Source organism: Dermacentor silvarum, chromosome 5 (genome assembly GCF_013339745.2).
Source record: "Dermacentor silvarum isolate Dsil-2018 chromosome 5, BIME_Dsil_1.4, whole genome shotgun sequence".
NCBI lineage: Eukaryota > Metazoa > Arthropoda > Arachnida > Ixodida > Ixodidae > Dermacentor > Dermacentor silvarum.
The window spans coordinates 157,420,666-157,481,614 of record NC_051158.1 but is presented as its reverse complement, the minus strand read 5'-3'; the positions used below and the strand labels follow the sequence as shown (position 1 = coordinate 157,481,614).

The window sequence follows — 60,949 nt, the reverse complement described above, 5'->3', positions numbered from 1 at the left end:
CCTCACTGCATGCCTGCGACGAGCCCGGCCAGCACTGCTCTGCAGCCGGAGCTGCTTAGGCGCACCACCTTGACGCGGCAGTAGTGTCCAGTAAGGCCTGGACGGAGAGGTCCGCAGGCTGCCCTGCCCCAGAAGCCAGCTCCCTGAGTGTCATCGCGGGTCCCATCGCAGATGGTGGGAAGCGCACGGGGACTACCGCGCCCGCTTCGAGTCACCACCAAGCGGCAGATCCCAAACCGGCATTATCGGCTTCACCACAACCCATAAACAGGCAGCAGAGCACCGCTGCTACTTGGACTTGGCATTCTACTGGCGCCGGGGACTTGGCACCCGCGAAGATTTTAGCAGATTGCCTCGCCACCAGCCCCGCTGTAGACCCAGAATGTGAGCCATTTTCACCACCACGGGTCTCGGACTCTGCGTCGACCACTTCTGGCACTTTACAATCACTTCCAGAGACCGAGACCACTTTCGGTCCAAAGCCGTCAGTGAGACGGCTCCCAAACACATCAACGCCGGGTCGCATGGAGACGCCGGCGCTACCACTCCAGGCACCCGACCTGTCCAGGGATTGCAGCAGGGACATGCATGATTCCTGACTCGTCTGAGCCACATCGTTGCATGTCCCCGCAGTCATTGGCCGAATTCGCGGCCGTTCACAGCGCTCGGAGGGAGGCCTGGCTGAAGGTCATCATCATCAAAGACCTGCCCGCACGCGAAAGACGCGCAAGACGCCGAAAGAGACGCGAAAAGGACCAGTCACGCAGCGCTCGCAATTTTTCGTCTAGCGCGGCTTATTCAAACGCAACGACGAAACTTCATCGCTCAGCGGCAACAGTGCAAAAACGCTCGCGACAGCTGAGCAAAGCAGGTGTTAGTCGTCCAGAACCTGCTGCCGTACGTGCACATCTGCAACGGTCTAATCGTCGGCGAGACCTGCGACCAGCGCGCTCCAGTCAGTGCCGCCCGCCAGAGAAGCTGGTTGCGTGCTGGACGGCTCACCAACGATGACCTCACTCACCGGACAAGTGACCTACTTGCAAGCGCGCCGGAAACTTGCAGCGTGGCCAAGTGTAAAGATGAAGTGAACGTGGGCTCGGGCACTCGCAAAGCGGGCGCGAAGAGAGAGAAGACGACGAAGAGGGTGGAACAGCCGTCCCAGGAACGGGTGCTGTCTCTGTGTCGCCACCGTCAGCGGTAGGGCAGTCACGACCAACCCCACACCTATGCAGGTAAGCGCTCCGGCACCAGCACCGGCACCAGCGCCGGTACCGGCACCGGCCCCGCCGCATAAGCGGAAGGCGGAAGAACAGCACTAGACAAAGGACGAACCAATCTCGAGTCTAGCAGACTTAATGAAGAAACAATTCGAAATGCTCAATACGCAGATGGAACGACTAGGACAACGCATGGAAGCAATTGAAAACAGAATGGGAAGATTCGAAATCCGAACTACAGCATTAGAGAACACCCTGGCAGAAAATCGGCCCGCACCGGTGGGGCCTATAAAGAATGTGAAACCATACCAGAGACCCACCGTAGCGGACAGCAGTATGGCCACCGGGGGGGCCATCAATTAGCAACATGGCCCCGAATAAAAATAGCACTGAATATCTGATCTGGCAATGGAACTGCCGAGGGTTTCGCCGGAAACGGGGAAACCTGCAGCAGTTCCTCTCAGGAAAAGAAACCCCAGATGTCATAGCCCTGCAAGAAACTATGGGACCGGCAAAATTATTAGGGTACAAATCCTACGGAGCCTCTGACGAGAAAGCACTCGTTGTAACCCTAGTCAAACGAAACTTAGCAGTGATGCAACACGAAACCGCGATATCAAACGTAGAGCACGTCCTCTTAGAAATAATACCGGCATGCAAGAGCGACGCCAGCCTCTTTGTCCTAAACGTCTATAGCTCTCCAAGACACACAAGTAGGTTCGGGCCCCTGTTCCGAAAAACCCTTGACATAGCAAAGCAAAACACAGTAGTAGTAATAGGGGACTTTAACGCGCCGCACCCCGCGTGGGGCTATCGCAGAGGAACCGTCAAAGGACGGAATCTCTGGATAGACGTACAGCAGGAGGGGCTCACACTTATTACGGATCCTCAACAACCCACGCGCACGGGTAACAGCGTAAGTGTGGACACCACACCTGACCTCACGTTCACAAAGAATACACAGGGCCCCAAGTGGGCACACACACAAGACGATTTGGGCAGTGACCACTTCATTATAGCCACAACAATACACACGGGACCCACAAAAAAGAAGGGTAAGAAATTGACGATGGTGGATTGGGATATATTCAGACAGGCACAAGAACACAACAACACAATGGCAGACATCGATTGCGAAGAAATTATTACGGACATTGATAAATGGACGCAACAGATACACAAGGCGGTAAAGCAGGCTACTCGAGAAATTCCCGAGGAAGCAGGGCTCGAAGCAGCCGACAGCTTACTCCTCCATCTGTGGGAGGCGCGCAGTAGCCTACAGAGATGGTGGAGGCGCCAGAGGCTGAATAGGACCCTGCGGCGGCGAATAGCACGTTTAGACAGAGCGATTGAAGATCACGCGAACCGCTTGGACTGACAGCAATGGGAGTCTACATGCAACAGCATGGAGGGCCAGCTCGGACTGGGCAAAACGTGGAACTTCCTCCGATGTCTCTTAGACCCAGAGGGCAGCAAAACGACACAGAAACAGAACCTCAACAAGATCACCCACACTTACGCGGGAACCGACGATGAACTCATTCGTGACATACAGAACAGATACATAGGAAGCATTACGCGAGAACCACAGAATGCGTACACGGGCAGGGAAAATCCCGCATTAGACGAGGAGATCACGGAGGCCGAGGTGAGGGCCGAAATACTCAGACTGCGCACAAAGTCGGCACCGGGCCCGGATGGCATTACGAACAAGATTCTCCGCAACCTAAACGACGAATCCATCGCGGCAATAACAAAGTACATGAACGCGTGCTGGGAACAGGGTGCAATACCGCCGCAGTGGAAATCTGCGCACGTAGTGATGATCCCCAAACCCGGGAAGAAATTACTGATTGAGAACCTCAGACCCATCTCTCTAACCTCGTGCGTGGGGAAGCTGATGGAGCACGTCGTTCTCACTAGATTAAGCAACTACAACTATAAAGGATGTGAGACCATACCAGAGACCCACCGTAGCGGACAGCAGTATGGCCACCGGGGGGGCCATCAATTAGCAACATGGCCCCGAATAAAAATAGCACTGAATATCTGATCTGGCAATGGAACTGCCGAGGGTTTCGCCGGAAACGGGGAAACCTGCAGCAGTTCCTCTCAGGAAAAGAAACCCCAGATGTCATAGCCCTGCAAGAAACTATGGGACCGGCAAAATTATCAGGGTACAAATCCTACGGAGCCTCTGACGAGAAAGCACTCGTTGTAACCCTAGTCACACGAAACTTAGCAGTGATGCAACACGAAACCGCGATATCAAACGTAGAGCACGTCCTCTTAGAAATAATACCGGCATGCAAGAACGACGCCAGCGTCTTTGTCCTAAACGTCTATAGCTCTCCAAGACACACAAGTAGGTTCGGGCCCCTGTTCCGAAAAACCCTTGACATAGCAAAGCGAAACACAGTAGTAGTAATAGGGGACTTTAACGCGCCGCACCCCGCGTGGGGCTATCGCAGAGGAACCGTCAAAGGACGGAATCTCTGGATAGACGTACAGCAGGAGGGGCTCACACTTATTACGGATCCTCAACAACCCACGCGCACGGGTAACAGCGTAAGTGTGGACACCACACCTGACCTCACGTTCACAAAGAATACACAGGGCCCCAAGTGGGCAAACACACAAGACGATTTGGGCAGTGACCACTTCATTATAGCCACAACAATACACACGGGACCCACAAAAAAGAAGGGTAAGAAATTGACGATGGTGGATTGGGATATATTCAGACAGGCACAAGAACACAACAACACAATGGCAGACATCGATTGCGAAGAAATTATTACGGACATTGATAAATGGACGCAACAGATACACAAGGCGGTAAAGCAGGCTACTCGAGAAATTCCCGAGGAAGCAGGGCTCGAAGCAGCCGACAGCAAACTCCTCCATCTGTGGGAGGCGCGCAGTAGCCTACAGAGATGGTGGAGGCGCCAGAGGCTGAATAGGACCCTGCGGCGGCGAATAGCACGTTTAGACAGAGAGATTGAAGATCACGCGAACCGCTTGGACTGACAGCAATGGGAGTCTACATGCAACAGCATGGAGGGCCAGCTCGGACTGGGCAAAACGTGGAACTTCCTCCGATGTCTCTTAGACCCAGAGGGCAGCAAAACGACACAGAAACAGAACCTCAACAAGATCACCCACACTTACGCGGGAACCGACGATGAACTCATTCGCGACATACAGAACAGATACATAGGAAGCATTACGCGAGAACCACAGAATGCGTACACGGGCAGGGAAAATCCCGCATTAGACGAGGAGATCACGGAGGCCGAGGTGAGGGCCGAAATACTCAGACTGCGCACAAAGTCGGCACCGGGCCCGGATGGCATTACGAACAAGATTCTCCGCAACCTAAACGACGAATCCATCGTGGCAATAACAAAGTACATGAACGCGTGCTGGGAACAGGGTGCAATACCGCCGCAGTTGAAATCTGCGCACGTAGTGATGATCCCCAAACCCGGGAAGAAATTACTGATTGAGAACCTCAGACCCATCTCTCTAACCTCGTGCGTGGGGAAGCTGATGGAGCACGTCATTCTCACTAGATTAAGCAACTACATGGAGGATAGAGGTCTGTATCCGCTCACGATGATCGGGTTCAGGCCGAAACTGTCCACGCAGGACGTCCTGCTCCAAATAAAACATCAAATCCTCGACGCGCGGGGCAGACGAACGGGACTGAAAGCCATCTTAGGGTTGGAACTCACCAAGGCCTTCGATAATATTACGCACAAAGCGGTCCTAGGGAACCTCCAGGACCTGGGGGTAGGTCGCAAGGCCTACACCTACGTCCGGGACTTCCTCTCGAACCGCACAGCTCAAATCACGATAGGAGACATCAAGTCGGATGACATAAAACTGGGTAGTAGGGGAACGCCGCAAGGCTCGGTATTGTCCCCCTTTCTCTTCAACGTGGCCATGATCGGCCTGCCGAAAATCCTCAGTAAGATCCGCGGCCTCAACCACAGCCTGTACGCCGACGAGATAACGTTGTGGGTGACAGGCGGCAGCGAACGCCAAATCGAGGAAACCCTCCAACAGGCCACGGAGGCCGTCGAACGCTACGCGGCAGAGAAGGGGCTCAGTTGCTCCTCTCAAAAGTCCCAACTCCTGTGGTGTACCCTACGACCAGGAAACAATACGGAGGAACACCGAATATTAACATCAAAGTGAACGGGGGCCCGATACCTATCGTAGACCAAATCAAAGTCCTAGGACTCCGGTTGCATGCGGAAGGCAGAAACCTCGGTACCATCAAGGCGCTAGAAAACAGCGCACAGCAAACACTAAGGCTAATCAAACGGATTGCCAATAGACGCTACGGCATGATGGAGGTCAGCCTAATTCGTTTAGTGCAGGCCTTCGTCATAAGCCGCGTCGTCTATGTGGCACCGTACCTAAGATTTGGTGTAGCAGAAAAAACAAGATGGAATGCATCATCAGACGATCATTCAAACAGGCAATTGGTGTCCCAGTCACAACACCCAACGACAAACTCTTAGAGTTGGGGCTACACAACACCCTTGACGAACTAATCGAGGCGCACACTACCGCCCAATACGAAAGACACACAAACCCCATCGGGGCGACATATTCTACAGGAACTCAAAATTCGATATGAAGCGCAACACGGCACCAAACTAAGCATTCCACTAGAGACGAGGAGAGAATTTAAAATTCCTCCACTCCCCAAGAACATGCACCCGGAGCACCACAAGGAGCGACGAGAGGCAAGGGCACGCCACATTGAGCGCAAATACCATGACGTAGAGGGCGTGGCCTACGTAGACGCCGCGGAATACAGAGAACGCAAAGGGATGTCCGTAGTAGCGGTAAACGCGGACGGAGAACCCTTCGCGAGCGGCACCGTGAGAACGGACAACGCCGAAGTTGCGGAGGAAGCCGCCATAGCATTAGCGGTGGCCTCCACGAAAGCGAGAGTGATCATAAGCGACTCCAAAATTGCAGTTCACAATTTCGCGAAAGGACGCATCTCGCCAGAGGCGCTCAAAATTCTAAATAGTAACAGCGACCGTCATCGCGGGACGATCCAAATTATTTGGGCACCCGCGCACTCCTCTCTCCCCGGCAACGAGGCGGCTCACAACGTAGCTCGAGGACTTACTCGCCGAGCAAGTGAGCCCGCCCAGCCGGGAACGAGAGGAGACCGCATGGTCAGCTACAAAGAAATAACCGATTACTATCGGCTGGGAAGGGCTCGGTACCCACCAGCTCATCCAACGCTAACCAGGAAACAGGCGGTGGCATGGCGCCTCCTGCAAACAAACATGTATCCAAACCCGGTGGCCTGCAGCAGATTCTATCCAGGGCAATACAACGATCAATGCAAATTATGTAAATGTAGGGCGGATCTGCCACATATTCTATGGGCATGCTCGAAGGCGGCTCCTTTAGAGGGCCGCAAAATTCAAAACCGGCAGCAGTGGCAGACCCTGCTGCTCAGCTCAGACCAGCAAGACCAGGTCTGGGCCGTCCAGCTAGCCGAGGCAGCCGCTGAGACCCAGGGGATCTCGGCCGTCTGCTAGGCGGAGGGAGGCTGCGTCCGCCCTCGTGAATTGCTGGCACCATTAAAGTTGTATCTCTCTCTCTCTCTCTGTTCCTTTACTATATATATATATATATATATATATATATATATATATACAGGGTGTTTCAGCGAACACTTTCAAAAATTCTTAAAGGTTGCCTGTGGCAGATAGCACAATTCTAGTTCATGAGCTGGTCTACTCGAAGAGGCGGACATAACTTGCACACGAAATTTAAATGCATACTCGAATAATTAACAAAAATTCAATAATCAAGTTTTTAACTAATTACCTGATGGCCCATATTGCAATTTACAAATTGTAGCCGTGGAGTTCCCAAGGCGGATCCACTTGGAACGAATTCTCGGGATGACACCAGTTTCGAGATAATAATTCCCGAACTTTGCGGAGAAATGCATTGGCGTTCCAGTTAGTTTCTTAACAAAACGTCGCTTTATGCATTGAAGCGGAATATTAACTGGAACGCCAATGCATTTCTCCGGAAAGTTCGGGAATTAATATCGCGAAACTGGTGTCATCCTAAGAATTATTTCCAAGTGGATTCGCCTTGCGAACTCCCCGGCTAGAATTTGTAAATTGCAATATGGGCCATCAGGTAATTAGTTAAAAACTTAATTAGTGAATTTTTCTTGATTAGTCGATTATGCATTTCAATTTTTTGTGCAAGTAATGTCCGCCTCTTCGAGTAGACCTGCTCAATAATTAGAATTGGGCTATCTGCCACAGGCAACCTTAAATAAATTTTGAGTGTTCGCGGAAACACCCTGTATATATATATATATATATATATATATATATATATATATGTGTGTGTGTGTGGGGGGGTTTATTGGCGTTTAATCCCGTTAGGTCCAGCGCAAAGAGCACCCGAGCAGTTCCTGCCCAACGCCAGTGCGAGTCAGAACCAGCGACACCGATCCTTTGCTCTTTCTCTTCCTCACTTCAGGAGCCATGCGACCGCAGCGACGCTTCTGCTAACTTCGTCATTACAATGGCCCCACGAGAGAAGACTAGCCATCCTGGTGACTCACCGTGACGACACGATAGAGGTGTCGTAATACGATTTAATCCGGCTGACGTGCACGGTCTCGCGACCACGACGCCGCAGATCGTCAGACAGCGTGAGAGGTTCGACCACATAGTTTACAGCAGATGTACAGGCGACGATGCGGTAGGGTCCGTGGTATTGAGCCAGTAACTAAGACGTAAGACCGGGAACGTGAGCCGGAGTCCACAACCAAACGAGGGAGCCGACACGGAAAGTGGTAGGGCTGAGGTCGGTGTCATGTTGATTCCTCTGGTGGGCTTGACCTTCCGTCGTGAAGGTGCGGGCAAGTTGGCGGCATTCTTCAGCGTACCTGGCTACTTCTGATATGGGTCGGTATTCAGAGGCGTCAGGTTGGTATGGCAATACTGTATCGAGCGTGCACGAGGGTTCTCGTCCATGCAATAAAAAAATGGTGAAAAACCTGTGGTCGCTTGAGTCGCGGTATTGTAAGCGTAGGTGATAAAGGGGAGAAGCATGTCCCAGTTGGAGTGGTCCGACGTGACGTATGCAGTGAGCATGTCGCCAAGAGTGCGATTGAAGCGCTCAGTTAATCCATTGGTTTGCGGATGGTACGCGGTTGATGTACGGTGGACGACGTGGCACTCGGCAAGCAGAGCTTCGACCACTTGGGAAAGAAAGACACGTCTTCTGTCACTGAGGAGTTCTCGAGGAGCGCCATGTCGAAGCACGAAATTGCGCAGGATGAAAGCAACCTCACGTGCTGTAGCGGCAGGAAGGGAGGCAGTCTCAACATATCGGTTGAGATGGTCAACACCAACGATTATCCACGGGCTTCCAGATGTAGTGCATGCGAGTGGGCCGTAAAGGTCGATGCCGACCCGATTGAAAGGCCACGCAGGGCAAGGTAAAGGCTGAAGAGCGCCGGTCGAGCGTTGCTGAGGAATCTTGCGTTGTTGGCATGCTTCGCAAGCACGGATATACTTTAGGACAAAGCTGTACATACCACGCCAGTAGAAGCGTTGGCGCAACCTTGCGTAAGTTTTCAGCACGCCTGCGTGAGCACTCTGTGGGTCGGCATGAAAAGCAGCGCAGATGTCGGAGCGCATGTGACAAGGTATTACGAGAAGCCACCTGCGACCACCCGGTATATAGTTACGGTGGTAGAGCAGGTTGTCTCGCACGGTACAATGAGAGGCTTGACGGCGGAGCGCACGGGAGGGCGGATGGGCGGTGGAATCCGACAGAAGGTTGAGAAGGGCAACAATCCACGGATCCTTCCGTTGTTCCGAATGCATGGACTCGACGTTGAGCGCTGAGATAGCGGTGTACTGTGCCGAGAGAGGCTGCATCGTGGAGTAGAGGAGAGCGAGAAAGGGCGTCCGCGTCGGAATGATTGCGGCCAGACCTGTACACCACTTGAATATCATACTCTTGCAGCCGGAGGGCCCGCCGACCGAGGCGACCCGAGGGATCTTTCAAAGTCGACAACCAGCAAAGAGCGTGGTGGTCCGTGACGACATAAAACGGGCGGCCATAATGGTAGGGTCGGAACTTGGCAAGAGCACAGACTAGCCAGGCACTCTTTCTCAATGGTTGAATAGTTGGTCTCGGTGTTTGTGAGGGTTCGGCTCGCGTAGGCGACAACATACTCGTTATAGCCAGGCTTCCGTTGCGCGAGCACCGCACCAAGGCCCATGCCGCTTGCATCAGTGTGCACCTCCGTAGGCGCCAGGAGATCGTAGTGCCGGAAAATCGGAGGAGCTGTGAGCAGCTGGCGTAGCGTCTGGAATGCGTCAATCACATTCACGAGACCAGTGAGACATGTCGGTGCCAACGGTGAGAAGTCGCGTCAAAGGTGCGATAACGGTCGCGAAATTGCGCACAAAGCAACGAAAATAAGAACAAAGGCCGATGAAGCTCCGTAGGGTCTTCAGTGACGTCGGCTTAGGGAAGTCGGCGACAGCTCGAAGTTTCGTGGGATCAGGGAGGACGCCGTCTTTGGACACAACATGGCCCGAGATAGTCAAGGTGCGAGCTGCAAAGCGACACTTTTTGATATTCAGCTGAAGACCAGCGTTCTTAAGACATGTCAAAACTTGGTGGAGACGTGAGAGGTGCGTCGAGAAGTCTGAAGAAAACACGACGATGTCATCAAGGTAGCATAGGTAAATGTTCCATTTGAGACTGCGAAGTATCCATCATGCGCTCGAAAGTTGCGGGCGCATTACAGAGCCCGAATGGCATGACGTTAAATTCATATAGCCCATCAGGGGTGACAAACGCTGTCTTCAGTCGATCGCGTTCGGCCGTGGGAACCTGCCAGTAGTCAGATCGTGGGTCCAATGACGAGAAGTACTCAGCGCCTTGTAAACAATCGAGTGCATCGTCAATTCGGGGTAAAGGGTAGGCGTCCTTCCGGGTGACTTTGTTTAGGCGGCGGTAGTCGACACAGAAACGAATAGAACCATGTTTTTTTCGCACTAGCACAACTGGAGAAGACCACGGACTCTGGGATGTTTGAACGACGCCACGCTCGAGCATGTCATTCACTTGGTCGTTGATTATACGACGCTCCGCCGCTGAAACGCCATAGGGGCGTTGTCTGAGGGGAGAGTGGGACCCGGTGTCGATGTGGTGGGAAACACTGTTCGTACGACCCAAGGCGTGTTCCGTACAGTCGAACGAAGAACGGAAAGTATCTAGGAGAGACAGGAGTTGCTCGCGGTGCTCGAGGGAAAAGTTGGCCTCAGCGCATGAATCAAAGACTTCGGTAGCCAATTGGGAGCTTTTTGGAAATGGTGTCATGGCGTCGAGCGAAAGGCCAGAAGAGGAGCCAGGCACGTTCAAACACTCAGACATGCCAATAGGTTCGACACAGCCTAGGCACTCGTCGTGAAGCAGAGCCCCGAGCGGGTATTGGAACGGGTTGTCCGCTAGCATAATTGTTGTACCAGCGGCTATGTAAAGAACGGCGAATGGAAGTGGTAGAGATGTGCGGTGAAGAAAAACATATGAAGGCGTGAACAGTACCGAGGCGTTGGGCGTCGATGGACACAACAAAGCGACTGGTGTTGAAGTGCTTGGTGGCAAATCAGTATCGGCGGCGACAATAATCTTTAAGGCAGTGGGAGAGGCGGCAGGCAGAGTGGTGTTAACGACAGACAGGGCAACTTCGGCACGGGCACAGTCAATGACGGCACGGTGGCGCGACAGAAAGTCCCATCCCAGGATGACATCATGGGAGCAGGAAGGCAGAACAAGGAACTCAATTGTGTAAACTACGTCCTGAATAACGATCCTAACGGTGCATGCGGCTGAAGGTTCGATGGGCTCCGTGGTGGCAGTATGAAGTACAAGGCCAGAAAGTGATGTGGTGACCTTCCTAATCTTACGGCAACGAGTCTCACGTATGACGGAAACTGCAGCACCTGTGTCGATGAGTGCGAATGTAGCGGCTCCTTCAACCTGTATTTCTATAATGTTTTGCGGCGATAGCGGAGGTCTTGGGCATTTCCACAAGCGCGCAGCTCTTGCCTCCGAAGCTGCAGCATTTAGTTTCCCTCGTTGGAAGGTGGGCGACGACGCATCGGCGATATGGAACGGCGACGCGGTGATGGTGAACGACGGGTGCTGAAGTTCTGACGACCGGTCCAGAAGTTCGGCGATGGGTTCGAATCAGCATGCTGGTGGGCTGCAGGAACCTGTGGCTCAACGACGACGTCCTGACGCGGCAGGCGACGGCGACAAAAGCACGCCACATGTACCGCGATACCACACGAGAAGCATATCGGCCGATTGTCCCGCGTGCGCCATGGATCTTGCGGCTGGAAGTACTGAGGGGGCATTTGAGGGACAGGGAGAAGCGCTGGGCGCGGTGGCGGCGCCGAGTAGGAGAGTGTCGTTGGTCTAGGACGCGACACGACTTCAGCGTACGTCAAAGGTGCAGCAATCTGAGCTGGTGCAGCAATCTGTTGCACTTGGTGGAAGGGCCTCTGCAACTTGCTCGCGGATGGCTTGCTGCACGGCCGAGGACAAAGGTTAGACAGGCTCCTGGGTGAGAGGGAGCAGCGAGAGCTGGCGGGTCACATCTTCACGAATGAAGGCTTTGATCTGAGGCAGCAGAGACCCGTTATCAGCCTGTGCCGTGAGCAGTCACCAAACTGAAAAGGGAGGCCACTTGAGGAACAGTTTGGCGGGCGAGCGCTCGTCGCCGGCGTAATTCGTCGAAGCTTTGGCAATATGTGACTACGGCTGCCAACGGTGGTAGGATTCTTGGCCATGAGCATCTGAAAGCGTCGTCATCAATGCCCTTGAGGATTTCTTTAATCTTATCGTCCTCAGTCATCGTTCGGCTCACGCGGTTGCAGAGATCTATGACGTCCTCGATGTAACTAGTGAAAGTCTCGTCCGGCTGTTGCGCTCGGTGGCGCAGGCGCTGTTCGGCGCGAAGCTTTCGCACCGCAGGACGGCCAAATACCTCAGCGAATGCAGTATTAGTCATTCCTTGTCACAATGGTTGCTTCATGGTTGCGGAACCAGAGGTGGGCGACACCCGCAAGATAAAAAATAACCTTGGTGAGCTTTGTCCGATCGTCCCATTTGTTGAGGTTGCTCACCCGTTCGTACGACGAAAGCCAGTCGTCGACATCGGTATCAGCGGTGCCACTGAACACAGCTGGGTCTCGTTCACGAACGGCACCGCAGGTGACTGGCGCAGTTGACGAAGTGGGTCGCTCACCGGCGTCATCTGGCATGGTCGTGGGGGTAGCGGAGGGCAGAGTGCGGCTCCGGAGTTCCAGGCCGAGTCGTTAGGATACCCAACACCTTCACCAAATGATGTGGGGTTTATTGGCATTTAATCCCGTTAGGTCCAGCGCAAAGAGCACCCGAGCAGTTCCAGCCCAACGCCAGTGCGAGGCAAAACCAGCGACACCGATCCTTTGGTCTTTCTCTTCCTCACTTCAGGAGCCATGCGACCACAGCGACGCTTGTGCTAACTTCGTCATTTTGTGCTAACTTCGTCACAGGGTGTTTAAGTGAACACTTAAAAAAATTCTTAAAGGTTACCTGTGGCAGATAGCACAATTCTGGTTAATGATCTGGTCTACTCGAAGTGGCGGACATTACTTGCAAAAAAAAATTGAAATGCACAGTCAAATAATTAACAAACATTCACTAATTAAGTTTTTACCTAATTATCTGATGGCCCATATTGCAATGTACAAATTGTAGCCGTGGAGTTCGCAAGGCGGATCCACTTGGAACAAATTCCCGGGATGAAACCAGTTTCGAGATATTAATTCCCGAACTTTGCGGAGAAATACCATTGGCGTTCCAGTTAGTATCTTAACAAAACGTCGATCTATGCATTGAAGCACAAAATCAACTGTAACGCCAATGCATTTCTTCGCAAAGTTCGGGAAATAATATCTCGAAACTGGTGTCATCCTAAGAATTAATTCCAAGTGGATCCGCCTTGCGAACTCCATGGCTACAATTTGTACATTGCAATATGGGCCATCAGATAATTAGGTAAAAACTTAATTAGTGAATTTCTGTTGATTAGTCGATTAAGCATTTCAATTTTTTGTGCAAGCAATGTCCGCCTCTTCGAGTAGACCAGATCATTAACTAGAATTGGGCTTTCTGCTACCGGCAACCGTAAATACATTTTGAAAGTGCTCGCTGAAACACCCTGTATATATATATATATATATATATATATATATATATATATATATATAAGAGACTAGTAACAGCGCAATACGGACGAGGGACGTTGAAAGATACAAGAAAGCTTATTAAGTTGTTACTAACGTAACAAAATGTGCCAACTCGTACACCTCTCGATCTCTCGCAAATGTATGCCAAATTGACCGCTTGACATTTTTTAATACTAGGCGGCGTACAGCAAAATGCATTTATGCCGCTGGAGCTTAGGAAAATAAGTTACCTCTAAAATACGTCGTAGACTCTTTGCAGAGCTGGGTGATATTTGGTCTTTTTCACGCGCTGCCACGGGCGGCATTGTGTTTGGAAAGGTGCCGAGAACGCGAGCGAGCCACCCAGAAGTGCACGATGACTGCGTCGATGACATGCGAATTCGATAATGTACAAACAACTTGACCAGAATCGTGCGTAACGGATCATATGCAATTATTTAGTTGTAATGAATAGCGTAGTTGTAGTACTGTTTTGATCGATTGTAATTGTGTCTCGGTATCGCTCACTGAAATTTAGTTACCTTTTCATTACCCAATTGCAAGTAACTGGTTATATTGTTGCCGAAATAATTTGTAAGGGGCGACGCAGCTTTGTATATTCGAATTGGGCGGGAACTACAATGCTGAATGCTAACGTTCTTGGCACGCACTGACCAAGGCGCATAGTGTTTCTTAACGGCCGACCAAATGTTGAAGAACAATTTCAAACCGCGTGGCTCTGGCTTCATAGCGATGGCCACTTCAGAATTAAGTTGATACCACGAAATCATCTTCGAACAATACTATACGCTTTTCATATTCCAGGAGCGCCTTATCCGAGCCATAGCAACAATGAAGCACTTCGCTTCCGAGGACCCAGACGCGAGCACCACGGGATTGAGTAACCACTATATTGAGCGTCCTGCAGTTGGCATAAATAAAAGCTGATGATGATGATGATGATGATGATACTAAACGTAAGGTGTTCGTACTTATACAGCACCTTGCTTATCACCAGTGCGCACACCGAGCAAGTTTATAGTGTCACCCCCTGCAGTGTCTTCACAAAACATCGAGGGAAGATGACTAACGGAAATTTTGTAGAGCGATTGTTCGTGAAGATAAACGACGTGTGAAGCGCTACAGCGGACGCACTGAGAGATGCAGGCCAGCTGGTTCTATTTATTGCGTTATAGTATTTGTTCAGTTACTTCCGTGGGCAATGATTGGTAACCGTAATCAATTAATGGAGCAAATGTAGTGGTCATTGGCCTTTCATTTCTTGTGACGGCACCTTAAGGTAGAGTGCACAGCGCTTTAATGTATTCCCGAGTACGAATCCGAACTTTAGGTCAAACGATAGATAATAGCTTACTAGCTTCAAGTGTGCAGAATCTTTGCGCAGGACAACGTAATAACTGTTGTGTGTTAAGCGGTGCATGCAGGGAACACTCATACGTCGCGTTCCTTCAAGTTTGTCTGGGATGTCTGACGTTGGTTGCTACCGCTAGATTCACGTATACCATATTGATGATGACCATAGCGAAAATTGTCTTGATAAATATGTTTAATTGCATCCCCTCTGAAACGGGGCGGCGACAAGTGGTCACCCAGCCGGCTTGAGCTCATCGGGCTGTTCGATATCTCTCGTATTCTAGCACTTTGCCCCCCCTCTCCTTGACCAGTTTCTCATTAAAACTTCTATCACTTCTGTATTAGGGTAGCGAACCAGATGCATTTCTGGTTAACATCCCTGCCTTCTCTATTTGTTTCCTCTTCCTCCTCATACTCCTCCTCTATCAATATACTGTACAGTTACCTATGACTAACGCCCCGTTACTATAAATATCTTCCCCGTCTTTTTTTACAGAATACCCTAAACGTCTCTTGCTTATCTCGATTGCTGACCAGTTAATGCTTTTAGATTGTGGCGAATTGCGAAAACATCCATGTCCCGTGCAATGGGGGGCACGTTAAAGATCCCCAGGTGGTCCCCCACAACGGCGCGCCTCATAATCAAATCATGGTTTGGGCACGTAAAACCCCAGAATTCAATTCAGTTAATGCTTCCAACCGGTTTAAATCCTACCGCTCCTGGAAGATGGACGTTTCCTACAGGCCTTGAGTGTATATCTTGGCATTCCATTACGAGATGCTAAGTCATGTCCGGACTTGTGCTGCAGCATACACATGCCCCATACTGCCAGGAATATTTGCTCTGGCCTGTTTTGTCCACAGGCAGCCAGTTTGGGTCTTAAAACAGCAATAGCCTCAAAGTGGCTATTGCAATAGCCGAGTAGCAGTCTTTCGTGTTATCATACAAATTTTCTCTCCCGATTCGTTTTGCCTTATTTCTAAATCGGCACGGTCTGTTTAATATCAAAGTAGAAGAAAGCGTATCTATATACTCCTATAAGATGTCCCAGCCAATAGAAACCCATTATTTAAAAAAGACGGAGTGTGCTAGGGGGCTGAAACCTGGCCGCTGTATCTTGAAAATCATCTGCGACCGAGACAGAAACCACCGCGCACTGTGTTATCGCGGCTTAGTTCGTGTTGATGCGAGAGCCAATGCGAAGGTCAATTCGCTTGCTGCTGCCAGCGCGCTTTCTCACTCCAGCGTTTTGACAGCGAGTCCCCGCGGTCATCGAGTGAGATGTCTTCATGTTTGCTTCTGTGCCAGACACCATGCTTGTTAATTTAATTAGTGTGCTTATGTTTACAAGATTATACGGCCGATCAAACTGCTATTCTTACTTCATATAGCTGTCTACCAATTTGCTATCGCAATCGATGCTTCGCTTTTCGGGCGAAACTGCGACTTTTTCTTTCTTTTGTGTGTGTTGCCTTTGCGCTGTTATAAAACATACCATGAATCCTAACCAACTGGCCCACCTTGCTACCCTGTTCTCCAACTTTGCCTTTCTCCACCTGAGAATTTTGCTCTTCAGCGTCGTTGTCTTCGCGTGATGGGCTGCTCAGCGTTGTCTGCTCGTTGCTTTTCTTCGAAAGGTAGTTGTTCCAATCATCGAGATTGATTGATTGAAGCAACGAATAAATGAATGCGTTAACTGTGTGTTCTGTGCGCGTATACAGGTGCGTGCCGTGCGCAACGCCTTGAGTTCCGACGGCGTCGTTGGCCAAGTGGGATGGGCGTTCTTCGAGCTTCCGTTCGAAGACACCGCTGGAGTCTGTGCAGCCGACCAAAACTTCCCACGGGTCCGCGCTGCCCGACAGGAGCTCTTCCGTACCGGCAACTGACAATACGAACTCAGAATATACACTTACTCAACGAGAAAGCTAGAAGAGGGTGGTTATGTGGACTTCTTGGTCAGATATATTCAAGTGGTATGAACCACAGCGCAACACCAGGACATGGACGCAAGAGTCTCTGTGCGTCTGTCCTCCCTTGTTGAGTCCATGCCATAGTGTTGCGGTACAGTTATCCCTATTTAATAAAAAATACTTACTAGTTTTTTTCAAGTATTTTGGAATGGAATTTGCCAGATTCATAATGTGACAGACCAAAGCAAGGTTAGCATAGGACAAACGCTAAATTTTAGCGATACTCGCGGACAACTTGTCATGACTATGGAGTGAAGATTGTGGAACTGAAGTGCGCCTGTGGCATCACTGCTGGGAGTTGTCCTGGGATCTTGTTGTCATTTCGAACGTGAAAAATTGAGAACGTGATTGTTGTATTTGTTACAGGACGTATTATGTAATGAAACCTAATGTTAACAATGAGCAATACGAGAACATGGTGAGAGCAGGGGCCAACGTTTTGACAAGTGGACTTGTCTTCTTGAAGGCGACATACGCGTATGCTCTCCTCGGCGCAGTATATATAGGTATAGGGTTCTTCTAAAGGGGCGCGAAGGTAAGGCGGGTGGGTGAGGTAATGAGCGAGAGTGTGTTAGCGGCGAGGGCGTAGAATTGAAAAGAAAGTTAATGCGCTATTGAAAGTCGGTGGTGATGAGTCCACATTCACAGAGTGGAATGGCTGCGATTTTTTACAGCCAAGCTGTTTATGCGGACAGTGTGCCGTCGTCGTCGGACTTCGCCGGACTTCGTCGTCGTCGTCGTCGGCTAAAAAGGGGCCACGTTACCTAGCTGGAGAGGAGAGAAAAAGAAAGAGAAAAGAGCTCAACAGGGGGAAAGGGGTTGGAGTGCCCCCTTTATGCTAAAGAGGGGCCACGTTTCTAGCTAGAGAAGAGAGGAAATGAAGCTAAAAAGGGGCCACGTTACCTAGCTGGAGAGGAGAGGAAAAGAAAGAAAAGAAAAGAGCTCAACAGGGAGAAAGGGGTTGGAGTGCCCCCTTTATGCTAAAGAGGGGCCACGTTTCTAGCTAGAGAAGAGAGGAAATGATGCTAAAAAGGGGCCACGTTTCTAGCTAGAGAAGAGAGGAAATGATGCTAAAAAGGGGCCACGTTACCTAGCTGGAGAGGAGAGGAAAAGAAGAGCTCAACAGGGGGAAAGGGGTTGGAGTGCCCCCTTTATGCGAAAGAGGGGCCACGTTTCTAGCTAGAGAAGAGAGGAAATGATGCTAAAAAGGGGCCACGTTACCTAGCTGGAGAGGAGAGGAAAAGAAAGAAAAGAAAAGAGCTCAACAGGGGGAAAGGGGTTGGAGTGCCCCCTTTATGCTAAAGAGGGGCCACGTTTCTAGCTAGAGAAGAGAGGAAATGATGCTAAAAAGGGGCCACGTTACCTAGCTGGAGAGGAGAGGAAAAGAAAGAAAAGAAAAGAGCTCAACAGGGGGAAAGGGGTTGGAGTGCCCCCTTTATGCTAAAGAGGGGCCACGTTTCTAGCTAGAGAAGAGAGGAAATGATGCTAAAAAGGGGCCACGTTACCTAGCTGGAGAGGAGAGGAAAAAATCCTAAAAAGGGGCTACGTTACCTAGCTGGAGAGGAGAGGAAAAGAAGAGCTCAACAGGGGGAAAGGGGTTGGAGTGCCCCCTTTATGCTAAAGAGGGGCCACAGTTTCTAGCTACAGAAGAGAGGAAATGATGCTAAAAAGGGGCCACGTTACCTAGCTGGAGAGGAGAGGAAAAGAAAGAAAAGAGCTCAACAGGGGGAAAGGGGTTGGAGTGCCCCCTTTATGCTAAAGGGGGGCCACGTTTCTAGCTAGAGAAGAGAGGAAATGATGCTAAAAAGGGGCCACGTTACCTAGCTGGAGAGGAGAGGAAAAGAAAGAAAAGAAAAGAGCTCAACAGGGGGAAAGGGGTTGGAGTGCCCCCTTTATGCTAAAGAGGGGCCACGTTTCTAGCTAGAGAAGAGAGGAAATGATGCTAAAAAGGGGCCACGTTACCTAGCTGGAGAGGAGAGGAAAAGAAAGAAAAGAAAAGAGCTCAACAGGGGAAAGGGGTTGGGGTGCCCCCTTTATGCTAAAGAGGGGCCACGTTTCTAGCTAGAGAAGAGAGGAAATGATGCTAAAAAAGGGGCCACGTTACCTAGCTGGAGAGGAGAGGAAAAAATCCTAAAAAGGGGCCACGTTACCTAGCTGGAGAGGAGAGGAAAAGAAGAGCTCAACAGGGGGAAAGGGGTTGGAGTGCCCCCTTTATGCTAAAGAGGGGCCACGTTTCTAGCTAGAGAAAAGAGGAAATGATGCTAAAAAGGGGCCACGTTACCTAGCTGGAGAGGAGAGGAAAAGAAATAAAAGAAAAGAGCTCAACAGGGGGAAAGGGGTTGGAGTGCCCACTTTATGCTAAAGAGAGGCCACGTTTCTAGCTAGAGAAGAGAGGAAATGATGCTAAAAAGGGGCCACGTTACCTAGCTGGAGAGGAGAGGAAAAAATCCTAAAAAGGGACCACGTTACCTAGCTGGAGAGGAGAGGAAAAGAAGAGCTCAACAGGGGGAAAGGGGTTGGAGTGCCCCCTTTATGCTAAAGAGGGGCCACGTTTCTAGCTAGAGAAGAGAGGAAATGATGCTAAAAAGGGGCCACGTTACCTAGCTGGAGAGGAGAGGAAAAAATCCTAAAAAGGGACCACGTTACCTAGCTGGAGAGGAGAGGAAAGGAAGAGCTCAACAGGGGGAAAGGGGTTGGAGTGCCCCCTTTATGCTAAAGAGGGGCCATGTTTCTAGCTAGAGAAGAGAGGAAATGATGCTAAAAAGGGGCCACGTTACCTAGCTGGAGAGGAGAGGAAAAGAAAGAAAAGAGCTCAACAGGGGGAAAGGGGTTGGAGTGCCCCCTTTATGCTAAAGAGGGGCCACGTTTATAGCTAGAGAAGAGAGGAAATGATGCTAAAAAGGGGCCACGTTACCTAGCTGGAGAGGAGAGGAAAAAATCCTAAAAAGGGGCCACGTTACCTAGCTGGAGAGGAGAGGAAAGAAGAGCTCAACAGGGGGAAAGGGGTTGGAGTGGCCCCTTTCTCCCTCTGAGAATGCTGTGAGAGGGTGCAGATGAAAATGAGAACGGGGAGGGGGGTTGATGTAATTCGCAGCATCCAATTCCGTCATTCTAGCGACCATAGGCGGCGCGACAGTAGGTCAAAATGGCTGCCGAGACGGTGATAAGACGATCTCTCAAGCGTGTGCATCTCGAGCAGCAAAGCAACGTCAGGCTCTCTAGTTTCGCTGCAAACCATGCTTTCTCTCGCTAAAGAGACGCAAAGGTGTGTGAATGAAGGCGAAGCTACTTTCAACGCCGGCCACAGCATATGCTGCGGCATCAAGTCCATTACAGACACCGAGGTCAGCGTCAAATCGCTCTGCCTGAAGACGATTGCAATCAAGGGCCCGCCGCTACGGCACGGTTTGAGAACTGCGGCACGCTGCACCATTGGCTGCAAATGCGATTACTATTCGCTTTTTCATCTTCGGCGCGTCCATGGGTATACCGCGGGACCGAACTGCCGAACTGCGTCGCAGATTTCTATCACCGGGTGACTGCTTCGGAGGAGGGCCGCGTGGCGCCGCCTGCGTCGCTGGAATGACCGAATACTGTACTCGCGTTGGAGGTAGCAAGCGTGAGGCGCGCCAACCAATGGCGGTGTAGGAAAAAAGTAGGTCAACGGAGGAGTGCGGTGTGAGAGGAGTTCGCGTTGATTGTATATACGGAGCTTTGGATTAGTGGTTCCACACATTCCATCCCAGCTACAACCTATGATAGGAAGACGACGAGTAGTGCGTACTCCTGCGGAAGAAGCTGTCTACGGCGAGCGTCAGCGAGAGTTGGCTCGTGAACGGGCTCGTCGTCGCAGGGCCGACCCCGAGCTGCGCGCCACATATGTCGAGTTTAAACGGCAGTGCCGGAGGCTGATACCGAAGTCCGCACCCGAGATGCGGAAACACATCGTCAGTGCCGGGAGGCAGCTTCGCTGTTCTAACCCTGTTCACGGAGTGGAAGGGGCGGTGATTCTTTTGTATGATAAAGATATAAAAGCTAGGTTTATCCACACATTTTTCGGCATCTTGATGTTACTTATTTTTGAGCAAACCCGCTCGTTAAGTGAAGGCGAGTACAATTGACATTAATACACTTTTCGAAGTCCAGGGAAGTGCCACAACTCCTGCAGTGGAAAAAAACGAAACATTGTGGTGAAAGTTAGTTGTTAACATTGTTGCTATGCTTACGCAAACTGCAATTCAGACGGCACCACGCTTGTCAAATGTAATATATTGTAAAATGCAACTCAAAGGAAGCCTATTCACCACATCTTGTGCAGTTTCTTCAAATTTCACGTAATGTCTTTTTTTTTGCAGCTAGCATGTACAGTTAAACCTGGATATAACGAAATTGACAAATTCCCGAAAAACTTCGTTATAAAGAGGATTTCGTTATATGCAGGTTCGGCAGGAAAATTCGAAAAATAAATGCTTACCGTATTTACTCAATTCTAACGTGCCCTCATTTGTAACGCGCACCCGTTTTCCGTTTTCGTCGAAGCACTCAACCTCGGAATGTCACACCAGGTACCGGATGCGTGGACGCGTGTCGTTTCGCACAAGCGCGAGGCATCGGAAACGAAGAGCGAGCGTCACGATGGCGTCGTAGCGTCGTATAGTGTTACAGTAGAACCTCGCTGTTACGTCGTTTTCGACCGGTCCCGGCACAGCTCCCATAGAACCCAATGCATTGGTAACCCCGCTGTTGCGTCGCAACTGTGGGACCGTTCCCGCATCATACGTTGCGAACTGCCACCCCGCGCCGGCCCGAGCGGCCATTTTGACTTTTCATGTCGCTTGGTTGGTGGCTTGACGATGGCATTGGCCGCCCAAAGTGCCGGGGGCGACAACTATGAGGTATTTTCGGTTTCCGCCAGCAAAAGTATGGCCCTTGAGATCAGTATTTGCTATATAAAGATGGTGTCCATGACGCGTTGTGGCCCGAAAATTGGTTTTGGCTCATAGATATTCCGTATAGGGTACGGCCACGCTAGCGACAAAAAACGCGCGCGTCATGCCGCGAGCGGCAATTGCCGCGCATCAGCGCCTTGCCGCGAGGCCACCGTGGCACGCGCAGTCTCGCCGCGCGGCAGCGCGATAAGATCTTCCGCGCTCTCCGAACGCGCGAGCAACACGGCGAGCGCTCGTTGTTTCATACGAGCGACGACGATCGACGATTGAAAACCCTGGCGCGGACCGGCGGCGGTCCGGTTGTGATGGCCTCTTGACGTCACCCTCGTCGCTCTTGATTGGTTCTTCATCTCGCGGCACACGGCATTTGCCGCAGAAATGGGTCTCGAACCCATTTCGCGCGGCACGCCGCAAGACCCCCGATTCCTGCCGCTTTTTCCGCGCTCGGCATGACGCATTGCCGCACGTTTCTGACGCGCGTTTATGCCGCTAGCGTGGCCGTACCCTAAAGTCCAAGGGCGCCACGCGCCGTATGCTGTATGTGCGAGTGAAAACGTGCGAGGGGAGCCGACGACCGCGCCTAAATCTCGCGCGCGCAAGTAGGGAGGAAGCGCGCCTTCTTCCATTGCGCTCGAGACACCGGCGAGGGAGCGAGGGGGAGGGATAGCGGGGCGGCGTTGTGTACTCTGGCATCAACTGCGTACTGCGCGGCGGCGCGCGGTCGCGTAGGCCGTATCTTGAAAGCGATCTGCGTTGGGGCAGAGTCTAGCAGTGTAGGTGCGTCGGCGGCTCGTAGCCTTGTGCGTGCTGTGTGTTCTCGGCGCTCAGTTTGCGTTGAAACGATAGACAACAGCACGAAGGTCACTTCGCTCGCTTCTCCAGCGGCGCTTCCACATGCCTCCAGCGTTTGACAGCGCGTGTCCGCGCATGAGTAATCGAGTCTAATGTGCCACAGCGTGTACCAGCGCGTCGGCAACATCAGCTGGAAAAGGAGAGAGTGCCGGCTTGGCGGGCTAGGCCAGCTGCAGCAAGCGGCAGGATCAGATTTGAATGAAGGGAGGGGGAAAGGTCACGCCCGCGGCGGCGAGATCGCCGCGTCGAGGGATGCAGGGCCGCCTCGCACACGCACACGTGCGCTCGCATCGCATTCCGTCGCGGCGGAGAAGGTGCTTCCGGTTGCTGCTCCCGCAAAAATGACAGAATTTGGGGCGAAATCTCTAGGTGGTCGGAGGGGAAAATTCGTTATATCGAGGGGGTCTCCCGCTGCCACTTCGTTACGTAGAGGTCTCAAATACATGTGCTTCTATGGAGTAACGGCGGGGAATAGAAAAACTTCGTTATATCCAGGAATTCGTTATATGGAGGTTCGTTATAAGCAGGTTTAACTGTACATCTTTTGTATGATTTGTTAGCTTAGAAAGCTTGGCAAGCTTACTGGTAGCAGAAAGCTCACAATGCGAAAACTAGCTCAGTTTACCAGATGATGCCATCCCGAACGCAGACACTGAAAGGTCACAAATACGTCGGCGGTAAATACAGCAAAGTCAAGGCCCCCTTACTTATGCGCTGCGACGTGGTTGGCAGCAATGAACGCCTGTGGTTATTGCTATTTAAGAATTACCAAATGCATTATGGGGTGAAATATACAAATGTTATCGTTCCAAAGCTCTTTTTGTCATAGGTTGACAGCCTTCACTAATGATATATTCAGCTGTAGGATTAGCCTGATAGTAATTACTCCTATGAAGAATTCTAGCGTAAGGTATTTTTTTTGTGTGTGAATACAGGCCACGATATTTTCATAGACAAATACATGTCAAATGGTTGATTTTGTTATTGTATGCGAATCATGTCTAGGAATGAGGCGTGAAATTTAATTTATTTGGCCAAGTGAAACTCGCGCAATAAAAAAAAAATGTCATTCGTTTCGCTCCCGTTCTCAGGCGCAAGGTATGAGTTGAAGCATGAAAGGGCTAATCTGCCATTCAACCTATCAATCGGATAATAACTGCCACCGATCTGAACGAAAGATACGTGCGTTGGACCAGCAAAAATAAACAGATGATGCAATAGCAGGCAACTTGGGCAAGTCGGCGTACGTTTATACTTGATAGGCATTAGCGATATAACATAGACGAGGACGACGAAATGTTGGGTTAACGACGCATCACTTTCGTGAGCACCGTGCCGTTGTTTCTCTCACGTTGTGAACCTTATTTCTTCATCATTGCTGCGGTAGCGCTGTTGCGTGTCAAATACAAACAGGTACTGCTTGCTCGGGCGCGTAAGCAAAATGAAATCGTAGCTGGCAGTCGAAATGTCACATGTTTGATACTTGGAGTAGGTACCATGTTTCATCAGCGAGAGCACTCGTTCCCCTCAGTGATAATCATTCAGCAATTTCGTTATAGGAAAAATGTAGGCCAATTTGATTTCAACGTCATGTTATAGATTTTGCGTGCTCCTTTGCAGCCCCAATATTGTTTATTTCGGGGCATCAAAATTGTCTGACGTAAACCTTACTAATTGAAGCTATGTAACGCTCCCACTAATGAAACCACGTCGCCAGGAAATGACGATATAGGCTAAGCTATTTGGCGCTAACAGAAATCTATGTAGCTGTTTCTAATTCAAGTGCGTCGTGCTAATTAAGCTGAAGCGTTATTTTTCTGCACATTATACGACCTGCAATATTCTTCAATCTAAACAACTGATTAAGACTGCAAATGTCTGCCGAATTATAAGCAGATGCGGAGAAGGCAATTTTTTTTTCATTCTTTCTGCTCAGTGAAATTTATGAGGCCATTTTTCGTATTCCTGCAGCTGCGGGCAGGGTATCTTGAGGGAAAGACGTGCAACGTGCGCGGCTTTTACGACTCGTGAGCGTTTCGTCGGCGCCAGCTTTGGAGGCGAGCCAAGTGCATCTTTGAGCATATTTCTTTGTTTTCGTTTAAAACCTGATGTCGCGGCATTCAATTACAGGCTAGCGTTTATGACACACAAAGAGTCTCAATGCGTATATCGCCAAACGCACGCGTGTCGTTGCGTCAGCTGAAATAAGTGTACGCAGCGTGGTCCACGACGACGGCAAGATGCTTCTTACTTTCACCTTTGTAGTTTTATTTGCCTCGCTAGTGCAGGTGCAACAAGTTATCAGCGCTGACATAAGGTACGTGTTAATTTGGACAAAAAATTCGAATAATTCGACTACAAACTGAAGGATAAAAAGAGAGAGATAATTGAGATGGGAAAGCCGGGAAGGTTAACGAGAAGAGAGGGTTCGGGCTTGCTACCCTACACTGTCGGGACGTCAACCGGTCACCTCTTGGAGGGGCAGAATGGTTGCTAAGGGAAAGGAAGTGCAGTCGAGGACGGCTAAACAATAGGTGGTGAGATGAAGTTAGGAAATCTGCACGATTTATTTGACATTACACAGCTCGTAACTGGAGATCGCGGCATTCAATTACAGGCTAGCGTTTATGACAAACAAAGAGTCTTAATGCGTATATCGCCAAACGTGCCTTCAGTGAGCATAAATAGGCTGCTGCTGATGATCATGAATGGGGGAGGGTTAAGGAAGAAAATAAACACGGCGAGAACAGCGAAAAACGAAGACGTGCAAAAAGCAGCGAAAACTGTAGCAGGCAACGACGCGTCACGTTCACGAACTTCCCTCACCACCCTCTGAAAAAATAAATAAAAATTAAAGAGCCGCTATATGCTATCGGATCGACCTTGCGGAATCACAAAATCAACAGCCATCAAAGGCACACAGGGCTCACGCGGTGTTTGCCGACCACAATTAGAGATCACGTAACCTAGCGAGCCGTATATATATATATATATATATATATATATATATATATATATATATATATATAGTGGGGAACGCTACTGAGTTGTTTTATCTGGTTACCTGATGTGGTTTTAAAGCCTAAAAGGAAGCCTTAGCTACCAGGCCTTTGTCAGACAGACAATGTTCTGCCATCCAAGACTTTACTGTGTCTGAAATAATGCTGAATAAAATTTTAAAATTACATAGGCGTTCACGATGTCCTCCAGCCAGCATTAATCACAAGGACAGCGTTTCTACATTCTTCAGCATAACCCTATGTGCTCCATGCGTTCAAACACTGCCGTGGATCAGACATTGTTCGAACGCACAATGCTTAACTTTTGCGCATAGCTTCACCTATGAAGTCCAAGCCCTAAAGTATACTACAAAAATTACTCGAAGGAACGCTGATGCTGCTGTCAATCAGCAACTACGGGAATAATGGTTTGTGCACGAATCGGCCTTAACTGCGTGCATGTGGCTTCAAATGTCGTTGAGATGTTATTTATGACATTTTACATCTCTTAATGTGCGAGCAGTCATACTTTTCTAAACTCATGAAGGCAATCAGTCTGTGCGCGCACGCATAATGATTCTGAATTGTTGCATTCAAAATGCAATATTTTGTTGAAAATTATCAATATTTAATGTTAAAAAGCCGTTTGAAGCCACATGTACTAGGTTTAGACAAATCCGTGTATGGCCTGCTCATTATTCATTATGGTGGCTGAACCGCCATACTCGCAGCTGCTGCTGAATACTAGCACAAGAGTTCTCTGCAGCAATTTTTTAGGAAACGGTGCGGCTCAAGCAAACCAGGAAACGGTGGTGCATCTTCTGCTGAACAAGTTTTTTTGAACGGTGTCTCATTTCCACGGTAGTTCAAGGGGCTGGCGTCGGCAGCAATTGTAGGAAACTTACGGAGCCGCAATACCAAATGTCCAGTGCCCGGCGCCTTCCATTTTTGCTCTTTAACGCGAGCTCCTGACACGGGGTTAGCGACGATTGTGCCGAGCATAAAGTTTCTTATAAAAATTACCACATGAGACTCGTCTGTCCAGTCAGGATGGGTATAAAGCTTAGTAAATGGATTTACCTAAACGTCGCCCTTGCTGGCTTCAAACGGTTTGTGACATTGCAAATTAATCATTTAAACAAAATGTGCGTTATGAATGCAACCATTCCCAATGGTTATGCATGTGGACAGAGTCTTACTGTCTTTTGCGTTTTAAAATGCGTAACTTCTTGCGGATATGGAAAGGAAAATATGATAAATAAAGGCACAAGAACGTTTTAAGGCACCGAAATGATGATTAAAGAAATCCATGTTATACACAAGATTCCTGTCCACTCTGAATGGGCGTATTGCCATTGTTTCTTCTACTAATTGTTCTAAGAAACTATGTTTCCAAGGAAACTGTCGCTCCGGAACTTTTCCGAACGCTGAAGACGGTCTCCGCGTTACTGCGGCTTCGTCGACCATGTAGCATAGGAAACTCAATTGTTCCTGTGTGACGCCAACGCTGGCCTGTAGCGTGATGCACACTCGGCACGCTACTGGGGCTTCTCAGACCTTGACGACAATGGAAGTCCACTCTCTTGCAATGTACGCTCCTGAAATATCCTATGCGTGCTCAAAAAAAAAAGGATGAAAGAAAAAACGTGTAGCAGACAGGCTGACATGCGCGAATGGTCTGAACTACGTCTCTACAAAATTTCATTCTCGAAGAGAACACACAATATTTTACATCAAGAATTACGAAATTATTTTGCTACAGGAAAGGCGATTGTGGCGACTTCCACGTCACTTAGCTGATTTACCAATAATTCCCAATTTTCTCAATGATTTAGATATCTCAACATTGTGTTCTCCCAAGAATACGCTGTTGATTAGGAATTTCAATTAAATACGTCTAGTAATTACTTTTTCCGGCAGCATTTTGTGATTCCGGCAAGCCGCCGAGGCATTGACAAAGCCGCATAATTTCAGCATTTGGTTGTGTTACTGTTGCTTTTACTTCTACATTATATTATCGCAATTGTGTTCTATAATGTGTTATATTGGTAAAAGAAATCTACCCCACACATCCAGTAAATTTCTGGTGGTGTCATACTCAACAGCATTGAAATGGGCCTGTACAAGCAGCCATCCGGAACTCACAACTTTCGCACAGCGTACTTCACTCAATATCACGCTTAACCTCTATAATTCCTCATATTGCTCCGAATCTTTAGCATTATGCGACGTTTAGTTCTTTTAATAGGTGCATGTGTGCGAATACGCGGATAAGTTTACCGCGTCGTACGCCTTCTTTCTCTTTCCACAAGAGAAACAATCCAGTAACAAGAATCCAGTTGTTGAGTGTCGAAATGCAACTTGACTTTCTTCTTTTCTTTCATATCAGTCAAAGATCAGGGAGAGCTGGTAAGAACGCCCACCTTTCAAATATTCTTGTGAAATTTGATAGCATGAAACTGCTCTTGTTATGCTGTCAATGAAGTTATCGCTAGGCTTAAAAATGCTGTCTTTCGTCTATTGTTTCACGATACTTGCAGAAAAACCTGCAAATGGCAAAAAAGGTCTTACATATATTGGTCCAAACTTACCAATCAATGAAATTTCGACAGAAGTTTATGCTAAAAACACAGACGGAAAAAATACAAACTTAGGCTGATGAGAAAAAACAAGCATTTACGACCGCTGGGCAAGCTTCATTTTTAGTTAAAAAATTGCAGCGACAACTTGTACCTAGTAAAAACAGTGTTACGTGAACGGCGACAGATAAGAACTTAGATAGAAAATGAAATATAATTGACACGTCGAGTTTACCAAAAGCACACAATCTCGTACAACTAAATACTGACAACAACATCAGACATAAAACAACTAAAGCTACCGCTCCTTCGGTGGATTAAAACACGCAATGTGCAACCTCTACTTGATATCAGCATGTTTACACATTTGGGTAATTTGAATGTCATTTCCTAATTTCAATGTATTTCCGCTCCATCGGTGGATTAAAAAACACGCAATGTGCAAGCGCTACTTGATATCAGCATTTTTACACATTTGGGTAACTTGAATGTCATTTCTTGGAAGTCAAGTTGTTTTCCATCGTGGTGAAAAAAAAGTATGACGTCTACGTATTTTACCGTCATGTCAAGGCGCAGTTGTTTTACCGTGCGATAAAATGCAATTGTCATCTTGTATAAAATGACACATTTGTACTAGAACATGTTAGTTACACGAACATTACGTTGCAAGTGAATAGGACTAGCTATTATTACTATTATTTGCTTTGAAAACATACATGCACTTGACAGGAAAGGGAAAACGAGGAGCAGGCTGACAAGGACTAGCTCTAATACCATAAGAATCAACGGAAAACGCTGGGCTGTGATCCAGTACTATAACAATATTTTCTATCGTCCTGAAAAAGTTTGACTAGCGCCCCGGAGTTAAGGTGTCTTTTTTTCAGCGCCTCGCAAGCTGGTATCACTTTGCAAGGTACGCAGGTATGGTAGTAAAGGGACTGGGAGGTTGGCAAAAAGGTACACAAAATTCGTATGTGGCATTCGCGGAGCGTGGTGCGTACGCAATCTCACGTTCATATTGCAAGGAGTAGGTGGGCAAAAGAAGGTGCCTAAGTGAAAGGCTTCACGAGCACGGCTGCAGTGTTCATGGGACAGTGCAAGGGCACACAGAAATCAATTGCCGAGATTGTGGCTGTGAACCTATTTCAGAGAAGCTTGCATTGGCTTACAAGTTTTGGTGGCGTTGTAGTCACGAAAAAACTCACGTGTGGCGCATACCCGCATTGCATATGCGGGTATCATCCAGGAATATGGGGGTATGAGCCAGGGACAAGAAAGAAAGATAAAAGGAATGAAGGAAGGAAAAAAGAAGAACGAAAGAAAGAAAGAAAGAAAGAAAGAGCAAGTGAGGCGAAAGCTGCACCGGCGTCGGATCATGCGATGAGCGCGACCAATCAGGGTCGTTTGGTGTGTCGCGGGGAGGGAAAGCACAAAAGAGGGGGTTGGCGCGCGCTCCGCCGGGCTTCCCCCGCCTCAGATCAGCCTCAGGGTACCGGAAGGGACGGTCCCGCGTGGTGCGTTACGTTGAGGAGCAGGCTGCGTTTGAGCAATGGCGCCGCGAACGCGCTCGGGAAAATTCTCGTCGTCAACGTGCCGATTCTAGCGTGAGAGCTTCCGAAGCCCAGGCGAAACGTCAGCGAAGAGCCGCGGACCCCGAGTTTAGGGAGCGTGATGTTGAGGCCAAACGTCAGCGCCGTCTTGCCCTCCAGGAATACGACAACGGTGGTGCACGCCTCGGCAACGCTAGCACCCACATCCCCGGTGCGATGGCCAGGTTTCAACGCAAGTTTCTCAACCGGAACCTCGCAGCCAGCTGCAGTGCATGTGACCGGTTGTGGTTCGAGCACAACGTGTTACTCCTCAGTGAATTTCGTTCCTATGAACACCAAAGAAACACACGACAAGCTTCGCTTACGTGTGTTTACGTGAGCTGAAGCAGATACATTAAGCTAGATACCAAGTCAACACAGAGTATGTTGGTTGTCTTACCCTGCGTATAAACTAAATGACAGGAAAGTCTTTAGAGAAATGAAAATTTTGACTCTAAATGTAGCAGGAACCACTCACCGACAATGAAATATTGCGGATTCCATTCAGCAGCAGCTGCTATGCATATTTCTAGAAGTCAAAGGATAAAACATGTGAACAGGGAACGGCAGGAGTACTTCCGTTCCGTCCTTGTAGCTTTATTAATTGCGTAAAAATGCTACAGAATTACCCGCATATACATGTATGTATGTATATATAAATGCGTGTGTGTAATTCTGTAGAATTTTTGGCAATTCATTATATATATGCTTGTGTTTAATTCTGTAGCAACTTTGGCGATTACTAACGCTACAATGACGAAACGAAAGTACTCCTGCAGTGCCCTGTACACATGTTTTATGTACATGCTTTCCTTGGCTTCATTGTCTGTAAACGAGAGAGAAGAAGGAAAACCGAGGGTCTGGATTTTTGTAAATCATGACCATGTAAAGCCAACAGACAATGAAGCCAAGGAAATCATCGAGGAAATTGGCTGTGGTTGAAATTTAAATGTAGGAAATAATAAAGAAAAGGGAAATGAAAGCGGACGAAAATACAACGTGCCTCCGGTGACAGCCGAACCGACAACCTTCGCATTACGCATGCGTGGCACTCCCACCGGCTACATGTTATCTTTCAAATTAGCCCTAACGTCGACCCAAAGGAGGGCAAAAACAACAGGATTTGTTGCGAAGTTTTGGGTGTTCATTTTTCTGTTTTTCATTCGCATGACGGGCAGGCACGCGAGTTGTTGAAAATTTCATACTTGTCTGTATATATTGGGGTGGCAGCTTAGTCAGAAATCGGGCAGAGAATAATACGGCATATTGATAACATTGGCAGGAGGCGTAGTACGACTCTTACGGTTGTATGTGTGGACTTCTACTATATGTCCACTTTACACTGACGCCTCCAGTAGGAGCGCATCTTTAGAGGAAGATTTAGCTCGGGGGCGTTTACAAAATACAATGGGACGGAGCCATAAAAACGAAACGTCAGAACTTTTCATGTTTGACGTGGTCAGTGCCCGTATTTGATGAGCTTTCGTCGAATACTTGACTAAGGAGCAATGGTTTTTCTCCGCATCTATTGAATCGAGTATGATGAAGCTGGTTGTATTAAAGCAGAAAATTTAAAATCTAGTGACCTTAGAAGAAAATTTTTTATTTTGGCGGGCAATTAAAAAAGTGTTGAAATTTGCAAGAATTCAAATATTTAGGTATCAAGTTTGCAAATCTAACCCTACAATAAAAAATGGCATTATAATTCTGTGAACTGCATGTAATTAAACATTTATATGCAGACAAAATTTATGGACTTATGGACCACGATACTTATGACCGTTGTGAGAAACTTATGGACCGTTCTGAAAAAAAAAATTATTGGAGAAACCATCTCAGGATGACTATCGGCGTTAATGCGAATAGCACTGACACCAGTTCGGCGACACATCGTATTCCACTGGCGAAACACATCTCGTAGTGCTTCAGCCGGATGTCTCCCTCGCGCTTCTCTCCGTGCACGCTTCTCCATCTAGTGGCGCGGCCGCGAAGTCCGGGCAACGCGCGTGCCTGAAAAGATTGTGTGAATACATATGACGGGGGTGCGATTCGACCCTGCACCGGAGACATTTTAATGATATTTTAGATACAAGGGCGGCACATGCATAAGCTTACCTGTTCTTGCGAATTTTTGTAAAACGTTTCACATCCTCAATGTTACTATGCTTTAACAGTGACTAGAATTTATCTTGTGTCAACCGCGACAGATGTCATTCAAATTGTTGAAGCGGTTGTCTCATAAAAGTAATTCCCACATATGTGTTTGACTAGGGAAATTGTGGCCAACATCTAGAGCTCCATTTTAACACAACACGACTCACAATTCGTTAAGGCGAAAGCCTCAGGTGATATATGTAGGCGGTGCCCTTGGCATGCACTTGGCGGTGACCTTAGCGAAACTGCGCTGTGACGAAAAATCACCGGCGCCACAATAAATGCTAGGATTAACGTCACATTTCTCAGGGACGTTCCTGCAAACGAAGTAAATTACTGGCTTTGAAAAGAAAAATTGGTACATTTCGGTCTGGGTGGAAAACGAATCCAGACCTCCGGGGTGTGAGAGGAGCACGCTTCCTTGAAGCCGCGGCTGTTCCACGGTTCTGGTTTACTAAAAGGGGGTCTAGTGCGTGCGTGATTGCTCACGTCAGGTCGCAGCCATCTCGCTGACAAAATGTGTGGCCTATAGTGCGTGCACTAACGTGCTGCACTTTACGTACTACGTCAAGTGTTCTTGTATGGCGTTCAGGAAGTCGCCTTAATGCCACATGTGTACTTCCCATTGCGGCTTGTTATGTCTTGTTTGGCCGCGATTGCATAACTTAATGCATAACCAACACGTCTTAGAAAGAAGTGTAACCCTGATTGTATAACTTCATCCATTACGAAATGTGAAGCAGCCTTTCGCCTTTTTGTGTTAGAATAGCGTAACACCTACCGAACTTATTTTTTTAACCGATGTTCAAGTGACGCTAATGTTGTTGTGCTTATATCTACTGTTCTTCATTTTCAAACAGAAATCGTAAAGGTCCTTTGCACGGCAGCCATGAAGAAAAGGTGTATGGAGATGCGCCAGCGTTGCGACATCTCACAGGGTGTCGCACAATGCGTGAAACCTTACCCTACAGAATAAAAACGCTTTTTGTTTCCGCAACTGCGTGTTTTTTGAAGTTAAATACATGCTCAAGACACGTCACTGTAATAACTGAGTTTCATTCCTAATCAATTTTCTAACGTTCAAAGCCTAAGTGTGGCGCCTCGGCTTTTGATAAGGAAAATTGATCAAGCTATAAAGCAGAAAGTTGCCACACGTGCGTTTATCGTAACTACAGCATAGAAGTCAAGTACACAACAAGTAACAGAACAGCTACGGTGCTAAACTTGTATAATAATGGTAGTTGCACAACGAAGACGCCCGCATATCTCATGGACAATATCGCGAACGCTTTAATTTAACGGCTCGCATGTAGCGTATTCGACTGTGTTGCCGTTCTTTCAGGGCGAGTGGGCTGGCCCAGTCTCGCTCTATTACATTGGTGCTTCAGCGGGCTGGATATTGCATTTTGTAAATGCGAAACAAGTCGTGTGAATAAAATGAATATGGCTCGCTACGCTAGTGGAGCACACCGCACGGCGGAGCCTCGTGTAGTTGCTCAACCGCTCTTGGATTTGTGTTCTTGCGCATAAGGCATAGCACAAGCCTGTCGTGGGGCGACTCACACCTCCGCTCGCTGACGATTGTCTGCGGCAACGAAGGCAAAGCGCACGCAACAATGCTCCTGTAAGTAGTTCCAAACCCTCATTCGTGTTACTTAAAGATGGGCAAAAGAAAACTTGCCTATTACATTGCCTAATTAAAATAAGACTAGATACAAGCCTCACTACGAAATTTCACTTTTTTGTTCTCCCATTCTTTTGTTGCTTAATGCGAAACCGTCATACGTAGAAGCTGTATGCTGATCCAGTGTGATCGTCAAGGAACCGAAAGCCCTGTCAGACTAAGCTGGTCCACTTGGCACACTAACACTCGTGCATGAACCTCGCCTAGGTAGCTATTGCTTAATTTCCCCATAAAAGGTGTTCATGAGCGCGCTAATTCACTTAGTGGCACTGTTATAGCTGCCCCGAAGGCCACATAAGATGCGCTCCCTTGCAGCGGCATGACACCATTTTATTTGCAGTGCTGCTGCAAGATGAGAAAGGTTTGTTTTTGTTTATGATAACTGTACAAAGCGTTAAAAAGGACGAGATCAATGTAAAGGACTGTACGGGAACTCACACACAGTGGAGACATCATCATTACGATATAATATAACCGGTGTGTTACCAAACTAGGGCCAAATTTTATTTTAAAAATGTGGTTCAGCTTGGACAAAGTTAACAAATGGCACACTGTTCGTAGTCGTCTTGACTTACTCAGATTATGTTCTGAAGTGCCCTCAGTTAACCGATTAGTTACGTGGAATTAAGCAAAATTTTGAATGTGTGCTTTAATGCGTAAGTGGCATGATTAGTTTTAGGGCGGGCTCAGAAACATGCAACGAAGTTGTTTACATAGCTTCATTTATTAGGTTGTTCATTTTTCTGAGATTTGATGAAAACCCCCTAAATGTTTAAAAATAGAGATAGCAGACTTGCTTGACATTGCAGAAACCCTGCATGTGTTGCTTGTAATCAAGCCACGCATTTTAAAACCTTGCCCGCATACGACTCACCCGTCCGAATCATTCGCCACACACAGCGCTTTCAAGAAGTTGTTAAGGAATTATTTGCAAAGGCCGTACTTCCGCCACACACATTCAAGTTCGCATGCACATCCATTTATTGCCCCGCCCTTCTTTTTTATTTTAAATTAGATTTCGTCTCATTCGGTGTTATAGTTGTGGCATAAAAACTAGTCAAATTTTACGCCATTCCTAAAATATACTTATAACGCTCTAGAGTGCCTGCATTTGTAACTTACTGCAAATATAGTAATAAGCCCTCAGACTAAGCTTTGCCTACACATTATCCAAAACGTGCCCCTCATTTTCAGCAAATATATTCGGCGTCTCTTGTATAGTTCACCTGGGAAATTGTGGAAACCTACGTATGTGCCTCGTATGACTCAGGAAAATAGGCAGAAAATAAAGGTTTAGTAATCTTTTCTACAGCTCATGATTGCGTACATTGCACTTGAAGTGAGCCTCCCCATGCACCTCTTCTCCGCTCTCGTCATTTTCAATGAATAATAACTCGGTCTGACATAATTTTTGGTACACTGATAGATAGCAGATAACGGTCAGCTGAAGATTTCAAGAATTTCATGAATAACTTCTTTTACAAAAACTGCAATTGCCTACACACATTTACCTCCGCCTGCTCACTGGCCATAATATTCTCCCAATTTACACCAAATGTAATCTTGGGGGCAGTAACTTTTCTTCGAGAACAGCGGGGCTAAACTCTGCGACATTCGTAAATCACATTGGGAATGCTCCGCCGCTTTTGAATACGTAATTTATTGCAAGAGCCGTATGTAATGCAGGCACTTTGTATTTCGCCTACACATTAACAACATGATATCCCTTATTTCTGTTAAATGAAAGCAAGATACCTTGGTTGGCTAGATAACGGATGACTCCGGGGAACGCTAGTTTGAATCTCGCATAACGTACAGGGGAAGAGCGCAGAAATCTCACTTTGACGGAACAAGGAAGACACACACAGAGCTGTACTTTCAACTATTAAAATCTTTATTTTGCAGGTGACAGCTTTTGATTTTGATGAGTTTTTATGCTGATATAAAAAAATTCAGACCCTTCCACTGCTGTAAAGATGGAAGTCAGCGAAGCTGTGACAATGTGGGTCTGCTATAGTGAATATTGCTATAATGAATTTATATATTATCATTATTGACTGTATCGCCCGCCCAGGCACCATCACGAGGGCCAACTCACCGGTGACTCGAACCTGATGGGGCAGGTCGTCCGCCTTCATTCCTGGCTTCATCTTGAGCAGCGCGATTCTAGTAGTTGAGCCCTTCTCTTTCATGCCTTGGACGCGCCAACGCTCCCGCGTCACCTCGGTCACATTCCCGAATGCCGCGGAAGCAGTCCGGATGCCATCGTCTTGAACGCCGTGGAGCATCCAATGCAGACACAGTTTAACCTGTTGGTCCTGGGGGTCAAAAACGATGCAACGACGTCCTTTCACTTGCAGCTTCTTTAAGTCGGCCAGTTTCCTTGCAGCTTCCACGCTTTTGAAGGTCACCGCCCACACATGGTTAATCTGGTATGCCCTCAACGCCACAACGTCGAGGAGCACAGCAGCGTCCGCGAGGGTGTCCCTGAAATCTTCGACCCTATAGGGCCTCACCCTCACGTCGCCGTGCAAAAATAACGCGCTTAAAACAGCGCGGCCGGTGGGCCGAGCAGGCAGTACGATCTCGTAATCCTTGTCTTCTTCGGAGCTGAACCTGTTTCCGTAGCCAGCCAGGGCCGCTATGGCCGCTCCGTCGGAGCACATGATCCCGTCCGTTTGCACGCGCGTCACGAAGTCTGGTGTCGAGGAGCCCCCAGCAAAGGCGTCTCAAGTCCGGCGGTCGTCTTTTCGGCCGTGCCTTAACGTTTCGGCGGACAAACGTTCCGGCAATAAGGCGCACCTAGATCACGTTCAGGTGCTTGCGCCGGACGATGACTGCGGCGTCTAGCCACGCGCTCGACGAGGGAGGTAAGCACCATGCTGTCGGTCTCTTCGTGTAAAAAGGGCTCTTGCCAGTCCGTTGAAAGTCGCTACCTTAAATGTTAGAGGACTGGCAGGGAAGAGAAAACAAGGCCAGCTGTACCGGCTTATAACGGAGCGCGACATAAATGTGCTGGCCGTGCAGGAGACCAAAGTCGACGGTGAAGAGGTGACCGGCAGCATGGTGCGGCGTTTCACGTCTAGGTTTTTTGCCGTCGTTAGTCCTGCTGTGGGCGCATCGGCTGGATGCGTACTTTTTGTAAAGTAGTTGCCGGGGCTTCAGGTGCATGCGCATTATTCGTGTGCGTCGGGACGGTGTGGTGTACTTGATTTTTCGTTGAACAACATTGAGCGGCGTATTGTGTGTTTGTACGAGCCCAATAAGGTGGATGACAGGGCCCCTATTTCTACGACATCGAAGAGCGCCTTTGCACGGGAAGACAGCTCATAGTAATGGACGATTTTAACTGTGTCCTCAGTGAAAGCGATAAGACAAGCGTTCGGGTGTTTAGAGATAAAAGCACTGAAGTGTTGTCGCGAATGGTTGAGAACTGAGACCTTGAGGATGTGGCACAGTGCCTCGAAGGAGCGCGTGCGGTGAAGTATGCACGGTTCCAAGGCTCAAGTCACGCGCGGCTTGACCGTGTTTATGCATCAGTTGATGTCCTTCCAAAATGTAACATCTATGAGGCAGTTCCAGTGTCGTTTTCAGACCATTCTTTAGTTCAGTGCTGAATAGGAATTGTAAAGAGAGGCAATGCTTTCTCATGGGAAACGTGGAAATTAACTAACATGCTTCTTCAGGACGAATTTTACACTCGAGAAGCAAAAGAAGAAATAAGCTTTCTAGACCCTAGTAAAAACCTTCAGGTATGGCAACAGTGGGAACTATCTAAAGAAACTTTCAAAATAAAAGCAATAGACAGGGCTACGTGTATTTGTTACGAGGAAATAAAAAGAGAGACTGACTTAGAGGCACTACTTCATGAGCTCCTCAAGCAGGAAAGCCGAGCCCGGGGGAAATAGATGGAAGACATTAGAAAACTTAAACGAAAGATTGAGAAAATTGATGAACAACGTTGTCTGGGGGCGATGGTGAGGGCAAGGGCAGAAGACAGAGGTGCAGGTTAAGCGCCACCGAAACGAGCGCTAGGATTAGAAAAATCGCGAGCTGAAAGGAGCCACGTTGACGGAATAGAATGGTACGGGACCGTTCGACAGACATAGATGACATCAATGTCGCTTTTAATGAGCACTATCAGGCGCTGTTAGCTTTTCATACAGTAGATGTGACCACACTTAAGAATGAGTTTTTGAATGTTTTACCTCGACTGGATGACGAAAGAAAAGAGACATTGGGCGCGTTAAGTTAGCGCGCTCCGAACTCCAAAGGAGTACGCTCGAGTGCGCTCGAGTGCGACGCCTTCGGAGCTTAACTTAACGGCGATATTCGCCGACTGCTTTCGGGCGCACGAACGCGCCGTCTGGCGAATGTTATGTTGCTTCCGCTACCGCTATCGCATTGGGCGCGCTTTTTGAAGATGGCGCCGCCGATAAACACCCTCCTGCAGTTTTGATAGACGATGAAGAGCTAGAAGAACTTCACGCGCAGCGACGGACGCTGCAGCAGCGGCTTATGTATGCGATGCAAGCTGTTCGTGGTGTTCTCAGAGGTACCCTGTCAGAGGATTTATTTCTGCTCCGCGGTATGCTGACTGATGACTCATTGCCGATCGCAAGAGGACAGAAAGCCTTATGATCCTGATCCGAGGCATCCAGGATTATGTGATCAACCTTGCGCCCAGATACACGTACACACAATTCAACGAGCAGTGCCCCAACATCTTCCATGATACCATGAGGACCTGAAGAAATCATACACATGAACGTAGCGACGAGAAGGCGCCAAACTGCGACTGTTCGGTTACGTACCTGAGCGTCTGGCAAGTAATGATCGGGCCGTCATTTTCGGTTCGTGATAAGCTCAAACCGCGCCAACACGCGAAGTTCCCGATCATGCCTTGGAGCAGACGCCCGGCTGCGCAGCGGCGGCAGGAACGAGGGGGCAAGGAGCACGGACTTGCATAAGTGGAAAGAGTCGGAAATACGTCATTTTTCCGGAAGTCGTAGCAGGCGCGCGCTCTCGCGCACCGTCTCCAGGGTGGAGCGCGTAGAGCGCTCTCCGTAATCACGCACCGGAAGTCGCTTTTTAGTCGTTAAGTTCAAAAGAGCGCGCTCTGCTGGCTAGAGCGCGCTCGAGCGCCTTAACTTAACGCGCCCATTGGAACTGGTGATAACGAAAACCGAAGTTGAGCACGCAATAGATAACTTAAACCCCGGAAAATCGCCCGCATCAGATGGCTTTAGCGCCGCATTTTACAAAGAGTTCAAGCACGAAATCAGCCCTGTCTTGACTGTAATCTTTAACGAAGCCTACAAATTAAACACCTTGCCTCCCTCCTATGGGTTGTCCCACACGCTCCTAATTCCTAAAACTGATGATGTAGAGAAATTAAGACTGGTTACAGCATACCGTCCCATAGCACTCACTATTGTTGAGTATAAAATCTTTATGAAGATATTAGCACAAAGACTGCAGACGGTGATACAGGACATAGTCGGGCCTCACCAGACATGTGGAATAAAGGGGCGCTTCATCGTTACAAATATTCACAAAGCGCGCAGTGTACTTGAATGCTGTGATGATACTAGTGGTCGGGTAGCCATTCTACAGATCCATCTCGAAAAGGCTTTCGATTGCGTCGCTTATGAAATTCTGTTTACCGTCTTAGACCACGCTAATGTCGGTTCTGTTATGTGCGAGAGAGTGGCCCTGGTGTACCGAAAATGCACGACGAGATTGATCGTAAATAAGGGTCTGGAGGCTCCCATAAGCGTGCACCGTTCAGTGCCCCAGGGCTGCCCTCTCAGCCCGCTCTTATTTTGTATGTACATTGAAACCCTGTGCATGAAGATATTGGAAAGCAACAGCATTAGAGGATTTAAGTTACAAGGAGCCGAAGTGAAACTGCTGGCATATGCTGACGATGTTGCAATTTTCAAGCATGATCACGGCAGTTTAATCGAGGCTGTCAAATGTGTCCGTAAATTCAGCCATGTCACAGTAGTGGTGTGAACTGGTCTAAGTGCCTTGGGCTCTGGCATGGATCGTGGCCAGAGAAGTCTGACCTCTTCGCTAACGTGCCTTTGGTGACGACCCCGGGCAAGTACTTGGGCGTCCCGCTCGATGCTTATCGCGATAGTGAGCAGTATTCGAAAGAGCAGACTAAAATGATTTTGGAGAGAGCGGAGTAGTGGAAAGGAGCCAACCCATCGATTTTTGCCAGAGCCACCGTTTGCAACCTTTTCTTCATCAGCAAGCTTTGGTATGTAATGAAGGTATTGCATTGTTCACGGTTAAACGTTCAGAAGCTACACAGGGTCTTCGCAGTCTTTGTCTGGGCAGTCTGAATGGGAGCGCTGCAGCGGTACCAACTTGTTCCGGCGAGTGAAAGACGGGGGGCTGGGACTGGGTCACCTCTTTTTACGCAGTTGGTAAACCGCTTCTTGTTTTTTTCGGGACGCAACAGACCCGTTTCTGCGTACTGTATGCCAAATGAAGCTAAGCCGACGGCTGCCCGAGTATGTACTTTCAACCGAAGAGCTTTCGGGAGGGATTCGTGGTTTCTACAAAGAAATCGTATCGAGTGTAAGATTTCTAACCGCGCGGTTTTCGAACGATTACCTGTTCAGTGTGAAACGGAAAAATCTGTATTGTGCTTTGTGTGGCATTGTTTTCCCAGTGACCTTGTACAGGTCCGTGTACAGTGGAGGCCCAGTCAGTGATGTTTTAAAGAGAGTTAAAGAAATGCAGGTGCACCCAGGAACAACAACTTCCTTTCTTTAATTACACACCGGAACATTACCAGTCAAAACGTTTTTGGAGGGAAAGAAATTGTTTTTACAGTGGGCATCACACTGTTTAATTTTCAAGCAGCCAGATGCAATCGATCATGTTTTCTTACACTGTTGGGAAGGCGTTTATTTTTGGGATGTCTTACAGAGAACAGTACGGAAAGAATTTCCAATTGACCAGTGTGTCATTCGGTACTTAAGCGTAGATAACGAGGATGGGGTGCATTTTGATTTAATTATGCTTATGGGCCTCCACTCTATTTGGCGGCCCAGAATGGCAGGATATTACGTTGATAAGGATGCACAGGCCTGCACGAATTTCTTTTCGTGAGAGCATGCACTGGTTTGTTGAAATCCATAAAGCATTAGCGGAACTCCCCGAGTGGCTCTCAAGAGTAGAGCCGGTTGTGGATTTGCGCGAATTCTAATTACACGCAGCCAGCAGATGGTGGTTGAATACGCCTTCCCCTAATGTGTATTGTAATCTGTGTGTTCTTATTGTGATTGTTTTTTTTTTGTGAAATGTTATGTCTCAAAGCCAGGTAAAAAAGAAAAAAACAAATAAGTGGCTGTATAATCTAGTGGTTACGACACTCACCTTGGGACCAGGGGTAAGCGGGTTCGAATCCCGCCTCGGCAAGTAAGTTTATTTTCTTTCTTGGTAGTTTATTGCGACGCACCACAAATTACGGCTGGCTTAAAAAGCTTCGCTGTTAATAGGTTTCAGACAGTCATTGCTAAATTAGTACGTCACCATCAAACAGGCGGAATTCGAGGACACTGTATGCAAACAAATATTCATATCGCACGTTGAGTCCTTGAGTGCTTGGATGGTAGCAAGGATCAAGTCGCTGTTAAGATTGATCTCGCCAAAGCCTTTGACAATGTTCAGCACAGTTTTTTGTTCCGATTACTACGACATCTGCAGCTAGGTGATGCATTATATAATGGTTAGCACTTTGTTATAAAGAGTGCATTACAATGTTAATTGCGAACTGTACCCTCTCAGGTGTAATAAAGGTACAGTCATCCGTCCGTCAGGGTTGTGTGCTCTCGCCTTTACTTTTCGCAATAGACTGGAACCTCTTTGCTTAAGCGTGCTTTTTAACTCAAGCATTAAATGATACAAGTACGCAGATGAAGAAATTAAAGTTCTAGCTTATGGGGATGACATTGCCTACTTTTTCGTCGGTATGTCCAGTATTACTGAGGCAATAAATACTGCCTTGCGTTTCTGTGAAACGGCAGTATCTAGTGTAAATTTTGATAAAAGTAGGAGGTTTTGGCTAGGCATGTAGGCTCTAACTCCCTCTGTGTTCTCGAATATTCATTGGAATCAGTCATCGCAGCGATATCTTGACGTGCATCTCAATACCTTCCGTAACAGTGGACCTCATTACACATCCGCGATAACCACTATCTCTCGAAAGGTGACAACCTGGCAAAGACGTGATTTATCCATTTTCGCAAGAGCATCTTTTTGTTCTTCAGGTCTTGCACTGCTCTAGCATCCATGCTCAGGGATTTCATAGAATATTTGCATGTTTTATTTGGCGTTCATGATGGCAAGCCATGAAACGGGACAATCTTTTCCTTCCACTTGTGAAGGGAAGTCTCAGTCTGGTGCATTGTTGGTGCGACAATTCTTTCGTTCTTGCGGTTAATAGAACCCGTCTTTCTTCACACCTCCCGTTTCTTTTTGTCACGACAAACTCTGCTCAACAACTGCCGTTATGGGGCCTCCTAGAACAACTTTGGAATAATACTTCATTTTTGAAAGCCGGATTCACACTGGTATATCTACTTAGCGTTGATCGAACGTCTCTGAATACAACAAATGTAAATAACCTTTTCCCTGCACCTATGTATCGAAAGCCGTATCTTTCTCTATTTGGTCAAGGTGTTCTTTGCCGTGTCCGTAGAATGGCGTTTAACGACAGCAGCCAAAACATTCTTCTTTAGGCTGCACACTTACACCCTGAAATTTAGAACATGGCTTCATGAAAAATTATTATATGTACTCTGGAATACAAATTGTAGACTTTGCAACCTGAGACAATAGAACATTGCTTCATTCTTTGTCGTGATGCATTTTATTTTTGGGACATTTTTCCTTTCACACCTTACCGTATCCGGTTCCTTCCTTTCAAAAATACAATCAGTAATGCACCATATGATGTTTTTATGTTATTGGCACTGTATTCACTATGGAGAAGCCGAGCCTCCTCGCTCGACATGGTCTGTCTTTCGTGATGAGGCGACTCCCAGTGAGGAGGGTGGCTGCAATCTTTGATCTCGTTCCTGAGTGCATTTTGCATCTGGACGCTTGCGTTTGTTTGCACGATTTTTGAACTTTCTAACTTTGCAGGAAATTTCCAGGCGCAAGACTAATTGGAGATCGCAGCGAGAGGCCTTCGTCCTGCAGTGGACATAAAATATAGGCTGATGATGATGATGATGATGATGATGAACGTTTATTGGACTGCCTAGCTTGTGTGAATTTGTTTTTCATGATTGTGTAAATGTAACGGAACTAATTTTCTCATAAATCTACTAATAATTGTTGTGAAGCACGCCTTCGGACCATGGGTATCCGGGTTCGAATCCCACCTTGCCAAAAAAATGTATTCTCGCACCGATTTTCAATTAACCTCTTTCACGTCGACCTGGGTCACTTGACGCGGGACTGGATAGGTACCTCATTTCGAAGAAACTTTTTGACGCTAACTTGGCGAAGTGGGTATGTGCGACCCAGTCTGTGCTGGTTGCCAATGAAGCGCTTCGATGCCAACTAGAGTCACCGGGTATGATCAAAAAAGTCTGTGTCGCTTTTAAATTAACATCTTTTATGCCAACGAGGGTAACGAGGTATGTGGCACTGAGGATATGCCGCTCTGCAAGTACGAATAAGATCACCTAAATTTATGCAATGCTGCGCGGAATTGAGCCCACGTCACAAGCAACCGCGCGGACGCGCTTGTGCCACTACTCCCGCGTTCGTTGTCGTCTTCTTCCACAGCTGGCTCGGTTGCCGGTGGTGGTGGTGGTGGTGATGTTGAAGCACGAGGGGTTAGCCTGACATACATAACCGGCAATTGTTCCGCGTGAACCTCCTTTGAGTTGAGATCAGGGGTGTGTCACCAGGTATCGAGGAGCCCCGAGTCTCGCAGGAAGGCTATCAATAGTCGTTGCACTCTCTTCCTGATTGCCGCGGGCCATCGGAGGCAAATGACATCTTCAAAGGTCTAGTGCGTGAGACCGCTCTTTTGCAGGTTGTGGATCGTCGCTTTTATTTCTGTGTCAAGCTGTGGGCACAGCCAAATCAAATTTGCGATGTCGCCAATGTCGCCACAGAAGGCACAGAGCGGGGAAGCGCAACACCCAGTCTTGAATAACCAAGCTGGGGGTACACGGAGTCAGTTCTGATGCGGTACAACAGCGTCGCCTCTTCGCGAGTAAAACCATGAGTTACACAGGCTTCATCACTACTCTTCTGTCGTCGTAATGGGGAGGCCGCTTTTAGGGTGGTATGAGCGATTGCTTATGGTGCTGTGAGTCATTAATTGTCTTACGTGATGGCCAGACTTAATTTTGAAGCAATTTAATTTTGAAGAATCGCAAGCGGCTATGCGACACCGGCGGACTGCGGGCATACCGTCAGTGACGTCATTCTCTGCGACGTAGCCGAACGTGTGTGTAACCTCATTGAGAAACAGAAAGACGTTACGAATAATTGAGGAAGACTTTATTGAACAGTCAGGATTAACCCATTGATTAACACCAGGGCCGCACGTTTCAGCTTCACTGGTTAACCGTCTCTATGGAGTGCTCGTGCGGTGATTCCTAATTAAACGCCTTTCACTCGAAAGCTTTGAACGCCCTACGTACGTGTCGATCTTCAATGAAGCTCTCACCTACTTGGGTCTCAGAGATAGTGCCACTGGGTGTGCGGTAAGTTTGAGAACAATTCTCCGCGTTCGCAGGCACCGGCGCGCCATGCATTAAGTAGACCAGGCGCAGGCTAAGCTTCAGTGGCACTAAATGGCGCTGAGTGTTCTTAGGGAATAGCGAAAGAAGAGTCCGAATGCGGTATGCGGCTCATATATGTATAACAGGTTTCGACGGTGGCAATCCGTTGTGTCGCTGTAGTGATTCAGTGCTAAAGCTTTACCGTGTACAGTTATTGTAGAAAAGGCTCTGCCGCAATTTTCATAACGCGACAGCCTAAGGTGTCTATGTTGGCGGTGACCTTACAATGACCTTGGCGAAACTGTGCCGTAACGAAAAATGGCCGACGCCGCAAAGAGTAAACACGTCTAAGAATGCTCGGATTGACGTCACATTTCTCATGAAGGTTCCTGTCAACAAAGTAAGAAAAGTTATGCCTTCATTACACCCTGTGAAAGTGGATGTGCAACGAAGTTGTTGTCGACATTACAAGGCATCGCACTATTAGGATCAATCTCAACGTTACCAGACTAGTCTAGTAACGTTGATCCATGTAGCGTCGACGACCTCGCTCGCGCCCTTTCCGTTGGTGCTTCGACGCCGCGGTGCGCGTTCGTGGCGTCCATACTCGCAAGCGTATGGACGCGACGTGTACACGTACGGAAACAGAAAATAAGCCGGGGTGGCCATATACAGCTTCGCCGTATAGTGGCTTTCCAAATAAAATTTGTTAAATCTCGGTCTGGGTGAGAATCGAGGCCGGGCCTCCGTGGTGCGAATCTAGCACGCTTCCCTGAAGCTATGACTGCTCTATAGTGTTGGCTTACTAAAGGTGTGCCTAGTGCGTGCCTGATTGCAGACGTCACGCCGGGACGCAAGGCCCCGGGGAGAAGGTGGGAAGCGGGAGGGAGGGTGGCATTGTACTCCGGGCTGCCGGGCGGCCGCTGTATCTTCAAAGCCATCTGCGACGGTGACACAGACCACGCTCCACTGTGTTTTCGGAGCTTAGTTCGCGTTTATGGGAGCTGCTGCGTGAAGGTCAATTCACTCGCTGCTGCTGCGGCGTTTCCTCATACCAGCGTTTTGACAGCGAGTTTCCGCGGTCATCGAGTGAGATGTGTTCATGCTTGCCTGTGCACGCGTGGAATTATGATTGTGTCACGAATTTAGGTGCTCTAGAAACAGATATGAGTCAGGATACCAACCCATTAAAAAATTTATAACACAAAAATGATCAAGTCGAGAAAGTAATAAAGAAATAGAACAAATAATTCTATAAACTCCCACTAAATAAAAAAAATAAAAACGCAACACCAAGTTTCTAATAAGTAGAGCACAAATAGAACAGTCTGATCATCACGACGAGGCGGTAGCCGGTCCGACGTGGCACAAGATGCCGACGTTAAACTCAAACGCGCCGCAGGCGTCGCCTTCCGTCGCTGTCGCTTGACGGCGCTGGTTTCCGCAGTGCCTGCAGTGCACCCAGGACCCACGTGGCACAGGACGCAGTCGTAGACGGCAGTGCACCGGGACGCTGACGAGGCCCAGTGATTGCCTCTGTGGCACGGCACGGTGGTAGCTGACGGCATCACGGGGCTTCACAGAGCACCCCGGAGAAATACGGGGCGCTCAGAGTCTACAGAAGAGGATACAATCTACAAAACTCCACAGACATCTACATAAGGGGAAAGAAGATTCCGGAGGTATCCTAAGTTAAGATCCTTGGCATGTGGATACAAAGCAACTGTCTTGTGGATCACACGATCTGACAGCTCGCAAACACCACAGCACAGATTACGAAGATGATCGCAAGAATCTCAAACAGACGACGAGGTATGAAGGAAGAGGACACATGTAGGGTAATCCAGGCCCTCGTGGTCAGTAGGATCGTATACGGTGTCCCCTACTAAACACCGCTCGAGCAGGAAAAAAAAAATGTCACAGTTTCGCCCTAAGGGCGAAGCAATGAATCCGATAGCAACACAGCAATGTCATACGAAGTAAGGTGAGCGGCTTTGGTAGCAATATGGATTGTGGTAAACATGAGCTTATTAAGTAAGCAGGTGTGCTGCGGTGTAAGTAGACCGACATGAAGAGAGACTCGATGACCACGACAAGGCGCGTGTGAAACAGTGGTGTTGATGAGAAGCGCTTCCCGTGGGCAGCGCGTGCGAAGGGACACACACCTATAGCACTGCACTGCCGATCCTGGCAGCATTGCATGCGTAGCGTGCATTGGAAAATGTGGCCCGACTATTACTAACTGAATTAACAAGCGTGGTGTCAGCGCGCACAAGCAAACATGAATAGATCACACTGAATGACTGCAGACAACGACTGTCAAAACGCTGGCAGCAAGCGCATCAGCCGCAGCGGTCTATCGCTTCAACGGAAACTGAGCTGCGAATGCACAGTGCATAGAAAGGTCAGAGCCGTGTGGAGATAAGAGACGGTGCGGCCGAGCGACACAGCTGGGCAAAGTGCGAACGCGGTTGTTGGTGGAGCTGCACCCCCCCCCCCCCCCGCCCCCACTCCCTCCGGCGCTGCCTTCCCGCTTTGTTGTGTTCACGTGGGAGATTGAGTGGCAAGTTTCCCTTGCGCCCGGTTGCAAGATAGACCTTTGGTGCCGGAGCGCAGCGTCGCCCCGCCTCCCTCCCTCCCTCCCATACCCCAACGGCCTTTCGCGCGACGGTCGCGTTTGCTTTCCGCCGTGCGTTAGCTCTCCGTGATCGCGCGTGTCCCCCGCACGCTTCCGCTCGGGCACATGGCGCGCGGCGACGATTTTATCTATACGGAACCTCACGACGACGGCGACGGCAGAAATCCGGTTGAAGTTTCCATATAATTGCCATCGCAATAAAACAATTGGAGGCAATCCTTAGGAAAGATTACAAATGTGCTCTCGGACTACCGGTCAACACCTCAACGGATAAATTCCTTAAATTGGGCATAAACAATACAGTGCGAAGAACACATCAAAGCCCACCTTCTCGCGCAGAAATTGAGACTCATGTAGGCCCCAATGGGCAGGAACACGTTGAAGATACTGGGCATGAGGGATGCTTGCAAAGAAATTAACAGCACTGAAAGCATACCAAAAGACCGAAAAATATGCGAGAGATCATTGAGATCAGCCCGATACCGAGAAACATGCTGCCTAAAATACACAAGGCCAGAAGAAAGGCAAGATAGGAAGCACACGAAAGATATTTCGAGGGGAGAAAAGACGTGTTATACATCTACGCGACCACATACAAAGAACACTCCGGGGCGGTAGTCAGCGTTGTTGATCACCAGCTTAGGGAAATCAATTGCGCTTCGATGAAAGGGAACACCATTCTCGAAGCTGAGGAAGCGGCAATCGTCATCACCCACGAGGGTGTAGGGGCCACTACAGAAATACGGACTCTCAAGAAGCGTGCAGAAGGTACAGCAGTGGACGCATATCCACTGTGGCCATCTGCATACAAGACGAGAAAAATCACCTTCTCAAGATGCTTCGTTACGTGGACACCAGGCCATGAGACTGTGACAGGAAACCAGCTTACCGACGCCAATGCGGGAGCATACGCCAACCGGAGGGCGCACCATGACGGGGAACCGGACATTGTCACCAGACGCTATGCTGCAATTTTAGAAAACCAAAGAGCCCGTTGGAGGATCTACCCCCCTCCCCGCAAGGACTTAATAGAGAGCAGTTGTTTGCCTGGAGACAACTGCAGACTAATATATACCCCAATCTGAGTCCACTAGGCGAAATCTATATAGCAACATATAACAATCAATGCCCGGTATGCGGGCAACACGCGACGCTTTACCACGTTACATGGGCCTGCCAAAAACCAAAGGTAGCGCCAATACACAAAACACCAACACCGGAGCAGTGGGAGGCTGCGCTGTCCTGCTCGAAGCCTGAAGAACAGCTCAAGCTGATCTACAGAGCTCGCAAGATGGCAAAGGCCACAGGGGTCCTGGACTGAGGGCTGCACGTACGCCGGGAAGCCTCTTCTATGAAAAGAAAGTTTTTTGTTCATTCATTTACGGGGCCGGACCACCGCCGTGGAGCACTGCCACGGCACCGCAGTCGTGGATCAGCAGTTCGAGTTGTCGCCGACGGCCGGGCCCCCGATGACTCCTGATCACGTCACCGTAGCACAGCTGACGATGCGTCGGCATCAGTCCATGCTCGCGTCAGCTATGCCAGTTCGTCTCTCTTCGGCCACTCTTACAGCGTAAGCTGGTATGGGCTCCTTCCAATAGCCGTTTCGGTTCGCGATGTTGTCCGCCGCCGCCGCCTCCACCACCGCCGTTGGGGACCGTAACCGCTATCACCGGAAATGCGAAAAAAGGACCCGGTTCCCGCCGGGATCGAACGCGTGCCCGCTGCGTGGGAGCCAGATACTCGACCATTTGCTATCGGGCAACGGAAAAATGCCCTATAAACGCTCCCTAGGCAGGCGCGCAGGCGCAGACGACCCGAGCCTCCACCAGTATGGTGGCGCCATCTAGGTAAGGCATCTGCAAACGCAGCGTGATCAAGCGCAGAATACGGGATGCGATTCAGACGAGGCGCGCAATAAAAAAAAAACGCCATCCCCAGCCTCCGCCAGTATCGTGGCGCCATCTAGTTAGGGTGCCTGCAAACGCAGCGTGCGCACGCGCAGACGACGAGATACGATTCAGACGAGGCGCGCAATCAAGAAATAAATCTTTGAATGTGATCGGGTTCCACTCTTAAAGGCGAAGCTTAAGCGTCCTCCAATTCTGATGGTGTTTCGCTATACTTTGGTTCTAGGCAACATTGAGGAAAATGTCGGAAACCGAGCCTTTCTAAATTTTGGACAGCTGCGCTCTTGGGCAGCCCCGAACTCATCCGCCGTGGTTGCTCAGTGGCTATGGTGTTGGGCTGCTGAGCACGAGGTCGCGGGATCAAATCCCGGCCACGGCGGCCGCATTTCGATGGGGGCGAAATGCGAAAACACCCGTGTACTTAGATTTAGGTGCACGTTAAAGAATCCCAGGTGGTCCAAATTTCCGGAGTGCCACACTACCGCGTGCCTCATAATCAGAACTGGTTTTGGCACGTAAAACCCCATAATTTAATTTTTTTTTAGCCCCGAACTCAACGACCAAACACTGACCGCCAGAGTGCCTGCGATTGTGCCGTCAAGCACGACTTGGGGGTCCCTATTTGGCACTAGCCGGGTCTCTCTGGACCGAGATAAAGTTATTACACTCACTCACGCGCGTACCAGGGGGCAGCAGCAGACAATTATAAAAATAATAAAAAAGGTCATACGGCCTTTACCTTTTGATCTAGGACGGCTTATATTGCCCCTGTAAAAATGTCTTCCCAGCAATGCATTTGTGTTTAAAAGTGAAGCGGGCTTTAAGGGGATCTGTATAAACTTGGTCTTTGCAAGCTGGTTTCCCGAGTTGTGGGTTGCAGTGAAACCTACTAATAAAGAAAAACGCTATGCGAACGGGTCCCGATAACGCTATCGCGTTCCACTCATAAAGCCGAAGCTTAAGCGTCCTCCGATTTTTTCTGCCTCTTCCCCCGCGCTCAACGCGCTTCACGAGCCTTCTGTCGAGATGACAATTTTTTCGTCGTTGTTCTTTTGCCTTTATACATTCCTTCGTTTTGCCGCCCGGCGTCGAGAAGCACGTGGCTCGCTTGTCACTCATGACAGCTTGCGAATTTAGTTAGTATGCCGATGTTTACAAGTTTATACAGCAGATAAAACTACTATCCTTACTTGGTATAGCTGCCCACTAATTTGGTGTCGGCAATCGATACTTCGCCTTTCGGGCAGAACTGCAACCTTTCTTTATTTACCGAAAATCGTAAACTATCAAAAATAAATGTAAGCATGCAGTTTACAAGTTCATAACTCTGCACCAAAAGCAGACGTCGCAGTTTTGTAAATTTTATCTGCTCGAGCATGTAGAGCGAAGAAAATTTAACATAATTTTAGTTTGCATTATTTGGTTATAACATTTATTGGGACTTGGAGAAATCCGGCTTAAATAAAAATGGTATATTTCTGAACTGCGTATTATACCAGAAGATTTTTCGCTTTAGACGTGTTATACGTGCAGTTTACAGAATATCGATCATATACAGCTTTTCTGTACACTTACCAACTAGCCCCCCAAGCGGCCGCGGCGCGAAGCTTGCGCATTTTCAATGAAACGAGCGGGTTTTTCGCGAATATTTAAACGGGCAGGCCGATTATTGAAAACAGATGGTAACACGCATGTTCATGAAGACAATCAACGCGAGATAAATGCAGGGGTTAGGGGAGATAAATGCAGATAAATGCATGGATAGTTGGAATTTTGTTATCAAAGCAGTTAAAAATTCAGTAATGGAAGTCTATGCAAACGACGAAAACTCGTACTCCATTTTCCAGACAAAAACCATCGCTGGGATAAAACTACAGCAGTTATTGTAAAAGCTGCTATAGACCATGTAGACCAGAGACAGCTTTCGATTGATGCCTGTCGCGATTCTCTACACATGGCGTAACACTTTTGCCAAAACCAATTTTTGAAGCACAGTCGCGCAAATTCTGCGACCTCAATCGCGCTGCATTTTAGGCAAAGAGCCAGGGCATTGAATGGGTGGCTCTGCTGAGAGGTTGCACGTCAAGCCTCTGTTGCACGGAGGCCACGAACAGTTCTCCATATAAGCGACAAACGCTTTCTTGCTACTCGCAGAAAGACACCCATTGTTGAGAAGACAGCTAGACAGCGTCTGGCCAATCTCAAATCAGGAATGGACATCGTGCATCTATATAATCCTTCGATACGGCGGCAAATTCCACGAAGTTTAAACTAGATCGATGTAGAATTCGGTGCGTGCGGGAGCTTTTTCAAAATGAAATGTGTGGCAACCTTTAAGGCACATTTTATTGCGTCCCCTAGGCTGCATGGTATGTCGTCTCGACAGCCGTCTTCGAGGATTTATTTAAATCTCGGCCAGTCGATGGTTTGGACGGATCGGGTGAAGTCAGCCCCTCAATCGGGGGAGAAGTTGGGATGTGGGCACTTCCCCGCGTTTACAAATCCGAGAACCATTGAACCTTTCTGTTAAAGGAGTGCGAAATAAAACTAAAGTACCCTGCAGGTACTATATGCTGTTCCTCGCAGATATGTGGTGCTTCCATCATTTAACAAACAAACTTCTCGTTCAGAGGCAATGGATCTTCTGCCCCTCGAGTTAATCTTGGAGCTTCCCCAGAGATAATGGCGTTCATTGAAATCCGCAGTGATCACCCACGGCTGTCGAGTCATCGTCAAAATATCCCGTAAGGGCTCGCAGTTTAGACGACTTGATGGCAAAAAGTAGGTTCACAGAATTCTGAAAGTGACATTGCTCTCCTTCACCGTCAAACACACGTACTAGTTTTCGATCTAACGTGACACTGGGTTACGAACTTATGACAATTCATGGCGTATGAAAACAATAATTTTGCTGCATTGCCCATGGCTGGAGGACATAATGCACTCATAGCCCGGGCAGTCTGATGGGATACGACAGGTTTGGCTCAGAAATGACAATAATGGAAACCTTATTTACGAGTACAAACTGTCGAAAGTGGGACATGCGCGACTTAAGTCATCTGGCGTTCCATTGAAAGACAGATGCGCTCGGGACCTCCTCTCGAAACGATGGCATCTGCCGAGCCATTGCTTTACCCTGGAGCCGCAAGCACTCGACCTTGTGTGTCCAGCGCCTGCAGTGCGCTCTGCAAATATTTAGCATAAAATGCATGCGCTTTCGGTGTTTCATTCCATGACATTTGTTTGTGGGCTGTTATTTTCAAAATTCAGAGAAAAACTTTGTCGAGAATAAGAAAGGAAACCGAGGACCTGATTTTTATTAGTCGTATTTATTTATTAGTCATATATTTTATTAGTCATAATAAATACAATTAATTTCCCCTATGCTGTCTTTGGTGTCCTTGTTTGTGGGCTTCTTATGATTTGTCAAGAATGTAAGACAAGGTGTGGGCAACTCTAGTGGCAACTTTGGTGTGGCATTATAAGCCGCATATACCTCATGTTATATAGCAAGGTGTGGCATATGCAGAAATGTTCGCTCATTGGCAACGCCTTCGACTCCCACAGCGCATTTTCATCGACGCGGGGCCCTTAACGCTTACGCGTTGAAACACCTGCCTTGGGAAAAGCACTGGATCGATTTTTCAGTACTTTGCAACAGATTGAGCAGCGCGGACATGTGCGTTTGAACGAAAAGTACAGGATGAGTGCTTTGCGGCACATATTTTGGCTGTGTAATGTTAAGAGCTAAAGAAAATACCGTGATTTTCTTACAAGTAATGGGGATACACGTACAGTCACCTACGCCGCAACCTTCTAAACTCACCTACGCTTGTCCGCAAACTGGTATTTCAAACATTCGTTCGCCCACGACTTCAGTTCGCCGCGTCGGTCTGGTCTCCCCACCAAAATCATTTGATTAGCATGCTGGAATCAATCCTAAATAGTGCCACACGTTTCATTTCCCGGAATTATGACTGCCATTCTAGCGTTACTCAAGTAAAGCTTTATCTTTCACTTCAGCCGCTGAGTAATCGCCGCGACATAGCCCTTTTGTCTTTATTTCTTAAGTACGGCCATCACACTAACAAACGCTCCCTATGCCTAGAAACTTCATCGCACACGTCACACAGATTACACAATCAACTTAGCTTTACGCGCATCTACGGTAAAACTGAAGCATTCAACTCATCTGCAATTCCATGTGCCATTGGTCTCTGGAACAACCTACCCGATAACATAGTTGCGGAAACTGACCGCGATAAATTCAGGCATTCGCTCAACTCCCTTATCCCTTGTTCATCATACTCACTGTATCGTTTGTTTCCTACTTTTTTCATTGAACTGTAGTGCATTTACTTACAGAGTTATCGAGTAGTTTTTATTGTACTAATACACAGCTGCACGTCGTTATTATGTTTCTGTAATTTGTAAGCTGTGCTGTCGGCTGGTATTGTTTTTGCGACCTTGATATCAACGCGAGTTTGCCACTTTTTATGTGTGTACTTGGTTCTTGCCCCCCTTACTCAATGCCCCATGTAGGACCCTTGTAAGGTATTTAACAAACAAATAAATAAATATAAATAAGTAAAAAAGCTGTGAGACAGTGCACTGGCTGTTGGACTAGAGGGCCACATTCACAAACGAAATGCTGGTTTAATAAATAACGGTAATCTTAAAGTGTTTGTCTCTTGCATTTTAACAGCGAAGCTGCTTAAGCCGGGCATAATGTGTCAACCGCGAACAGAAAAAGTGGGCCGATCCTGACGGTATGGCAGAATGTGCCCAAGCGCAATAGCACATACCCATATGAACTAGCGAAGCTGATCCTGGCTAAGTCTAGCTAAGCATGGTTGGGACTACTTAAGCTTAGTCACTCATCAATAACCAATCGATAGCCAATCAACAGCTAATCGATAATCGATTGATAAGAAATAAATCTCGGAAAATGCTGGGGATGACTGGGTTGTGTTAAGCCTAGTCCAACTAGGTGGCCAATACCTTGCGATAGCAAATCGATAGCCAATCAATACGCTATTATTAATCGATCAATAATCAATAAATTCCGGGAAATGCTGGTGATGACTGGGTAGTGCTTAGACTAACCCAAGTACGCGGCCAATACCTTACGATAGCCAATAGATAGCCAATCAGTAGCTAATCGATAATTGATCAATAATCAATAAATTACGGAAAATGCTGGGGATGACTTGGTACTGCTTAGCCTAGGCCAAAAGCCAGGACTAGCTAGGTGCCCATCAGCGCTACTGTCTAGCATTGCGCCTCCAATGCAAGCTACACAATTTTTTTGGTATTTCGGCGCCGCTGTGCAGTCCTGGGGGCACCTTTTACACGTGCACATCTTTTAGCTAATATTTAGATCAACAGTGCATTAGTATTTTTGTAAGATTTCTTCAGCGCTTTACCACGGTTTCAATGTTATCGCTTAGATCAAGATGTGCCTTTATGTATTCAAGGATCCAGAATGTCGTCATGGGTTCCATGGCATAAGAACATTATCTAATCTGACTGCGCGCTTGAAGCGAATACTGGTGTACTTTCTTGGTCACACTTGAGTGCCCGCGATTGCGCTGTAATGTCATCATCATCATCCTCATCATCAGCCTATATTTATGTCCGCTGCAGGACGAAGGCCTCTCCCTGCAATCTCCATTTTCCCCTGCCTAGGGCTAGCTGATCCTTACTTGCGCCTGCAAATTTCCTAACTTCATCACCCCACCTAGTTTTGTGCCGTCCTCAACTGCGCTTCCATTCTCTTAGTATCCATTCTGTAACTCTAATGGTCCACCGGTTATCTAGCCTACGCATTACATGGCCTACCCTGCTCCATTTTTTCCCTTAATGTCAATTAGAATATCGGCTAACCCCGTTTGCTTTCTGATTCACACCGCTGTCTTCCAGTCTCTTAACGTTAGACCTAACATTTCTTCTTCCATCGCTCCTGCGCGGTTTTTAACTTGGTCTCGAGCTTCTTTGTTAACCGCCAAGTTTCTGCCAAATATGTTAGCAACGGTAGAATGCAATGATTGTACACTTTCCTTTTCAACGAAAGTGGTAAGCTCCCAGTCAGGATTTGGCAATGCCTGCCGTATGCACTCCAACCGAATTTTATTCTTCTGTAAGCTTCCTTCTCATGATCAAGTTCCACTGTGAGTAAATAACCTAGATAAACGTACTCCTTTACAGACTCTAGAGGCTGACTGGCGATCCTAAATTCTTGTTCCCTTGCCAGGCTATTGAACATGATCTTTGTCTTCTCCATATTGTACTTCAGCCCCACTCTTACAGTTTCTCAGCTAAGGTCCTCAATCATTTGTTGTAATTCGTCCCCATTGTTGCTGAATAGGACAATGTCATCTGCAATCTGAAGCATGCTGAGATATTCGCCGTTGATCCCCACTCCTAAGCCTTCCCAGTCTAAGAGCTAGAATACTTCTAAGCATGCAGTGAATAGCATTGGAGACATTGTGTGTCCTTGGCTGACCCTTTTCTTGATAGGTAACTTTCTACTTTTCGTGTGCAGAACCAAGGTTACTGTGCAATCCTTGTAGATATTTGCCAAGATATTTACGTATGCCTCCTGTACTCCTTGATGACGCAATGCCTCTATCACTGCCGGTATCCATACTGAATGAAATGAATTTTCGTAATCTATGAAAACCAATAGAGAGGTTGATTGTGGGCCACAGGTTTCTGGATTAGGCTTAGAATTTCTCTGTTCTGGAGCCCACTCGACACACGTCCTGCCTCTTCGAGGAGCAAAGTGTAACCGACGGTGGGGTCTGGAGCAGACCACCATGCACGCACGCACGCACGCACGCACGCACACACACACACACACACACATACACACACACATATATACATATATATATAGTAGTAACTGGATATTTCAATGGGCGAAGCGTATTTCGACAAATGAGAAGCACAACTTAGCGGTTACCTTCGGTGTATTTACCCAACAGTTTCAGTCGGTGGACCGACCTTTCTCAAGGGACCGACCCACTGACCCTTGAACAAGGTCGGTCCACCGACCGAAACTGTTCGGTAAATAAACGTAAGACAACCGCTAAGGTGTGCTTCTGATATATATATATATATATATATATATATATATATATATATATAGTATAAGCTGTCCTATCTTCGCTCTACCTCTTCCACATGACCAGGTTGCGAAACTTCACACGCATACAATTTGACACTCCTAATACTACGCACTGAAAGAAAAGCAGTAATATAATTAAGGACAAAGAAAGATAAGAGAAAACATGAAGAGGTCATGAGAGTGAAGACACTCGGAAGAGGAATGACCGCTAACAGCCAAAAGCATTCGTACACACAGTGCAGTCGCTTTCAAGAAGCATAGTTGATCTTTTCTGGCCTTGTGCATCCGATAGTGCTTAGACCAAGTTCCCAGGATATCTTCCTCCGAGAGTTGTCAGCCGTCGAAACGGCTAATAGTAGCTTACGGAGCAAAGCGTTTAGTCTGGAGGTGACACAGAAGATGCTCTACTGTCTCGTAACCCACCAAAAGTGTAGGTCGCGCTGTTACTCATTCCTAGGAAATTGTTTATGCGACGCCCAGCCATACACAACACAGCAACATTGTTTTGCGATGAAAAAGTCAATATGAGAGACAGGGTGATTATGGAGATGAAGAGGCAGCTAGGTTCTGCAGCAATTTAAGAATGAATGAGTGAACTAATTAAGAAAAAAGAGGACCACACTTCGGTGGAAGCACGTCTCAGCACATTGGGAAAGGAGCGGGGGATAAAGAAATGAAAAGATAGGGCCCAGGTGGCAGGGTATAGGGTCAATAAAATATAATTTTGTGAAACCATTGAATTTCAATGTAGATGTGTCATGTAGCGAGCAAATGATTGGAGCCACCACCCAGCATCCGTCCTTTACAGTGGTATAGGCGTCCTCCGTTCTTGGTAATAAAGGTTTCCTGAACACCAGCATTGTCAATTGCTTATTTATCAGCCGTACCTCGTCGCGTATTCCCTGTGGCAATCCCTGCCGACTAAACTGTGCTGTCTCCACAACATACGACTGTACCGCGACTCTTGCAGTTACCGTTGCCGTACTCGTGACTCTTGCAATTGCGGGAATAATAAAACATGGGTTTACAGCAGATGTTAGAGAACACGCAGTTTAGATTAGCGTTGCTCGCCTTATATACGCTCAACGCAAGCACCTTTGCAGCATGTTGCGGTGCGCGTCCTTTCAAAACAAAGTTTATTGTACGCGAACGCAAATATAAGAACGCGTTAGAAGACAGGGTGCCATCTTGGGCCTCGTGCCAGGCATATTCAAGCCAAGAGAATCTACTACCAACCATGATGTCGCTTCTTTGCAAAGGAGGTGATATGCTTAAACTTCTTGAATGGCAGCCCGTCCGCCACCAGCGGGAGCTAATCAAGCCGCCGGCGGCCATATTGCTAGAGGAAAAAGAGTGCTGCTCCAGCACAGGCGGCCGCGGTATACGAGCGGCGCTCCCTGCGCTTGCGGTTCCGCGGTGAAAAATAAAATTAAACCCCTATAAGTATTTCAGTCCAAGGTTGTGTGTCACTGTTGTCGAAAAAAAATGTGTCATGGTGCCATGTGCCTTGTGCTCTTTGTAATAAGTTGCGAGAACTAAGAAACAGTCATGTTTTCAGTTTTCATTATTTAGTAACCAGTGTGTGCATCGGCAGTGTGATGCCCTATAGGGCTGTGTGTTGTCTTTTTACGAGTGCCTTCTTGTGTCCTGTTGAGTTTCGCACTGCATCAAAATTGTTCCTCACGAATCACCAGCAAGCCCCCCTCGCTAACCTTGTTGTCCCTTTCGTCCATACGTTTTGCCAGCCCGTATTGGCATTACCATGACCTCGAAATGTAGTATGCTTATGCCGTTTATTTAAAAAATCACTATTTGTGTGAATCAGTTTTCAAGTAGCTGATGATGAAGCTGTTGCTGCTTTAATGTTAGGATTGAGCGTTTTTAGTATAAACGTAGAAAACAAGAAAAAATACATCGGTATGTCTCATTTTTGGCCAGAGATTCAGTTTCAACCGAAAACAGCATATGAAAGCAAATTTATAATAAAGCTAAGGCGACGATCTGCGCGCCGCCGCAATCCCACAGGCACTCCGACGAGAGTAGCCTGACCAAGTTAAGGTAATGTGTTAGCTAGCAGCTCAAGCAATCTCTACTTTCTTTCGTTTCGGCATCCTTCTGCCTGTGTCTGCGATGAAAACGAGAAGTGGTAAAGAAGCTAAATCGAAATTGGCAAAAGTGACGGAAGCGTAGTGGTTAGCGTGCCTAACTGCCAAATGCAGAATGCTCCAGATACATGGGCTCGAATCCCGGGGGCTTGTTTGGAAGAAAGCTTTATGTGCTCTCTGGTGATGGCGAAACTCAGCATGAGGCGTCGGCATGACATCAATGGTCGTCAGCGTACCAGAACAAGCGGGTTACGCGTTACTGGGTCCTGCAGTGCGCATCCATTTGTACGCTTGAAAGTTGGATGTCTATCTATGTTCTGGTGGCGTGCTGTGGTTACGACGTCTATCAATAATCCCCCAAGATATGAAAAGAGGCAGACAAAAAGTAAGCAGTAACTCTACTGAAGGTCGTAAGTTTGAATCCAACTCCAGTCCACCACATTTTAAGGCATGGAGGGGTGCCTGACACCGGCAAGAAAAAAAAATATATCGCCGAGAGCTAGTGGGGCTATACTAGTTCAGGTGCAACCAAACTAGGAAGGCCCACTAAGCTTCATCAAAGTCACTCCCTCAACAGAACAGGAATTGGCCTCCCCGGTGCAGTATTCGGCCACTACCTCCCTCATGACTCCGACAATTAACCCATGGCCCTCAGTTCCCAGTGGCTGCGCAGCACCTGATCAAGGCTACGGTCAGACCTGCTACGCGGCAGAGGGTGCTAAGAATCTCTGGGTCAAGACAGGCCGCCAATGGAAACTGAACCTGGCAACGTTCAACAAGCGTATCCTCTCGAGTGAGGCTAGCTTAGCAGGACTATTTGAAGAATTATCAGGCATTTCCTGGGATATTATTGGATTTAGTGAGGTTAGAACTGGTGAGGCTTACACAGGGCTGACTAACGGCCACGTCCTCTGCTACAGAGGTCTTCCAGATAATAAAGAATCCGGGGTAGGATTTGTAGTGCATAACAACATAGCGGGCAACATTTATGAATCCTACAGCATTAATGAGAGGGTAGCAGTCGTCGTAATAAAGCTGAATAGGAGGTACAAAATGAAGGTAGTACAAGCCTATGCCCCAACCTCTAGTCACGATGATGGAGAAATAGAACAGTTTTATGACGATGTTGAACTAGCAATGAGAAAGGTGCAAACTCAGTATACTTTAGTCATGGGCGACTTCAATGCAAAAGTGGGGAAAAAGCAGGTTGGTGAGCAAGCATTTGGCAACTACGGCATCGATTCTAGGAATGCAAGGAGAGATGTTAGCAGAATTCGCGGAAAGGAATAGGCTACGAATAATGAATACCTTCTTCAGGAAGCGCAGCAACAGGAAGTGGACCTGGAAAAGCCCTAATGGAGAAACAACGAATGAAATAGATTTCATACTCTCTGCCGATCCAAGCGTAGTGCAGGATGTAGAAGTGTTAGGTAAGGATAAGCGCAGTGACCATAGGTTAGCGAGGTCTCGGATTTCTCTCAATTTGAAGAGAGAGAGAGTGAAATTATTCAAGAGGAAACAGACTAACCTAGAGGCAGTAAGGGTAAAAGCAGACCAACTCAGGCTGGTGCTTGCAAACAAATATGCAGCTTTAGAAAAGGAAGATAAAGACAACATAGAGGTAATGAATGAAACCGTAACTAGGTTGATCTCAGAAGCAGAAGTTGAAGTGGGAGGTAGAGCACCAAGGAAACCAGTAGGTAAGCTCTCCCAAGAAACAAAGGACCTATTAAAGAAACGACAGAAGATGAAAATGTCCAACTCAAGAGATCAGATAGAATTCGCTGAACTGTCAAAACTAATCAACAAGAAAAAGTAAGGGATATTCGAAATTATAACATGGGAAAGATTGAGGAAGCCGTAAAATATGGACACAGCATTAAATCAGTAAGAAGAAAGCTTGGCATAGGACAAGGCAAGATGTATGCACTGAAAGATAAGTATGGTAATATCATCAGCAATTTCGATGACATAGTAAAAGCAGCTAAAGAATTCTATACTGACCTGTACAGTGCCCAAAACAGCCAAGCTACTTTCATTCAAAATAGTGATGAACCGGATACAGAGGCTCCTTCTATAACTAGCGCTGAAGTTAGAAGGGCCTTGAAAGATATGACCCGGAGAAAAACTGCTGGAGAAGATGGAATAAAAGTAGATTTATTCAAAGATGAAGGAGATATCATGCTTGAAAAGCTTGCGGCCCTTTATACGCAATGCCTCACAACTGCATGTGTACCAGAGAGCTGCAAGAACGCCAACATTATACTAATCCATAAGAAGGGAGACGTTAAAGAACTGAAGAATTATCGACCCATTAGCTTGCTTTCAGGATTGTATAAAATATTCACCAAGATAATTTCCAATAGAATCAGGGCAACACTTGACTTCAGCCAACCGAGAGAACAGGCTGGCTTGAGGAAGGGATATTCTACGATGGATCATATCCATGTCATAAATCAGGTAATCGAGAAATCTGCGGAGTACAATCAACCTCTCTACATGGCTTTCATAAATTATGAAAAGTCATTTGATTCAGTAGAGATACCAGCAGTCATAGAGGCATTGCGTAATCAAGGAGTACAGGAGGCATACGTGAATATCTTAGCAAATATCTACAAGGATTCCACAGCTAACTTGGTTCTCCACAAGAAAAGTAGAAAGTTACCTATCAAGAAAGGGGTCAGGCAAGGAGACACAATCTCTCCAATGCTATTCACCGCATGCT

General features: G+C 47.8%; 1 long non-coding RNA gene across 1 annotated transcript; it reads left to right on the top strand.

Annotated features, from left to right (window-relative positions):
• The first annotated feature begins 24,726 nt into the window (after positions 1-24,726).
• Positions 24,727-32,989, top strand: LOC125945471 (uncharacterized). The gene is made up of 3 exons (XR_007466915.1): positions 24,727-24,988; positions 28,060-28,079; positions 32,853-32,989. It is a non-coding gene; the product is annotated as an uncharacterized LOC125945471 (long non-coding RNA).
• The last annotated feature ends 27,960 nt before the right edge of the window (positions 32,990-60,949 follow it).